The following is a 72,089-nucleotide window of genomic DNA, read 5'->3' as shown; positions in this document are numbered from 1 at the left end:
AGCTTCGGATCCACTGATAGATTACTGTAAGCATCTAATTTTCCTTTCTAAATAGTCAGTGAGTGAGTTATAACTAATTTAATGGATAGTTATTCAATCACAGTTTTCAATATTTATTTTCAACATTTTAATTTAAGAAATAATTCTTTCATGCCATGTATATGTTAAAATGAGCATAGAGCATGGCATGATAGAATTATTTCGATTCTAATAGGAATATTTTGAACTTTTGTACTTCGAAGCGGACCTATAGTAGACGCTCGAAATGTCGCCATTTTGATTTGGTGAACAAAAACGTTATAGAAAAATAAACGGTTTATCAATAAAAAAAGAACAAAAACATTTAAACTTACTTTTATAATGTTTTTATTTAATTTCCTAGCGAGCAACACCATAAAAAAATGTCCATTTTGATCTCTGGCGTTATTCAAAATTCACCTGACGTTGCAATTTCAATTGTGACGTCAATCACGTGCAGCCCATGTTCTATTCGAATTAGAACATGGCTTTGTATCCAAAGCTAAAGAAGAACGTCATATTAGAATTATTGTTTTACTCTCCTTGTCCCATTGGCAAAATGAGTAATATTCCTCACTTATCTTTCAAATTTTTACAAAACATATTTGATAATTGCTATTTATATAAATTATATATTCATATAGACAATTTTTATCATATTTCAGAAACAAACTTTCCCCTTTAGATTGTATATGTCTTAGTGCATCTGCGTTATTTTTCAGCCTTCCATACAGCTTTTTCAGAGTGTTATTCTAAACAGGATGCAGATGAAATCAGCAGTGATGGTAAGTTGAAGTCTTCAATAAATATGATAAATTACAAGTAAAGCATTTGAAATATAAAATTTATCTAAACCGTTTTTCAGAATATTATAACTTGAATATACCTTACGGGTATAATTCGTTCAAATATCATTGCGAAAGTTATGAAAATTTGTTGATATGTCAAATTAGTGTATGACCAACTGAAACCACTCTTGCAACTATATCACGATATGTTTTACCTAGCGGATTGGTCGTAGATGTTTGTTAGGAACAAATAACATACACAGTTGAAAAATTTAAGGCGTCAAAGAATAAAAAATATAATCGTTATTCAAGATGTCATAATTATTTGGACTAGTCCGCTTTCCTCTTTTAAACGGATATTATAGATGATGTCCTCTCCACAAATTCAAAAATGTTTTTTGACGTTTTTGAATGCACCTCTCCCATCGAACTTGGAATAAGAAATACAACAGATACTGCTACGGCTCTTTCAAATCTTAAACTACATCTAAAATATTCGTGTTTTTTTCGCAGTATTTAGTTTTCTATCTTTTGTCTTTTTTACTGTTCTTTGTATTTTGATCGGGGTTTTTGTGGTTTTGTTTTATATATATAAATATATTTTGCTATAACATTGACAGATCGTTTCGACTTTTAATATGTGTTCGATTGTTTCTTTGTTACAGTTACCGGTATTTCTTTTATGAGTAAAACAACTGCGTAGACTCTGATTTCATACAAAGATGATCGTTTATTGTACTTTATCTCTCACGAAGGTGGCTCGGGCCTTTTCAAAGTTTCTATCAGAAGTGTCGTATTTTTGGTTATTTTATTCTTCAAAGAAATTGAATCAAATTGGTCGAAAAAAAATAGGGGGTCAAGGACCATTTAAGCTCAAAATTTGACCTTTAAACAGGTATGTAAAAGGGACCATTTTACAATGAAATGATAGGGAAAATAGAGGTGATGACATATTTTTATCGGAATATCAAAAAAGCGTTCTATGACAATTGGTCCAAAAACTGTAATATGAAAAGCTGGAATATAGCTTCAAAGAATGAGCCAAAAAAACATAGGTCAAAGATAAGGAAAAAAATATTTTGCCTTAAAACCCAAATTTTGGCGGAAAAATAGTGAAAATGGATGAAATGTCATTTTGACCCTTTAACAAACTACGGATAATAACGAAAATATTCTATTAGTCAAATAACTGCAATGATTTAATATTTCTAATCAATCAAAATATTTAAAAATTTTTTTTATCGAATTTACGACAACAAATACTTTTGTAATTCATGCGGACTAAAGATGCATAAAGTGCAAAAACGGTAATAAATGGTATGATGGTACGATGGTGGCTTTTACATTATAAACGTTAAAATCTTATTGATATGAATCTTATTGATATGAACGTATGTTTTTCTATGTTGTGATGTTATGCTATTGTTTCAGAAAAAGAGAGAAGGTTTGGATCCATTAAAACGTTCAATCCCGCTGCAAATGTTTTCACCTGTCCTAAGTCAGGAATCTGATGTACAGTAGTTGTCGTTTGTTTATGTAATATGTACGTGTTTCTAGTTTCTCGTTTTGTTTATATAGATTAGACCGTTGGTTTTCCCGTTTGAATGGTTTTACACTAGTAATTTTGGGGCCCTTTATAGCTTGTTGTTCGGTGTGAGCCAAGGCTCCGTGTTGAAGGCCGTACTTTAACCTATAATGGTTTACTTTTTAAATTGTTATTTTGATGAAGAGTTGTCTCATTGGCACTCACACCACATCTTCCTATATCTATATATGGGTTCAGAAACTATCTTTGAAATTAGAGCTTCAAATTCGCATTTAACATATGTGAATAACAAGCTGTTTAATATCAGTTTAACCGGACGATAGTTGTTATCTGATTGCCATTCCTGTCAAAACGTTGCAACATACGAATGTAAATGTAATGGTCACAGTGTAAATATTAAACGTTGCATTTTTTTTAGTTGAAAATGTTTGTTTTCATTATTACATGTCTTTTTGTACTTCAGAAGAGAATGAATCGGACGAACAGAAGAATTTATGCAGCAAGTAAGTTATGTAGATTTTCCCAATTACTTTTCTTATAAAGTATGTTCCATTGTTTGATTATTATCCTTTTTCCGGATAACAAAAAATCATTTAGATTAATACATTTTTTTGAGAAAAAAATATAATTCGAATAGGATTTAAAAGGGAAATAATAAGTTCAAATAAAACACAATATCATGATTTTCATATGTTTATTTTCAATATTTAAAGAATTGAGGTGGCAACTTTTCAAATGCCTGTTAGTCGGCTTGGATCTGGAGACGTTGAGAAAGCATTGATAGAAGAGGCCACAAAATACAATTGTGAGAACATAGGTAAGATATTGTTACCTATATAGGAAGGAATGCAACAACTATGAAGAGGAAGAAAGAGAAAAAAAAAACATTGCTCCAATCCTGTTGAAGGTTAAGCATGTTTTTATGACAATTATTTCTGTAATCAGCTTTTTTAAAGGGCAAGGTGATTAGCCTGGCGCCTAATCCCCAATCCCCAAATAGCTATTAATATTAAACAAGTTGAACTTCCATTAAAAAAAAACTGCTGTAACAGAGCTGTGGACTTCATCTGACAAATATTGACTCTTAACTGGCCTGGAGCTAAATAGTTTAGTGCAAGATCATTTCCACACGGTGATGGACTTTCACAATGCATTAATGGGACCATTGCTGCTCCGATATTCTATACAATCATGCTTAGGAAACTAGATGTTAGCTACCATGTAATGTCGCGTGGAGGCATTGCTGAAGTTTTGAATGGAAACGAGGCTATTTACTGGTAAAATAGTTACACTCTGAGTCTTTCTTTTCACACTTGAGCATACATAACTGTGTGGTACAATCCACCAGGACATTCACACATTAACATTATACCTGTATATAATCATATGTTATTATTTCCATGTTGATTTAAAAAAGACATCGTATGATTTAGATGGGAAGTAGTAGGCATATACATATTCGACATCAACTAATCTTAAACAAGACATATACAAGTACTAAAAGATTACAATATTTCTTTGTCATTTTTAGAGAAAGAATTACGATTGGTAATGATTGGTAAAACAGGTGTTGGTAAAAGCGCTTTGGGTAATTTTATTTGCGGAAAATTAGAATTTCTGTCCAAACAGGGTGCTAGCTCAGGAACTAACTCGTGTTCATTTGGGCAATGTATAATAAACAATCGTAACGTTATGGTAATAGATACCCCTGGAATATTTGGGACCGAACAAAATACAGAATACGTTGAAGATCAAATACGCAAGTGTATCGGAATGGGGGCACCTGGTCCACATGCCATCATGTTTGTAATGTCACTTGCAGAGAGATTCAAAATTGAAGACAAAAAAGCTATACGCGAGTTTATGAAATTCTTTGGTACAGATATGCTCAAGTATGTCATAGTTGTTTTCACACACTCTGATGTTCTTGGAGAACAATCCGATGATATGCCTGATCAACTAAAAGAACTATTGCAGTCATGTGGTAACAGGTATGTTCGATTAAATACCCACGCCGAAGGAGATGAGCGGGTTACACAATTAAATATGCTATTGACCGAAATTCAAAATCTCAAGCTCAAAAACTATGAGGACGAAAATTTCAAAATTACCGAAAAATTACTTATCAAGCGAGAAGAAGAAATATGCGCAGAAGTGAAAAGGAGACTGGAGAAAACAGAAGCAGAAATTAAAGAAGAAGTGGACAGGCGAATGAAAGAAAGAGAAAAGGAGTTAAAAACTGAAACTGATAAGCGCTTAGAATTGGTCGTCAAAGATGTAATTAAGCAGATGCTACTTCCTGCACAAAAGCAAGCCATTCATCGACTTATGGCGGTCAGAGATGAAGTAAGGTCCGAAATTGAAGATGACCAGTCACAATTTGTTACCAGTGGTAGTAAACTGATTCCAGTAAGTGCATTTTGTTTGGAATCTGCAATTGTTGAATATGTTTTTACATTCAAATGAAAATCCTATTTTTTTTTAATAAAAATCAACCAACAGTATATCTTATTATGTGCTTGACATATTCATAGTCTAGACAGCTGTGAGTAAGTTCTGTATAGTCTACTAGTATCATAAATTCGCCATCTACACACAAATCCGTATATTTTACGTCCTGGAAAATATTTGTCAAATTCAATGTTAAAATATCTGGCATCTGAATGACGGTTTTTTTCTATAGAGGAGAAAAGCTTTAAAATTCGTAAAGGGTTCTGCAAAAACCTGTGTCTTGAGTTTTGTTATAAGTGAAACTTTTCTTTAGATGCTATAATGATGATCTTCAAAGATAACCCTCTGTTCAAGTTTTAAAAGAATTTCATTGACATATGAAAGCGTAATCGGTGTAAATACCATGTTAGAATAAAACAAAAAAGACTGACGCTAACATACAGAATTTAAAAATCAATCAAACTGTTCTTTAGATGTTAAAATGTTAATCTTGAACATAAGCTTCCAAAGCAAGTTTTAATTGAATTCTATTTAATCTAATATTTGACAGCGTTATCGGTGTAAATATCATGTTTATAAAAATAACTATAGACTGACACTACATGTTGACGGCGCTGGTGCCGCCGCCGACAATGACGGTGGAGGTTTTTTATCGCTATATCTCTTCGGCTACATGATAAAATGTCGCAGACTCGACAAAAACGATACACCATATGCCTTGCACACCGATAAACAGTACTAATGTTTATTATGTTTATTAATATACAATGTATATACATTTCTTTTTCAGCATTATATAGCGTCATAAAAAAGGTTCCAAGATAAGTGACAGAAAAGAAATTTTAGAGAAGAATTTTATTTATTTGTTCAATAAAAAAATATATAAAAAGTAGATATATTTACTATGAATATTCTTCATGTGAAGGTGTTATTATATTCAAGATGAATACAGTAGCATTATTCAAATTCATATTTGATATCTGTTAATCTCATACATTGCCTGATTATTTTATATAAACAACAAATGAAAGTGTGTAGAATTTACCCCAATAATCTCTGTCATGTTTGTCTGCTATAAAATTAAGAATTAAAAAGGGAATGTGTCAAGGAGATAATAACCCGACAAAAGAGCAGACAACGCATAACATAGATTGTAAAATTTGTCAGTTAGATTAACCGAGTCATGTCTACTGAAACAAGGATGATAAAGATAATTTACAGTAAAATTGTCAAAGATGATTGCGTGAATGCACAATTCAGTTTAAAAGACCAGAAATCTCAGACTTTTTAATAAATTTGAATGCACTTTTATATATCTGGACTTTTTTCATACTATAGGTTCTGATTACCGGATGTTAGTTAACTTAACCTTCTATATACTGAGGTAATGGGGTAGCAAACTGATGTAATGCATATTACAGCCCAGCTCCTTTGTTTTAACCAGATCACTCCAGTTTGAGTTTTTTTGTTATGCATGCTTTCCTTTGTTCTGTATAATTTTGGCGGGAAAGTCAAATCCACTATAAAACTTATAATTAATTATACGGATAGACTATCTATCAAAAATCAAGTGTATATTCTGGGATTCGAACTTAAGACCGTTAGCATATCAAGCCACGACACATTTTTTTTTTATCTTTATTAATCAAGCCACGACACATACCAATTCACCAGTACGACTGGATACGAACGAACATTAATTTAACACACTTAAAGAAAGGAAGATATTTTATAAGTGGGGCGAGTAGGGGCTAAACTTTCTTTGTCATTTTTAGAGAAAGAATTACGATTGGTAATGATTGGTAAAACAGGTGTTGGTAAAAGCGCTTTGGGTAATTTTATTTGCGGAAAATTAGAATTTCTGTCCAAACAGGGTGCTAGCTCAGGAACTAACTCGTGTTCATTTGGGCAATGTATAATAAACAATCGTAACGTTATGGTAATAGATACCCCTGGAATATTTGGGACCGAACAAAATACAGAATACGTTGAAGATCAAATACGCAAGTGTATCGGAATGGGGGCACCTGGTCCACATGCCATCATGTTTGTAATGTCACTTGCAGAGAGATTCAAAATTGAAGACAAAAAAGCTATACGCGAGTTTATGAAATTCTTTGGTACAGATATGCTCAAGTATGTCATAGTTGTTTTCACACACTCTGATGTTCTTGGAGAACAATCCGATGATATGCCTGATCAACTAAAAGAACTATTGCAGTCATGTGGTAACAGGTATGTTCGATTAAATACCCACGCCGAAGGAGATGAGCGGGTTACACAATTAAATATGCTATTGACCGAAATTCAAAATCTCAAGCTCAAAAACTATGAGGACGAAAATTTCAAAATTACCGAAAAATTACTTATCAAGCGAGAAGAAGAAATATGCGCAGAAGTGAAAAGGAGACTGGAGAAAACAGAAGCAGAAATTAAAGAAGAAGTGGACAGGCGAATGAAAGAAAGAGAAAAGGAGTTAAAAACTGAAACTGATAAGCGCTTAGAATTGGTCGTCAAAGATGTAATTAAGCAGATGCTACTTCCTGCACAAAAGCAAGCCATTCATCGACTTATGGCGGTCAGAGATGAAGTAAGGTCCGAAATTGAAGATGACCAGTCACAATTTGTTACCAGTGGTAGTAAACTGATTCCAGTAAGTGCATTTTGTTTGGAATCTGCAATTGTTGAATATGTTTTTACATTCAAATGAAAATCCTATTTTTTTTAATAAAAATCAACCAACAGTATATCTTATTATGTGCTTGACATATTCATAGTCTAGACAGCTGTGAGTAAGTTCTGTATAGTCTACTAGTATCATAAATTCGCCATCTACACACAAATCCGTATATTTTACGTCCTGGAAAATATTTGTCAAATTCAATGTTAAAATATCTGGCATCTGAATGACGGTTTTTTTCTATAGAGGAGAAAAGCTTTAAAATTCGTAAAGGGTTCTGCAAAAACCTGTGTCTTGAGTTTTGTTATAAGTGAAACTTTTCTTTAGATGCTATAATGATGATCTTCAAAGATAACCCTCTGTTCAAGTTTTAAAAGAATTTCATTGACATATGAAAGCGTAATCGGTGTAAATACCATGTTAGAATAAAACAAAAAAGACTGACGCTAACATACAGAATTTAAAAATCAATCAAACTGTTCTTTAGATGTTAAAATGTTAATCTTGAACATAAGCTTCCAAAGCAAGTTTTAATTGAATTCTATTTAATCTAATATTTGACAGCGTTATCGGTGTAAATATCATGTTTATAAAAATAACTATAGACTGACACTACATGTTGACGGCGCTGGTGCCGCCGCCGACAATGACGGTGGAGGTTTTTTATCGCTATATCTCTTCGGCTACATGATAAAATGTCGCAGACTCGACAAAAACGATACACCATATGCCTTGCACACCGATAAACAGTACTAATGTTTATTATGTTTATTAATATACAATGTATATACATTTCTTTTTCAGCATTATATAGCGTCATAAAAAAGGTTCCAAGATAAGTGACAGAAAAGAAATTTTAGAGAAGAATTTTATTTATTTGTTCAATATAAAAATATATAAAAAGTAGATATATTTACTATGAATATTCTTCATGTGAAGGTGTTATTATATTCAAGATGAATACAGTAGCATTATTCAAATTCATATTTGATATCTGTTAATCTCATACATTGCCTGATTATTTTATATAAACAACAAATGAAAGTGTGTAGAATTTACCCCAATAATCTCTGTCATGTTTGTCTGCTATAAAATTAAGAATTAAAAAGGGAATGTGTCAAAGAGATAATAACCCGACAAAAGAGCAGACAACGCATAACATAGATTGTAAAATTTGTCAGTTAGATTAACCGAGTCATGTCTACTGAAACAAGGATGATAAAGATAATTTACAGTAAAATTGTCAAAGATGATTGCGTGAATGCACAATTCAGTTTAAAAGACCAGAAATCTCAGACTTTTTAATAAATTTGAATGCACTTTTATATATCTGGACTTTTTTCATACTATAGGTTCTGATTACCGGATGTTAGTTAACTTAACCTTCTATATACTGAGGTAATGGGGTAGCCAACTGATGTAATGCATATTACAGCCCAGCTCCTTTGTTTTAACCAGATCACTCCAGTTTGAGTTTTTTTGTTATGCATGCTTTCCTTTGTTCTGTATAATTTTGGCGGGAAAGTCAAATCCACTATAAAACTTATAATTAATTATACGGATAGACTATCTATCAAAAATCAAGTGTATATTCTGGGATTCGAACTTAAGACCGTTAGCATATCAAGCCACGACACATTTTTTTTTTATCTTTATTAATCAAGCCACGACACATACCAATTCACCAGTACGACTGGATACGAACGAACATTAATTTAACACACTTAAAGAAAGGAAGATATTTTATAAGTGGGGCGAGTAGGGGCTAAACTTTTTTCGTTAATAAGTGAGTTGTCAGACTGATTGTTCAATTTGAGTTTACACTTTTTCAAAAGTGGGGCGAGTCGATAAACAAGAGTGGGGCGATTGTTTTTCTCAAATGGCGATATAGTGTGGACCGATTGGCAAGTGGGGCGAGTTGACATTGTTTAATATATACTCATCGTATTCGGGGGTCATAAAGGGTATACATCATATAGTAATATATAAAGTATAATATAATGGTTGTGTGGCGTTCTTAACTAGATTTTATGAATTGTAAATGGTTTTTGAATGTTTTCGTCTAATCTAAAATAGCTAGGATGTAAAATAGTTATACCACTCGGACTCGGCTATCGGTGTGATCTTACACTGACAAACTGCGTTCATGTGGGATAACTATTTCAGAATTTCTCTTTGGTTTGTATATAAATGGCATTCAAAGAAAACATGTAAGAAATCAAATCATGCATGTGTAGATGACTATTATTGGGTTTGTTTTTAGGGAAAGATTGCACACGCTGAAATGTCTTATCTGCCCGGCTGAACATGATTAATAGGTTTTATAAGTTTAAGTTGATAGTCTTTAAGAAGCATGTAATACAGTGGTTGTTGTTTGTTTATTTGTTACATATTTGTTTTTCCTTTATTTTTTGTACATAGATTAGGCTGTTAGTTTTCTGGTTAAAATTGTTTTACATTGTCTTTTCTGTGCCTTTGATAGCTGACTATGAAGCGTTGGGCTTTGCTCATTGTTGAAAGCCGAAAGGTGACCTATAGTTTGCGATCATACCACATCTTCTTTTTTATATTAAAGATACAGTTCTGCTACAAGCATGACAAGTAGCACATTAACTTAATATTATCAATGATCAAATGTGCTCATTACAATCATTTCATATGCCAAACATGAAAGTACTTGACTATTGCTTATAGTATACATACAAAATCCTAAACAACAAAAAAAATTCACAATAACCTATGTATCAATCAGTCGATGTCAGTTGATACATGCCAGACAGATATCTATACCTAATAATCCTTCCAAGAACAAAGTCAGTTGGCCAATTGCTTATAAGACGTAACCATGAAAACTTAACAGTGACCAATGAACCATAAAAATGAGATCCATATCAAATGAACTCTCATAAACAGACATCATTCTGTACACCAAATAAAGTGAACGTTTTCCTAATCCTGACTAAGCAGATATATATATGGAAGTGTTTAACGACCTTGACTGGCTTTTCAGCCCTCGCACGGTCGGCTCAGTACCCGAACGCGATTGGTGAGCGTTTGAATATTTTGATGCCGTGGGTCAGGGACAAGTAGTGGAGGTCGCAATTTGTAGGACGCCATCTTGGTTTTGGTGAGTAGATTTTGGTTTGTTTTCTATGTTGGTCTTTATTCTTCACAACGGCTGCTTTCAGTGCCATTTTGGTCAGCTTGGCAGCCCGCTAGCCTCGATGATGGAGTACTGGTAGATGATCCCGGACGTAGTTCTGAAGGTGACAGGAAGCGTAATCAGGACCAAAGCCGTGAAGCAGTGAAATGAAGGTCATACCACCCAACAGCCTAGGATACAACCCTCGGACGTTAATCGACATGACACTCCCCATGATACAATGGTTTTGGAGTGCATGTTAACGCGGGTACGCCAACTTCTACGTCTATCTGTACGGCATGGATTGGTTTCTGTCATCTTAAGTAGTAAGTCGTTGATATCTAACTGTAAACCCTCATCGAAGATAGTGGGTAAAGGAGAGCTGGCCCAGCACGTCCGTTCAGCTGTAATGACTGAGACGTGACTGATAATTGATGTGATGGATTGATGAATGATGGACTAAGCAGAGCAACAAACACCTGAAACTTAATGTTGACCAACGAACCATGAAATGAGGTTAGAGACAAAAAGACTTGCCAGTGACCAGCACAGTACACCTTATAAATATTTTATATACCAAATAAAGTTGACATACTGCTTAAATTATCTTAGAAACGGATATAAGCATGTAACTTTAACCTTTATCCCATTAACCCCCAATGACGCATATAGGCGTCATGGCGACAACCATTCTTTGATGGGCCGTATGACCCTCCATACCTTTTTTGAATTGCCCAACTTGAACTGTCATGATAGCAGGGACTACAACCAAGCAGTTCATGGTCCATCAACTCTTCTCAGACGTCTGTTTATGAAAATATGGCACTTTGAAAGCCATTTAAGAGTTCAAAATCGGAAAAAAGTGAAAAGTAGCCGAAATTAGGTGGGGTGGGCATCTTTTGATGGCCACTACTTAACTGGTAGTCATTGTAGGTATACACTATTATCGTAAATGCATGCATGGTATAGGAACACAAAGAGGTATAATATGGCCAATAGGAATCTAGTCTGTAAAATCTAGGTCACCGTTTTGTCAAAAATCCGTAAATAGTTATCAAAGGTACCAGGATTATAATTTAATACGCCAGACGCGCGTTTCGTCTACATAAGACTCATCAGTGACGCTCAGATCAAAACATTTAAAAAGCCAAACCAATACAAAGTTGAAGAGCATTGAGGAACCAAAATTCCAAAAAGTTGTGCCAAATACGGCTAAGGTAATCTACTCCTGGGCGTAAGAAAATTAAAAAAAAGTTTTGTAAACAGAAAATTTATATAAAAAAAAGACAATATTAATTGATATTCATGTCAACACCGAAGTGCTGACTACTGGGCTGGTGATACCCTCGGGGACGAAACGTCCACCAGCAGTGACATCGACCCAGTGGTGTAAATAGTTATCAAAGGTACCAGGATTATAATTTAATACGCCAGACGCGTAAAAACGGACATTAAGCCAGACCTGTCATGAAGATAATAACTGCTAGCAAGACACTTAAGTCCCATATACTCCCAGTTAGCATGCATGGACTGGTGTAACTATAGGGTAATACTTGAACGACAAAGAAACAGTCTGGTTAATGATCACCTCTCGAGGTCGTTTTAAAATCGGAAAAAAGACGGAAAATTACCATTTTTCAGTAGGGGTGGGTTCAAACCCACGAGTAAATCTGGGGGATATACAAGACCTTTGCAGGGAGTCTATATGCCAACAGTGGTTGTTCTATTACTTATAAATGAGAAATTAACATGACAAAATAACTTATTTTTTTCAAGCAGTCACTGAACCATGAAAATAGGTTCAAGAACAATGGATTTATGATTAGCAAATACTTTGTAACACGTCTTGTGTATACACGGTATCATCAAGCCTACGGGTATTCTATACTCTGAAATATAATACTTATAACAAATAGTGTATGCTGTCACAAGATTGTAATCCATATCAATCTGCCACTTTCTTTACATGCGAGACAAAAATAATTGTTGCTGCTGCTGAAGAGTACATTTAATATAAGTTTCTGCCTGCCTTGGTGGCTTGGTAAAGATGATACAATGAAACCTATATTCATGGGATTATCTGATATCTATACAGTGAATGTTAGTTATGTAGTAAACTAGAAATCTTGTTTTCAGATTTTTATAAAAATTTGTTAAGGTGAAGTGGGCAGAAATATTTTTTTTTAAGTGAAGGTGTATGTTATATTTTGACTTCAAAAAAAGTATCTATTTTGGATCTTCAGAAACCATTAGTCAACCAAACATATTAAGTATGAGTGTTTTAATGCCCCACCTAGGTTTTTTGGTCTGTGTGTCTGTTCGTTTGTTTTTCTGTCCGCAAGTTTGTTGGGAGCTGTGTCATACTTTTTAGAAGGGATGATTAAAAAAGCATCAATAAGTCATAGTTTGGTCAGAGTTAGCCATGCATTTAGTCTCGAAAGAACTTTCCAGTGAATCTTACATAGACAATAATAGTGCATTGACTAGACATATCAATGATATAAGGATGAGGCTTAGAAATGGGGAAATGCGAGGCTGTGCTGAGCATTTTCCCCGTTTTGGGCCGAATCCTTATATAGTTTATATGTCAAGTCAATGCACTATTATTGTCTTTATACTCACTCAGCAATCTAAAAAAAAACATTTTCAATTGTTGTTTAGTGTGTTAATGTTATTTATTTGATTTAAATATTGGGGGAAATCCTCCTTTAAAAAGGCCTCATATCACACAGGCGGAAAAATATACAACACGATGAAATGTACATCTTTACCTGTTGAACGCCACAATCAATGGTGAACAAATTAGTTTGTTTACAGACTAAAATATCAACAAGAAACATAAAACATAATGATTTATAGGTTGCAAACAAAAAATATTAAAAAGCGAAATATTTTTTTTCCAAAAATTGTAAAAGAAACAAGTTTGAGTTGTTTAACCCATCGTTGTTTACATTGGAAACAAGAACAGGTTGAAGAGGTCGTATGAATAATTAAATATAATTTCGACAATTTCTATTTAAATATTCATGAGGAAAAGTGATAGCAGATCAGTGACTGTTTATGACATAGAAATATACGGTCAACGCATTTTGACTGCTCAAATAGAACGATCGAGTGCAGTATAAATCTTAATACACCAGTTATCATTACCCAGGGCAATCATAAACTGCATCATGGTTTAATATATTGAAAGTGTAACATTATTTACCAAGTCAACATTCAATACAAACAGTTTTATTCTAACAGTCATCTATATAAATATATTTGTACAATAAACAAATAAACAACAAATAACTGATCATAAACAAAACCTAAAAACATTTGATTGTAAACTATTGCACTTAATTATTACAATGACTAGCAAATCGGTTCAGAGAATGAATATCACTTCTATTATTTAATAAACAAAATACAAATAAACAAACAATTGTAAGGATTTCCTTTGTTGAAAAGTAAAATGCAATTTAGTCTTGGATGTGTTTGTGAAATATATTTATGGAGTTTAGTATGATGTCCATTATCACTGTACCTCTGGTCTTTGTTAGTCTTGTATGATTTTTAATTTTAGTTTCTTCTGTATAATTCGGAGTTTGGTATGACGTCCATTATCACTGTATCACTACACATATTTTTAGGGGCCAGTTGAAGGACACCTATGGGTGCGGGAATTCTTGCTATATTGAAGACCCATTGGTTGCCTTCGGCTGTTGTCTGTTCTAAGGTCGGGTGGTTGTCGCTTTGACACATTCACCATTTCCTTTCTCAATTTTACATGTTTTTACATGTAGCTATATAATTTTGAAATAAAGGTAATATCAAAGAGCCGTCAATGAACACAACATGCATGACTCAAGTCAAAACTAATTACGGATTTTTTATTTATTATTTCCTAGCAACTAGGAAAATAGGTATTTAAACTAGAGGCTCTTTAGAGGCTCTTAAGAGCCTGTGTCGCTCACCTTGGTTTATGTGAATATTAAACAAAGGAAGCAGATGGATTCATGACAAAATTGTGTTTTGGTGATGGTGATGTGTTTGTAAATCTTACTGTAATAAACTGTCTTGCTGTTTACAATTATCTCTATCTATAATGAACTTGGCCCAGTAGTTTCAGTGGAAAATGTTAATAAAAATTTAACAATTTTATGAAAAGTGTTAAAAATTGACTATAAAGGACAATAACTCCTTAGGGGGTCAATTAACCATTTTGGTCATGTTGTCTTATTTGTAAATCTTACTTTGCTGAACATTATTGCTTTTACAGTTTATCTCTATCTATAATAATATTCAAGATAATAACCAAAAACAGCAAAATTCCTTAAAATTACCAATTCAGGGGCAGCAACCCAACAAAGGGTTGTCCGATTCGTCTGAAAATATCAGGGCAGATAGATCTTGACCTGATAAACAATTTTACCCCATGTCAGATTTGCTCTAAATGCTTTGATTTTTTAGTTATAAGCCAAATACTGCATTTTACCCCTATGTTCTATTTTTAGTCATGGCGGCCATCTTGGTTGGTTGACCGAGTCACGCCACACATTTTTTTCCTCTGGATACCCCAATAATGATTGTAGCCGGATTAATTTGGCCCAAAAGTTTCAGAGGAGAAGATTTTTGTAAAAGATATATAAAATTACGAAAAATGGTTAAAAATTGACTTAAAAGGGCAATAACTCCTAAAGGGGTCAACTGACCATTTCGGTCATGTTGACTTATTTGTAAATCTTACTTTGATGAACATAATTGCTGTTTACAGTTTATCTCTATCTACAATAATATTCAAGATAATAACCAAAAACAGCAAAATTCCTTAAAATTGCCAATTCAGGGGCAGCAACCCAACAACAGGTTGACCGATTCATCTGAAAATTTCAGGGCAGATAGATCTTGACCTGATAAACAATTTTACCCCATTACAGATTTGCTCTAAATGCTTTAGTTTTTGAGTTATAAGCCAAACACTGCATTTTACTCCTTTGTTCTATTTTTAGCCATGGCGGCAATCTTGGTTGGTTTGGCCGGTCACGCCACAAATATTTTAAACTAGATACCCAAAAGATGATTGTGGCCAAGTTTGGATTAATTTGGCCTAGCAGTTTCAGAGGAGAAGATTTTTGTAAAAGATATATAAAATTTACGAAAAATGGTTAAAAATTGACTTTAAAGGGCAATAACTCCTAAAGGGGTCAACTGACCATTTCGGTGTTGTTGACTTATTTGTTAATCTTACTTTGATGAACATTATTGCTGTTTACAGTTTATCTTTATCTACCATTATATTCAAGATAATAACCAAAAACAGCAAAATTTCCTTACAATTACAAATTCAGGGGCAGCAACCCAACAAAGGGTTGTCTGATTCGTCTGAAAATTTCAGGGCAGATAGATCTTGATCTGATAAAAAATTTTAACCCGCGTCAAATTTGCTCTTAATGCTTTGGTTTTAGAGTTATAAGCCAAAAACTGCATTTTATCCCTATGTTCTATTTTTTGACCAGGTCAAGCCACACATTTCTTAAACTAGATACCCCAAAGATGATTGTTGCCAAGTTTAGATTAATTTGGCCAAGTAGTTTCAAAGGAGAAGATTTTTGTAAAAGATAACTAAGATTTACGAAAAATGGTTAACTAGAGGCTCTAAAGAGCCTGTGTCGCTCACCTTGGTCTATGTGAATATTAAACAAAGGAAGCAGATGGATTCATGACAAAATTGTGTTTTGGTGATGGTGATGTGTTTATACATTTGTACATCTTACTTTACTGAACATTCTTGCTGCTTACAATTATCACTATCTATAATGAACTTGGCCCAGTAGTTTCTGTGAAAAATGTTACCGGTAGTAAAAATTTACAAATTTTATGAAAATTGTTTTAAATTGACTATAAAGGACAATAACTCCTTAGGGGGTCAATTAACCATTTTGGTCATGTTGTCTTATTTGTAAATCTTACTTTGCTGAACATTATTGCTTTTACAGTTTATCTCTATCTATAATAATATTCAAGATAATAACCAAAAACAGCAAAATTCCTTAAAATTACCAATTCAGGGGCAGCAACCCAACAACAGGTTGACCGATTCATCTGAAAATTTCAGGGCAGATAGATCTTGACCTGATAAACAATTTTACCCCATTACAGATTTGCTCTAAATGCTTTAGTTTTTGAGTTATAAGCCAAAAACTGCATTTTACTCCTTTGTTCTATTTTTAGCCATGGCCGCAATCTTGGTTGGTTTGGCCGGTCACGCCACAAATATTTTAAACTAGATACCCAAAAGATGATTGTGGCCAAGTTTGGATTAATTTGGCCTAGCAGTTTCAGAGGAGAAGTATATAAAATTTACGAAAAATGGTTAAAAATTGACTTTAAAGGGCAATAACTCCTAAAGGGGTCAGCTGACCATTTTGGTCATGTTGACTTATTTGTAAATCTTATTTTGCTGAACATTAATGCTTTTTACAGTTTATCTCTATCTATAATAATATTCAAGATAATAACCAAAAACAGCAAAATTTCCTTAAAATTACCAATTCAGGGGCAGCAACCCAACAAAAAGGTTGACCGATTCATCTGAAAATTTCAGGGCAGATAGATCTTGACCTGATAAACAATTTTACCCTATGAGATTTGCTCTAAATGCTTTAGTTTTTGAGTTATAAGCCAAAAACTGCATTTTACCCCTATGTTCTACTTTAAGCCATGGCGGCCATCTTTGTTGGTTTGGCGGGTCACGCCACACATCCTTTAAACTACATACCCCAAAGATGATTGTGGCCAAGTTTGGAATAATTTGGCCCAGCAGTTTCAGAGGAGAAGATTTTTGTAAAAGATATATAAAATTTACGAAAAATGGTTAAAAATTGACTTTAAAGGGCAATAACTCCTAAAAGGGTCAGCTGACCATTTTGGTCATGTTGACTTATCTGTAAAGTTACTTTGCTGAACATTATTGCTGTTTACATTTTATCTCTATCTATAATAATATTCAAGATAATAACCAAAAACAGCAAAATTTCCCTAAAATTACCAATTCAGGGACAGTAACCCAACAACGGGTTGTCTGTTTCATCTGAAAATATCAGGGCAGATAGATCTTGACCTGATAAACAATTTTACCCCATGTCAGATTTGCTCTAAATGCTTTGTTTTTTTTAGTTATAAGACAAAAACTGCATTTTACCCCTATGTTCTATTTTTAGCCATGGCTACCATCTTGGTTGATTTGGCGGGTCACGCCACACATTTTTTAAACTAGATACCCCAATGATGATTGTGGCCAAGTTTGGATTAATTTGGCCCAGTGGTTTCTGAGGAGAAGATTTTTGTAAAAGTTAACGACGACGGACGACGACGGACATACAGATTTGGGAAAAATTGTTTAAAATCGACTATAAAGGGCAATACATCCTAAAGGGGTCAACCGACAATTTCAGTCATGTTAACTTATTTGCAAATCTTACTTTGCTGAACATTATTGCTGTTAACAGTTTTTCTCTATCTAGAATAATATTCAAGATAATAACTAAAAACAGCAAAAATTCCACAAAATTACCAATTCAGGGGCAGCAACCTAACAAAGGGTTGGCTGATTCATCTGAAAATTTCAGGGCAGATAGATTTTGACCTGATAAACAATTTTACATCTGTCAAATTTGCTCTAAATGCTTTGGTTTTTGAGTTATAAGCCAAAAACTGCATTTTACCCTTATGTTCTATTTTTAGCTGTGGCGGCCATCTTGGTTGGTTTGGCGGGTAACGCCACACATTTTTTAAACTATATACCCCAAAGATGATTGTGGCCAAGTTTGGAATAATTTGGCCCAGCAGTTTCAGAGGAGAAGATTTTTGTAAAAGATATATAAAATATACGAAAAATGGTTAAAAATTGACCTTAAAGGGCAATAACTCCTAAAGGGGTCAGCTGACTATTTTGGTCATGTTGACTTATTTGTAAATCTTACATTGCTGAACATTATTGCTGTTTACAGTTTATCTCTATCTATAATAATATTCAAGATAATAACCAAAAACAGCAAAATTTCCCTAAAATTACCAATTCAGAGACAGCAATCCAACAACCGGTTGTCTGATTCATCTGAAAATTTCAGGGCTGATAGATCTTGGTCTGATAAACAATTTTACCATGTCAGATTTGCTCTTTATGCTTTGTTTTTTTGAGTTATAAGCCAAAAACTGCATTTTACTCCTATGTTCTATTTTTAGCCATGGCGGCCATCTTGGTTGGTTTGGCGGGTAAAAAAACACAAATTTTAAACTAGATACATCAATGGTGATTGTGGACAAGTTTGGTTTAATTTGGCCCAGTAGTTTCAGAGGAGAAGATTTTTGTAAAAGACGACGACGACGACGGACGACGAACACCGGACACCAAGTGATAAGAAAAGCTCCCTTGGCCTTTTGGCCAGGTGAGCTAAAAAAGATAAGGAAGAATGGTACCAGTGAGAGTGCTAATAGGATAAGACAGACATTTTTTGGCCCAGAATCTCTATGCCCCCCTCACACATTGCAAAGGGGGGAAAAAGAATATTGAATAATGAAATAAAAATTAAACAAGGATATGTCCCAAGTATGCATGCCCTATCTGCACTATCGTTTTTTATGTTCAGTGGACCGTGAACATGGGATAAAATCTCTAATTTGGTATTAAAATTAGGAAGATCAAATCATAAGGTAAATGTTTACTAAGTTTCAAGTTGATTGGACTTCAACTACATTAAAAATTACCTTGACCAAAAACTTTAACCTGAAGCTGGAAAGAAGGGCAAATGGACAGAAGGACTAACAGACGCACAGACCAGAAAACATAAGGCCCATAAATGGGGCAGTAAAAATTAATATATTTTCCAGATTTTCAAGTTTTCTTTAGTGTGAACTTTTAAAAGTAGATGGCATCTCTTTCTTTTCTCTTATCTTGCAATTTATACATTATACATATAAAAAGAAAACAAAGCTTTACAAAACAAAAGCATAAGGGTGCTATAAACAGTTTCGTATAAAAAACTAGGGGTTATTCCCCGACTAAAAATAGACTTGGAGGGAAGTCCCTTTTTATCAACATAATTGGTAAAAAAGTATCATGTTTTTTTATATTTGATTGTAAAAATAAGTTAATGACCTTCAATTAAAACAGGTTGAATGATTAAAATAATTTTTAAAAATTAGATTAAATACACATGTTTTAAGGGGAGACAAACTGTAAACATCCTGTTTTTTTGGCAGTGAAAAGTGCAAAACTTATTTGCACCCACTGTAGCTCTTTTCAGAGCAAGCGAACGTAGTCTGAAGCATAAATTTTTAGAAAGACCAGGTAAAAACCTATGAAATTCATACAGTTTTGAATATGAAAAATGTGCATGTATCATGTCTGCATGGGTGTGCACATGGCCTGATTTCATGTTTTTTATGCATAGATTAGGCAATGTTTTTCCCATTTTCTCTGGATAAAACTTTTTGGTACTATTACAAGTACAATTTATTTTTATTTCATTATAAACTAGAGAAAATTCTAATTCTAATGATATCTAGTTTTATACAAGTATCTTCATTAACATAAACACCACTAAGAGTCAATTATAGATGGTCCCTCAAAATATGACGTCATAGAAAAAAACTGTTGATTGCACCCTAATATATATAGCACAAATTTGTGAAAACAAGAATGTGTCCCCAGTACAGGGATGACCCATCTGCAATATCATTTTCTATGTTCAGTGGACCATGAAAATAGGATGAAATCTCTAATTTGGCATTAAAATTAGAAAGTTCATATCATAGGGAACATGTTTACTAAGTTTCAATTTGAGTGGACTTCAACTTCATCAAAAACTACCTTGACAAAAAACATTAACCTGAAGCAGGACAAACAAACAGACGGAGGACCGAGCGGACAACCAAACGAAAAAACAGACGATAAAAAGGACGCACAGACCAGAAAACATAATGCCCATAAATGGGGCATTAAAATAGTATCAACTTATTCCTTTTAAGTTGGTAGCAGCTGCAATTTAATTCTTCAAGCATTTTAATAATAGCGAGGGACAAAGTTTATAATATGATAAACATATATACTCAATAATTTGAAAAAGCTACAAACTTAACAACTGATGCAAAAGCATCAAAAATTTCTTTAGAATGACCAGTATTTTTACAATCTATAAAAAAAAAATCTCAACTAAAAATCTAAGATCTATAATAAGAACAATATTTGTTTTTATAATCTATAAAACAAGAAATTAAATGTCTACAAAAACTTAACTAAAATATAAACATAATTGCGCAATATTAGTGTAACAAAAAACAATCAATACAGTATCATAATGAATATGTACCAACAAAAAATTCATCCAATAAAAACATGAACCAGGAGTAAACTCAGAAAAAGATAAGCCAGGCACATTCAATTATCTCCCCTTAAACATAAATGACCTCTGGTAGTGTTGTACAAATATATATATATATATATGAAGTGCCTAGAAAATCAATCTTACGATGATAGAGTAGATTTGATTCATAACTTCCTCCCCAGCACCGGGGCTGAAACTTGTACTTTATTTTCTAACTTCTACAACAACACCACCATAATGTCTCAACACTATTTCATCTGTAATTTTCTACATTGTATTGATATTTCCAGAGATAATTACTTCTATTAAAAACTTGATAACACTATTCTTTGTATCTTGTTCATGACTTTACAAATATCATCTTATGAATTTCATCAATTTCTGACAAGAAATAAAGCCTTTAGAGCACTTGGTGAATTTTTCTAAAAGGATTTGTTTTTTAAAGGGACATAACTCCTGTAAAATATTAAGATCAGAGCTAATATTCATGTAGTCTTTATATCAACAAAAACAAAACCTAACAAGCAAAGCAATTTTGTTGCATATAATGGTGCATATTGCATTTATCCCTATTTATATTGATGTACATGTAAATGTTTAAAACCCTAATAACTCTTTAAGACACAAAATCAATTCTTCTACACACTGCATACAAAATTAATAAAACACTAAATACTAAATAACATCAACAAGTATATAAACAAGATAAAAATCAGTATAATAATCTGTCAATATTCTGATCAACAGAATATAAAGTTTAATGGCTGTCCATAGCTTTCAGATATCTCTGGTCAACAAGATGAGGGATCACTTTGTGTCTGTAAAAGAAGACATGACAGACATAATTATAAGACAATGTTGAATGTACTGTGAACTCTAGGTCAAGATACTAGTTTGTAATATATAAAAAGTTCATATCACAATGCTTCTAAAATGTTAAAAACCACAAATTCATGGTAAATGTCAGAAATTCAAAACTTTAACCTGAAACAACGGTACAGACAGTTGGCCTGTTTAAAAGATGGATGAACTCTCAGACGGCAAAATATCAAACCTCTAATACAATAGGTAGATAATTTTAAACCCAATCAGCTAATATTTCAATTTTTTAATGGAGAACAGGTCTGGAATGAAAAACTACATTGCAGTTGAAAAAAAAACCAGTATTAAATTATCATCTATTGTTTACTGTTGATGGACAGGAAGGCAAAGCAGTGTTTGAATCCACCTTGAAACATTTTTAAGAATTTATTTTTAAAGCTCATTGGAAGTAGGTAAAACTAAATGATTTATTTGGAGTTTATATGTATTTCACACCACTGATGGCCTGTGAAATATTATCAGACATATAAAAGTGTATTTCTATTACTAAACCAGATGATGGTATGGATTTCATCTCTGGTCTCTGATTTGTCTCACTGGCAATCCCACATCTTCTTATTTGAATATAGAATGACTAGCAAAAACTGCTGCAGTAAAAGCACATTTGATAGTTTAATTCAAGCATTTTTTATTCATTTCTTTAAATATTACCTCAAAGGAATCAGCAGAAATATTAGAACTGGGAAGAACATTTTCAGATATGGATACGGTGCAAATCCTAGTCCACACAAAACCAATAGCTGTAGTAATTGTAGTACTGTAAACAGATGCATCATTCTCTGGGGTACCCTTCTGATGTAATGGTTGGGTGGATAAGCATTCTAAAATTAAATTGGAAAAATAACATTACATGCTGAAACATTGTTATTTTATACTTACATATACATATATATGTATTTATCGCTAGTTTACATAATTTTCCTTTAATCTTTCTGGCTGATAATTTCTTTTAGCAGCACAGAAGAGTGTTATGAAAAATTTATGGCTAGAAAAGAAGGGTGCAATTGTTTTGTTGTCAAAGTAAACATTAATGTCTTCATATGCAGATAATCAATAAACAGATTATCATTGGTCTCTTTTGCTGTGCGTAATCTATGAAAATCTGAGTATGCATTAGTATGATATTACTAGAAAGTGACGATAGAAACATCCAATATAAACCAAACAAAACTTCTTAAAAATGTATTAATTTATCATTTCTAGTGTTGCAATAAAATGTATGAAGTACCAAATATAAGAAAGGGATCAAGACATTTTATAAAAGTTAGATGCTAGCTATATTGACTACAATTTTTTATGATTACTGCTATCTCCACATAAAATAAATTCATCTTCAAAACAATTGTTAATAGACCAATTACCTGTTCAGTAAAGAGCAACATAATTCTTTCAAACATCTGGTTTCCATACAGAGAGGTTATTCCAACATACAGGAACAGTCCATATAACACAGGAGTAGGGATGTAAGATAGTACTGGAGTTATCAGTAGGGAGAGTCCAATCAGTATGTGGGAAAATATTGCTGTTATTCTTGTTTCTCTTACACTAACAAGTCTGTACAAAGAAGAAAAGAACAAACAAGTGTTATATAAGAAAGCTTGAAATATCTATGGTCGACATAGCAGTAATAACAAGCACTGTGAATGAGCCCCTACATTAAAACTAATAGAGTAATGATATAAGTAAATCTGAGTATCTCCCCTTTGACATGTTGAACTAGAATTATGTTTTATAATATGTTCTGTAACTGTGAACAGTTTCATGAATATCTGTCAAGCCTTTTAAGGAGAAGTTGTACTGACAGTCAGACATACAGACTCACTGACAGACAGATGGATATACATGGGCAATTCCTACCAACCAAAACTTTGTGAGCAGGGTTTTTATTGTTGATTCTTTATCATTGATTGGATACAAATGTTCATGGACTTCTTGGGTATAGTTGAACCACAAACTTAAATCTTCAACAAACTGCAAAATTTGTATAGGGTTGTATGTAGATTTTGGCAAAGCCACAAAATCATATATACACAAAAATGCAAGTTTTCATCAATCAAAGAAAATTGGTATAAAGTTTTTTAAAAATTTTACAGATGAAAACTGTGAAGATTTGTATCATTAGATTTTCGTCTGTACTCAAAATAACATATAAATGGAAGGGGCTGTTAACTATTCCTAATGTTTCCTTAAACTTTTGATATGGTTGTATTACATCTAGCAACAGAAAACTTAATGCAGGCTATCCTTGTGCTCATGTGTAGTTATAAAAAAAAACATAAAAAAAGACATACATTTTATAAATATGTCCCTGATCAACTCTTTCCTCCACATCAGCTAGAGCTTGCACATGTAATGGTGAATGTGGAAGTGCTGCATGTACCCATGGAAATCCCAGTAAACTAAGGACCACATTGATTACTCCAATTACCAACAAATCCCAATGATATGCTGTTCCTTTCTTCATTCTGAAATGTAGGCAAATAATAGTCTGATTTCACTTTAGTATAACACCAACCACTTTCAAATTGGTGGTTTTGTGTAGGTTTATTTAGCATTAATTACAACTGAATTAAAGGATATTTTGAAATTAATTTCATTTTCATTATATATGTATATCCCACATCTCCTTTCATTCATCTTAAATAGATATTTATTCCTACATTACTTACTTTTGCAGTTTAACATTTGATATACACCTGACAAAATGGCAATGTATTGAAAAGATTCTTTTGTTTTTTTCTGTATCATGCGTCAATTTCTATCAATGTATTTAAGCTCGAGTTACTTCCCTTGGCTACAGCATTGGAAAGCATACTGGTACAGTTGATATTTCTTGTTTAAATAACCAAAGGAAAAGGCATACATTTTTTGCTTCTTGGTTCTGTTCACCAAAATAACATTCGCTGCTGTCATTTTTAATCACCTTTTTATATGCATCAGAAAAAATGATTTTCATATAATGTGAATATTACCAAAGCATTGATATCAAGATCAAGATTTGTCCTATAGACTATATTTTGCAATGCATTTCGCCCGTTGGCCAACCAGGTGCTAGTGGCCATATTAAAACTGCAGTGGGGTGAGAATGGTTTTGCTCAATGTTGAAAGCCTCACTGTTACTTAAGGAATGACTGTAATAATTTTTCTGTCTATGAAGAAATAACATAAGAAATTTGGATCACATTGAATAACGGGCACAGCAGGTTATTTAACAGTGTGCACCACATTTTTTATTTATTTCAAATAGACAGAAAAAATATTACAGTCATTTCTTATAATTTAATTCTAAATTCCATTTTCAACTGTAGAAAACCATGAAAAAACATTGATGACGTTACGTTCACATGACTAAATTATGTCTATGGGCTCATAACAAAATAACGTCAGCCAATCAGAAGACGAGTTACATCCAAAATTAAATTATTTTTGAATGAAGATCTAGAACAGCAATAAAATCGCTGTTACTCTAAATTTGCTTGTTGTGTGTTATTTTTCTGTGCATTTACTGATTTTGTGTCATGGATAGATAATACTTCATATCATTTGTTTTCTATTATACTTAAGGTATTTACTTGTTCTGTGGACCATTTACCAAAGCTGCTGTAATATTTTGGTCCATGAAGAACAGTAAAGATAAACAGAATCCTAGTCCCATCGCTCCAAACACAGCACCAACAGGAAGACTATAAAACGGCATTAACTGGAACATATCTGACCTCAAAGGTCCTGCCTGGAAACTCTTTATCACTGAAACATAAAAACAATTAGTATTATTCTACTTCTTACAAAAATCAAAGGGCAGTAACTTTTAAAATAGCAAGAGCATCTGATGTATAAACATTAATAGCAAGGATGTGTTTTGTTTGTTGTTGTTTTATCAGGTCAAATATTAAGTCGTTACAAAAAGGTATCAGGAAATCGTTATACATGTAATCCTGAAAAAATTACTGTCAATAGTCTCTAAATACTTGTATGAGTGTCACAAAAAATAATTGTTTTACTAAGTGAAAGATGGTTATAATCAATGGCCAAAAAAAATAATTAAATATTACGGCAAAATTTGCTTATTATCTATATTAAAAATATCTACATGATCTATGACTTCTTAAGGTTTATACATGTAGTACAATTGTTACCTGCAAAATATCTTGGAAACCCATGAGTGATTTTCATTGCCCCCATAATTCTTGCATCAAAATTTTCATTTCAGACATTTTAAACAAAAACATCTTTTGCAGAAAGGGTCCTTTATAGTGTACTGTTCGATGTTAGCCAAGTCTCTGTGTAGAAGATCATACTTTGACCTATAATCCTAATATTTCCTTAACAAATTGTGACTTGGATGGTGAATGTCTCATTAGCACTCATTCCACATCTTCTTATATCTATATAGTTTGCTAAAACCTTGCTTCACTATAGCTAACTTTCATTGAAATAGTTATTACTAACGTGTGACATCTTTAAAGGCTAAAGCACCAAACACACTCATAATAATAACAGAAACAGGAAGAGAATAATCTGCCAGCAGTTCTCTCTTTCCTGCATTAAGATATGGTCTGAAATAATAAAAATTTGAAGGTTAATACCAAAATATTTTCCAGATAACCAATTGTCTTAAATCGTATTTTTTCATAAATCTTAAATTGCATTCATTAGTTTAACTAATCAGAATGAAAACGTGCAGCAGCTTTTTACTGTCATCTTTCAAAATAACATCAAAAACAGCTGTGTTCAGGATATCAAGAACAAATTGTGTTGTGAGCTAATGCTAATTCATTGGACTTGCACTCATTGTGCAGATAGTCTTAGATGTATTTGGCTTTTCAGCACCCTTCAACTCAGTATTTGTTTTTGGCCTTCCAAATCTTGAGATTAGAGTGCCATTGAGTGAAGAAGAAACGTGTCTCTAGTACCAGGTTATAATCCATATATGTTTTGAAGAATTTTTAAATCAGGATATATTAAATTTATATGTGGACTGGTACTCAATTCAGGTTATACTATTAAGTTGTTTGGAGGGGAAAAGTATCTTGTGTAAACACTTATTGAAAGACCTGTGATTTTAATACTATGTTCTATGTATTTAACAGTCATTACTTTTTTGTTAAATAACTTACGTTTTTGTAAAATTGTATAATGTAACTCCTAACCAGAGAGTTCCTAAGAGTAATATTAAGTGTAACAAGCTAACATCTCTCTCACAGACTGTTGTATACTTACGTTTTTGTAAAATTGTATAATGTAACTCCTAACCAGAGAGTTCCTAAGAGTAATATTAAGTATAACAAGCTAACATCTCTCTCACAGACTGTTGTTTACTTACGTTTTTGTAAAATTGTATAATGTAACTCCTAACCAGAGAGTTCCTAAGAGTAATATTAAGTAACACAAGCTAACATCTCTCTCACAGACTGTGATTATCGTCGTTGTAACATTAACTGAAGTGTTAGTAGTAATACTACTACTGTTGTTACATGCTGGAATGTTGTAATGGTTGGCAAAATCTGAAAATATTTAATTACGTGGATGATTAAAGTGCCCATTTGTAATGATTCCTGGTATATACATGTGCATACAGGTTTTTCAGAGTTGAAATCATATATTTTTTGTAAACAGTAAGACAATCAACATACTAATGAATTCGAAATCAATTTTCTAAATTTATCAAACAGTAAAGCTTATGCATAATTACCTCTGTTCCTGTTCTGTTGACAGTCAGACTGCCATGTTTTATAAGTCATACGATTTGTATAACTGATTACCAGAATGAAAAATGATGACAAACGATTAGAATTTATTCCGTTTGTGAACAGAATAAAACTAGAGGCTCTTAAGAGCCTGTGTCGCTCACCTTGGTCTATCTGCATATTAAACAAAGGACACAGATGGATTCATGACAAAATTGTGTTTTGGTGATGGTGATGTGTTTGTATATCTTACTTTACTGAACATTCTTGCTACTAACAATTTTCTTTATCTGTAAAAAAACTTGGCCCTTTAGTTACAGAGGAAAATATTTTGTAAAAATTTACAAAAATTTACCAAATTAATGAAAATTGTTTAAAATTGACTATAAAGGGCAATAACTCCTAAAGGGGTCAACTGACCATGGTGACTTATTTGTAGATCCTACTTTGCTGAACATTATTGCTGTTTACAGTTTATCTCTATCTATAATAATATTCAAGATAATAACCGAAAACGGCAAAATTTCCTTAAAATTACCAATTCAGGGCAAGCAACCCAACAACAGGTTGTCTGATAATTTCAGGGCAGATAGATGTTGTCTTGATAAACAATTTTGGTTTCAGAGTTATAAGCTAAAATATACATGTTACCCCTATGTTCTATTTTTAGCCATGGCAGCCATCTTGATTGGTTTGGCGAGTCACCAGACACATTTTTCAAACTTGATACCCCAATGATGATTGTGGCCAGGTATGGTTAAATTTGGCCCAGTTGTTTCAGAAGAGATGATTTTTGTAAAAGTTAACAACAACGGACGACGACGGATGACAGATGCAAAGTGTTGAGAAAAGCTCACTTGGCCCTTTGGGCCAGGTGAGCTAATGAGTAGAGCTTATTCGACATTTGATTATATAGCAAAGAAAATGAGGTTTTGGGGGAAACTCATATCAGATCAATCAGGCAGATTTTATTTAAAAGATGAGTTTGTATAATCATTGATTTTGGGTACATGTATAAATTTTTTTGTGTTTAAGAGATAAAGTAAAGTAAGCTAAAAGTTTGCTTACCTCCTCCCATTTCACAGATGACACCTGCCTATTATTCACAAAGAATCAACAGTGCGTATAATGATCCATAATTATTTACTTACTTTGTGCAGTATTTTTCAATGCATCCACAATAAAAGCTATAGATATAAATAAAGCAAATATTTCTTCTGATGATCTTGTTGACCACTGCATAAGTTTACTTAATCCAAATGATGAATAAAGGAACAGGAAAAAACTATTCCAAAGTCCAACACAAGTAAACATAGGCATAAATTCCAAACTAAAGTCTTCACAAATACTGTATATTACTGAAACAGAAAATTTAAATGATAAGATAAACATGCAGTAAAGAAGAAAAGCAAATAGGAAGATTTAATACTGGTAATATGAATTACAAAAACTGTGTAAAATTCATGGTTATTTAGTTTGTTAAATATATATCTTCTAGACAAAATGCATGTACTAATCTGAAACACAAACTTCAGAGACTTGTTTGTAATTTTAATGAAAGTTTCAATTTTAGATATATCAGTGTTCAGGACTTACAGTCATAAAACTTTAGAGTACAATTATCGTACACACATCAAGAAATCAACCAATCAAAATAATGGATTTGGTGTTTCAAGCACATATATATTTTTTTGGCTGAAAGGTCTGGCCTTTTTTTTCTAATTCTATTTTAGAATTTTTCACTGAATCTTTCATTCAAGCTTGTGCAAATATCGCAACTTTCTTATTCACAAAACCTCTAGATTTACACACATTAACATGTTTTTCACTGAACAATTGCCTTTTCCTTTTGGTTCTATTGAAGATTACTTTAATAGTAGCGGTTAATTTGTAAAACTTACTTTTTGTAAACAAAGCCAAAGGGGCTGTTGTCAGGAGTATAATTTGTGGTGTTCCTCCGAATACAGCAAAGAACAAACCACCAAATACCTGGGAATACAACACTTTCTGCACATCTGAAAAGATAAACCTATTTACAATTATTTTTATATGTGCTACACATGAATGTAACAAAGCTGTCACAGAAAATATGTCTTTAAAAATAATAATAATAATTAAATATAGCATCATTTCACACACATAGACAAAATATTAATAATTTTACAGAAACTATCATTATGATCATTAAATATGTGTAATGTCAGAACAATTTTCATGCTTGTTCAGTCATTTATTGACTGTGAGGTCACATGGAATATGAGGAACAGCAGTGAAATTTGATTAGTTATTTACAGGCTTATTTTTTAAAGGAAGTAGTGGTGTTCATTTTAGATCTGTTTTTCCATGATAAAATGCATTGCACTATTATTCTAATCAAAAGATTTTATCATGTTCTTTTTATATTTCATTTTAAGACTGAATCTTTGCATGGTTATAAATTCTATTTCTTCAAAATTCATTTTTATTTAATAATCAATATAAGTAGATCAATTATCAAATTATAGAAAGAAAACTGCAATACTATGAAAATATTCACAACTAAAACATTGAATTAATGAGTTATTCCCCTTGGATAAAAAAATTCTCTCAAAATGCTATTTAATCTTTGCATTAAAAAAACATGACTTTTAAAACTATACAAATAAGATGTGGTTAAAGGGCCAATGAGACAACAATCCAACAAATTCCTGTTATGGTATCAGAAGATGTGATTATCTTAATTACTTCTGCATCATATCTTGAATTGTTTCTTATAATTTGATAATGAGCTTTCAATTAGAGGAGAGATAAACCGATGAAAAAAACATGATACCATGAGAGCAATGGTGTTGTCTGTTTTTTTATTGGAACTATGGCTTAGGCTTGCCCTCTTGGTGCCTACTCTCTTTTTAACAAACGTTGTGCAGAGAACATGTATCTTCAGATTTAAAATTTTCAATTTACTTACTTAAAGCACCATTAGTATTTTCATTATTCAGTACACCAAAAGCAATGGATGGCATCAGACAGGCAAAATACAGGAACAATGTTGTAGATATCGTCTTCTGTATTGTTTTATTACCAGTAAATCCTGCATAAAGTAAATATAAAAGTGAGATGATCTGGTATGATTGTCAAAGAGACAACTTTCAACTAGAGACTAACTGATTCAGAAGTAAGCAACTATTAGACACAGTCAGGCATTAAACAATTATCAAAACCAATACCATTTGAAAACAGTATATAGCCTAATTCACTTTTATATATATTCTTAGAAAATATAAAAAAAAATCCCAACTGAAACTATTTAATCAATCTTCAGCTGTATTCCGTGTGTTATTGTGCATGCTACACAGCTTTCTCTAAATCAATCTGTAACCTTACATATTCTCTTTTTTTAATTTTAATATTTTAAGGGAGATAAGATCAATATTTCAAAAGATCAATACTTTCAGATTATCTCCCATGAAATTAGTCTGATAGGATTGTAAGTAATTAAGTATGCTTAAGTTTTCACCATGCACTTTCCCAACTTGACTGTGGTTTATAACTGATTGAAAATCTTTCTGACCAGTTGAACAATTAATATTTGGTTTGATAAAACAAGTTGCAATTTGGTCAGAATTTAGAATAAACTACAATAGATGAAGAGCAACACGAACAATGTAAAATAATCTAATCTTAATATGATTTGTTATGAATAGATTTATTGTAAGATGTAAATAATCATGATAATAGTGCTGTAACTCTTATCTTGAATTTTTACTGTTTTCAAGGTCAATATATTATGTAAGTCTACTCCTTGATCACAAGTTTATGATTGCTAACAATTGTTTGGAAAAAAAAGATTTCTACTTTTTCAACTCTAAAATTCATTTAACTGCATTGGTATTTTTTTATCATGTCACTTGCATGATTTCAAATCTTCTATAACAGTAACTGCAGTTTTTGATTTAGATAACGACACATTTGGATAAATCAACATAAAAAAAATATGTTTCCAGATATTTAATGTGGAAAATAAAGCCTTTTATAGTACAATGTAATAGTTTTAGAAGAACATATTTCTCTCATATAGTCCTTTTTATGATATAAACCTACCATCAGTATAATCTGAGATGTAATGTGGCAATCTTCTGTTTAAATCTTCTTTTATTCCTTGAAACAGCCTGCAGTTACATTTTCTCTAAAATAAATGTAGATTATGCTATTATTTTTGGGGATAATTGGTGGTTCATGAAGTTGTTAACATCATGACTTTAACCTAATTTCTTTATGATCTTCAAAGGTATATATGTCAGCTCAAAATATATTAAAAATTTTGTTAACTGGTCCAGATCCAGAAAAAACAAGATTACAAGTACTGTTGTATTAATCATACAGCAGGTCCAAACTTGCAATTCAACTTATCAAAAAACAGGGAAGCTTCACTCAGTAATTGGCGTATACCATTTGTGCTCCAAACACCAAATCCAGTTTTTAAACTGGTAGATCTCCTAAAGAGATTACAATATGGTACTTAAAAGTCTAATTTCTGTTTGAAGGTTTCAATTAAAGTATGGGATTTTTTTTCTTAATTTTGTTCAAGATTGTCAAATAAAAAGTAAAAGAACCTGGACATTTTTTAGATTGGAGCCATCTCTGTTAGCCTTGCTGTGAATAACATGTAGTAAAAAAAATTATCTTTACCATAGGACATGGGGTTGTCAACTGAAATAAAAAAAAAATCCTTTGACCCAGGAATTATTACATTATGACACACGGTCTCTGGTGTTTATTAATATACATGTCAGGTATAACGATTCTTTAGATATAGAGTGGACATAAATTGTAAGTGACGAATGAACAGACTGGTCATTTTAGGGTGACCCACCATTTGACAGGTCCCCTAATATTCGATTTATTGTAGGAATATTTATAACAATGTTTTGTCACCATTTAAACCAGATTTTGTTATTCTACTATAAAGAGCTGTAAGTAAAAGTAGAAGAAGTAAACAGCAGTATAGCAATTGGTAGAACATAAGATGGGTGGACTGTGTGATTTTTGAAAAAAAATAACTGCTTTCAGTTGAAAATGTGTAAGAAATTTTGTCATAAAACAGACAATATTTATAAGATCTGATTAAAACAGATCTATGTTCCAATGACCTTTCAAGATGTATACTAACTGTATCACTAGGTTTTTCATTAGCCAGTATTGGTATCTTATGTGCTGTGTGAGACATTCTTTGTCTGTCTGCTAATTCTTTAGTTTGATCTTCCAGTAACTTTTTGAATTCTTCTTCAGTGTTAGCCCCCAATAACTGCAGGCGGAAGTATACATCAGAAAATAATGTAGCAAACGTTCGTCCTGTTTCCAGTTCATTCTTTGTTCCTTTCTGAAAGTAGTGAAAACTTTTAATTGAAGACAACAAAATAGTACAATTTTTTTTTAATTCTAAATTACAGGCAACAGTTGTTTCGTTCCTACTGATCCAATTTCATAGATTAATTATGAAACATAAAATTCTAGAAAAAAAGAAATATATTGCATATATATAGTCTAAATGGAATGAAACATGAGCTTTAAATCATAGAACTTTTTTCAGTACTACATGTAATTAGAGTAAGAAGTTGGTAACACAAACACCTTATCATGTATTTAGATGGGTTGATTAAAGGGTCCGAGTTTTATATTTCAAATGTACTAGAACTTTTTAATACCAAAAGGAGAGGCACATCTCCTGCCTTATAAAACATGGGGTAAGGGTGAAGATTGATACCTATATAAACGTTAAAACCTGCTGAATTTGTTTGCACCTGTCCTGAGTGAAGAAACTGATGTTCAGCAGTTGTCATTTGTTGATGTGGACACTGGTTCATAAGTTTTTCTTGATTCTTGTATTTTTTATATAGATTAGACAATTGTTTTTTCCGGTTTGAATGATTTTACACTAGTCATTTTTGTAGCCCTTTATAGCTTACTGTTTGGTGTGGTCCAATGCTCCATGATGTTGACCGTACTTTGACCTTTAATGGTTTTTCTTTTACATATTGTGACTTGGATGGAGAGTCTGTCTCATTGACATATATTTATCAGACAAAACACATCAACAATTTGTAGTTCCAATATATTTGTTTACATTGATAGCCTGAATTTATAAGATCTTATTTAATTTACAGTTTAGCAGAAGCAATACATATCACTTCTTATGGAATATTTGTTCTGCTTCATAGCATCTTAACAATTTAATTCTTTTTTCATTACATTCATCTAGACAAGACATGCATATCTTTTTTTCGAAATTAAGCGAAAAATAAATATATTGATAAGAATTTGCTTTACATGACATGGTACAAATTGAAATGGGATTTTTTAGTACATTAATAATACTGTTAGTTTTCTCGTATGAATTGTTTTAAATTGTGATTTCATGGCCTTTTATATATAGCTGACTATGCAGTATGGGCTGTGTTCATTTTTGAAGTATAAGTATGTATATCTATTTCTATGCAATTTGGTCTCTTGAGGAGAGTTGTCTCATTGACAATCCTACCACATCTTCTTCTTTTATATTTGTCAATGTTGGCTACACTTTGTGATAAGCTTTCATTGTTTAGACCTCCATTGTTTAATTAAAGCAGCTGATATATTCTTGTGTGATCTCTTTAATTTATGGATCTTCCAATCAAATTCTACATTTCTGTCATTTTAAGGACTTAACACATCTTACAAATTTTAGTTCTCATATGGTAACATAAAAATTTCCCATTAAACAGCATGTGTGAGGCAGTAAAACTATCTTTTACAGTCAACAGGTGATACACCATAACTCATGGTGGTGCTCCTAATTAAAGGAGGCTCATACTGAGACAACAATTATATCCTTTAAACATATAATGAACTTATCCAAAATTGAAATTTGCAGTAGAAAATTGAATTTTAAATAGTTTAATTTTGTTTTAAACCAATTAAACACTTATGTCAATAATGACTTCAATGAATTATTTATAGTGTGTCTTTCTGTGTGTCTTGTTTTATCATTAAGCCTATTAATTTGCTTGCCAGTATGAAATGATATTAAATTATCATCTTTTCCTATTCTGACAAACATGAAGAAGAAAAAAACATGTAACATTATGTAATTTATCTTAGAATTGAAAGCTTAAAACATTAAGATGGAATTGAAAGCAAGTAATTAATCACAACTGCATAAAGCATGCATGCAGGCACTTCTAGCTAAAAACGTGGCTCCTCATTAATTTGGTTTTATAATACATGTAACTTATACAAGAACAGCATAAATTCTTATTTTTACGAATCTTCAATGCATTTATCTTTGATCTCAAGGTAAAGCTTTGAGCATATAACTTCACAAGATTAGTGTTGTGATATATAATTATAATGAACATGATGAAAGCAGTATTCTATCATAAATCAATTGTCATCAAGAGGGCGAAATTTGCATACAAATATAATTGTGATAATTATACATTGAAGGATTAGTACCTCCGTACTGTTCTTATTTCTATTAATTTTCTTATATAAGATACAAACTATGTCAGATAGAAATCGACCTTCAATGCAAGTGCATGAGTACATGTATATATCTATACGACTTTGGATGATTTTAGAAAATTAAAAAAGGGAAATAAAATATTAATTAAGTGTGTTTTTGTAGGGTTCTAAAATATAGCAACTTAATTTTAAACAGGTACAGACATTACAGAGATTTTTCATGTCCATAATAGGTTTACAGATCTTATTATAATCATTTGTATACAGTCAGGACCTATCTGACAGGGCTCATATTTAATGTCATTTATATATATGTACTACTTTTTTCATCACTACTGATCTATTCATTTTAGTAATTTAACCAATTTATTACCCGAGTGTAAGATGTGTTCAGGTAATTATGCTATTCTTAGGCTGCCTTTACTAATAATTTAAATGGAATCTGGCCTTGTGGTAAAAGTATTTTGAGTATGATTATCATGTACGCAAGACTTAAAATTCAACAAAATAAAAATACAGGATTTGGTGATTAAATAAGAGCACAAATTTTGTTCTCTGAGCACTAAGTAAAGTTAACATTTTATTATCCGAGGTGATTTGTCTAGCAACCTGTGAGAAAACGATCTACATTCAGGTATTAAGTGCCAGTCTGCCTAAGAATCAGGCAGTGGTGAAAACATGACAAAACAAACCCACCCAATTTGACATTGCCACCCAATTTGACATTGATTTCAGTTCATAAAATGTAGTTATGCACAAAAATAGCATTTATTTCCATTATCTGTTTTGGTAATAGAAGATACAATTTGGTTGAAATGCACTAGAAATTAACGAATAAGGGGAGATAACTCTGTAATTTGCTATAATTTGCTATCATTCTAACCAATTTTCTTACCAAGTTATTTGATATTACCAGACACACACAAACGAAAGACCAATTTTTTGGAACTCAGGACGATGGTTAGTATTAAATAGCATGATTAGCTCGGTGGGTTTTTTCTGATCATGTTTTGATTTTTCCCTAGATTGCCTGATTCTTAAAAAGACTGGCACTTAATTGTACATCAACTGTAAATACAATGAAATAAACCTACCTCTTTTATAGGAGTGAGAACTACAATAACAAAGTACACTTCTTCACTACTGATGCCTAGATTAGCTGGATATTTCAGTCGTGCTATTCCAATATGTCTAGTCTGTATGGATGGGATACTTGCCCTATGAAACAAAAAAACAAATTTTACTTTGATATACTATGAATCATATAAGCTATAAACTGGCCCCATTAGTACCCAAATATACTTAACAAGAATGTGTTCATATAAAGTACATAGATGCTTTCATTAACTATGTTCCGTTGACCGTAAAATTGGGATCAAACTCTAATTAGGCATTCAAACTAGAAAGATCATCACATGCAGTACATGTGTACTATTAAGTTTCAAGTTGATTGGACTTCTACTTCATCAAAAATCAACCTTGACCAGAAACTTTAATCTAAAGCGGGACAGACAAACTGACAAACTAATAAACAGACGAATGGGCCGTCACAGACCAGAAAACATTATGCAGCTAGGTGGGGCATGCAAATAAATTTCATAGGGACAGCTTTGAAAGCATCTTTTGCTAGATTTGAGTCAAGTGCTTGACCTGCGACCTTCTAGAATACACCTTATCCTAATTGTAGAACAATATTTTGAATTTGAGCCAAATAACATAAAAGCAGATATATGTTTTGATTAGTATAAATGCATGAACAATTAAATTACAACATTAAGAGTTCTTCATAAAAAAAAAAAAAAAAAAAAATTGCTTCCTAATAGACAGTTGTATTGATTAGATAATATCTATAGATTTATATATTATATATTGCTATTATATTTGTGTATATTATGTTGTAAATTGGAAGTTATAAATAATAAAAAAAAAAAAAAAAAAGAGTTCTTCATAAAACCTACTTGATACAATTCCAATAGTATAAACATGATAAACAACATTATATTCAATTTCTTGAGATGTATGCAAAATTATTATATTAAAAAAGAGATCTGTGGTATGATTGCTAATGAGACAATTATCAACCACCAAAGAACATATAGGATGTTAAAAAATACAGGTTTTAAAAGGTTACCTATATATAGCTTCTGATGTTTTCTAATGAACATTTCTTGACTGATAATACATAAACAATAAACCAGATTATTCTAATTTAAGAATAACTAGAGGCTCTAAAGAGCCTGTGTCACTCACCTTGGTATATGTGAATTAAATAAAGGAAGCAGACAGTTCATGACAAAATTGTGTTTATGTGATTGTGATGTGTTTGTACATCTTACTTTTAAATTACTGAACATTCTTGCTGCTTACAATTATCTCTATCTATAATGAACTTGTCCGTGTAGTTTCAGTGGAAAATGTTAGTAGAAATTTACAAATTTTATGAAAATTGTTAACAAGAGGCTGTCACAACGACAGCAAACCGGATTTATTAGCATTTATTTGTGTCCTGGCAATATCACAAGAACCATTACTGATGATTGGTGAAAGTGAAAATAGTCAATATCAAATTTGACCTCTATTTTGTCATCAGTATCAACATATTAAAATTTGAAAAGCTTAGATTGAATGGTTTCGTGAGTAAATGCAACAACGTGAATCGAATGGAAACACCATTTTTCAATCTTTCAAGAACCATAACTCCTGAACGGTAAAAGTCAAAATCGTCATTATTGAACTTGACCTTTATTTTGTCATCAGTAACAACATATTAAAATTTGGGAAGCTTTGGTAGAACAGTTCATGCGTAAATGCACGGACACGACTGGAAACGCCATTTTTCAATCTTTCAAGAACCATAACTCCTGAACGGTAAAAGCCAAAATCGTCATTATTGAACTTGACCTTTATTTTGTCATCAGTAAGAACATATTAAAATTATGGAAGCTTTGATAGAACAGTTCATGCGTAAATGCACGGACACGATTGGAAACGCCATTTTTCAATCTTTCAAGAACCATAACTCCTGAACGGTAAAAGTCAAAATCGCCATTATTGAACTTGACCTTCATTTAGTTGTCAGTAACAACATATTAAAATTTTAAAAGCTTAGGTTGAACGGTTCATGAGTTAATGCACGGACAACATTTGATTGCCGCCCGCCCGCCCGCCCGCCCTGCCGCTCGCCCGCCGATCATCCCCAAATCAATAACCGACATTTTTGTCACAAAAATCCGGTTAAAAATTGATTATAAAGGACAATAACTTCTTAGGGGGTCAATTGACCATTTTGGTCATTTTGACTTATTTTGGAGTCTTAAATTGCTGTACATTATTGCTGTTTACAGTTTATCTCTATCTATAATAATATTCAAGATAATAACCCAAAACAGCAAAATTCCCTTAAAATTAGCAATTTAGGGGCAGCAACCCAACAATGGGTTTTCTAATTCATCTGAAAATTTCAGGGCAGATAGATCTTGACCTGATAAACAATTTAACCCCATGTCAGATTTGCTCTAAATGCTTTGGTTTCTGGGTTATAAGCCAAAAACTGCATTTTACCCCTATGTTCTATTTTTAGCCATGGCAGCCATCTTGGTTGGTTGGCCGAGTCAAAATACACAATTTTTAAACTACATACCCTAATGATGATTGTGGTCAAGTTTGGTTAAATTTGGCCCAGTAGTTTCAGGAGAAGATTTTTGTAAAAGTTAACAACGCCGGACGCCAAGTGATGAGAAAAGCTCACTTGGCCCTTTGGGCCAGGTGAGCTAAAAAGGAAATTTTAGGTACTGTAAATTCTGAAATTATTGTGAATAATGTGACAAGGTTATATAATTGCAATATAAATTTAAACTTGCAATTTGAACTTTATTTATAATAAAACAGGATTTTTTTTCTCAATATCGCAAATATTAAAATTGCATTTTAGTCTAAAATGACATAACACAATAATTAAAAATGTATATATATCAATAAGACATCAAGTAAGCCTTAAATATTAGCACCTCAGACCTCTAGAAATCAACAGATTTTTTAAAAATGAATCACAAAACTTCATAAATAAGAATAACTCCTTAGACTATATATCAATAGAGCAGCAACCTAACAGTTAAAATCAGTCAAACAGATCAATGTGCTGTCTATACTAGTGGACAGGTGTCAAATCATTGTTGATCTTTCCTTTTTTATCTTTAAGCACATAATCCAGTTCTGGTCATAGTCAAAACCTCCTACAGATATACTGGTACATTGTATACTTACATTGCACATATCCAGTTCTGGTCATAGTCAAAACCTCCTACAGATATACTGGTACATTGTATACTTACATAGCACAAATCCAGTTCTGGTCATAGTCAAAACCTCCTCCAAAAGATATACTGGTACATTGTATACTTACATTGCACATATCCAGTTCTGGTCATAGTCAAAACCTCCTACAGATATACTGGTACATTGTATACTTACATTGCACATATCCAGTTCTGGTCATAGTCAAAACCTCCTACAGATATACTGGTACATTGTATACTTACATTGCACATATCCAGTTCTGGTCATAGTCAAAACCTCCAACTGATATACTGGTACATTGTATACTTACATTGCACATATCCAGTTCTGGTCATAGTCAAAACCTCCTACAGATATACTGGTACATTGTATACTTACATTGCACATATCCAGTTCTGGTCATAGTCAAAACCTCCAACTGATATACTGGTACATTGTATACTTACATTGCACATATCCAGTTCTGGTCATAGTCAAAACCTCCGCCAACAGATATACTGGTACCTTGTATACTTACATTGCACATATCCAGTTCTGGTCATAGTCAAAACCTCCTCCAACTGATATACTGGTACCTTGTATACTTACATTGCACATATCCAGTTCTGGTCATAGTCAAAACCTCCTCCAAAAGATATACTGGTACATTGTATACTTACATTGCACATATCCAGTTCTGGTCATAGTCAAAACCTCATCCAACAGATATACTGGTACATTGTATACTTACATTGCACATATCCAGTTCTGGTCCTAGTCAAAACCTCCCCCAACTGATATACTGGTACATTGTATACTTACATTGCACATATCCAGTTCTGGTCATAGTCAAAACCTCCTCCAACAGATAAACTGGTACATTGTGTACTTACATTGCACATATTCAGTTCTGGACGTAGTCAAAACCTCCTACAGATATACTGGTACATTGTATACTTACATTGCACATATCCAGTTCTGGTCATAGTCAAAACCTCCTCCAACAGATATACTGGTACATTGTATACTTACATTGCACAAATCCAGGTCTGGTCATAGTCAAAACCTCCTCCAACAGATATACTGGTACATTGTATACTTACATTGCACATATCCAGTTCTGGTCATAGTCAAAACCTCCTACAGATATACTGGTACATTGTATACTTACATTGCACATATCCAGTTCTGGTTGTAGTCAAAACCTCCTCTAACAGATATACTGGTACATTGTATACTTACATTGCACATATCCAGTTCTGGTCATAGTCAAAACCTCCTCCAACAGATATACTGGTACATTGTATACTTACATTGCACATATCCAGTTCTGGTCATAGTCAAAACCTCCTCCAACAGATATACTGGTACATTGTATACTTACATTGCACATATCCAGTTCTGGTCATAGTCAAAACCTCCTACAGATATACTGGTACATTGTATACTTACATTGCACATATCCAGTTCTGGTTGTAGTCAAAACCTCCTCTAACAGATATACTGGTACATTGTATACTTACATTGCACATATCCAGTTATGGACGTAGTCAAAACCTCCTCCAACAGATATACTGGTACATTGTATACTTACATAGCACAAATCCAGTTCTGGTCATAGTCAAAACCTCCTCCAACAGATATACTGGTACATTGTATACTTACATTGCACATATCCAGTTCTGGTTGTAGTCAAAACCTCCTCCAACAGATATACTGGTACATTGTATACTTACATAGCACATATCCAGTTCTGGTCGTAGTCAAAACCTCCTCCAACAGATATACTGGTACATTGTATACTTACATTGCACAAATCCAGTTCTGGTCGTAGTCAAAACCTCCTCCAACAGATATACTGGTACATTGTAGTGTTCTGCTTAACATATGTACTATAAAGGAAAGTTATCTATTACTGCGGATTAAGTTTTTTTTATTGGTAACAATTTTCATGGTTTGAGGAAAGCTTGTATATTCAAGGATATTTAATTTCAAGGTTCTTACATTGTCTGCATACATTCCTTAGGAAAATTTGTATTTAGTTGAACATTTAAATTCATGGTTTACTGATGAAATTCACGAAAATTGGTATCCAACAAATATTAATGAATCCACAGTATACTTCAAAAACAATGCAACACAAAACAAATGTATTGTAGTATAGAATATTTACATAAAACTTGAACTATGAGTAAACCCACAAAAGAATACCTCTCATTATTAATAGAAAAGAATATAATGTATGATTGGCTACAGGAAAAGTTTCCACAAGATACCAGATGATCAAAAAGGAAGCGGACAGACAGAGAATCCAAACTTTCAAGGTCAACGTTTAAAATGCCATATACTTGTACAACAAAATGAGTCCTTCAAAAACCTGTAATTTCTGTTTTGAATTCAGAACATAGCTAGTGTATTTTTTCAATACTAAGGATAATGGAATTGACAAACATTTCCATACTTTGACCAAGTGAAGATGTGGAGTGCACAATAATGGAAGAGAAATCTTGGGGGAGGGAAATGGAATAGTGTGCAATACCTAATGGAAGAGAAATCTAGGGGAAGGGAAACAATTTTTTCATTATGTTCTGATTTCAAATATTTACCTTGGTCATGTGTAAAAAGTGCTGATCTGACTTGGTCTAAAGTTATCTTCTCTAACTTAGACTCATCAAAAACAGCTTTGGCCTCATTCATTTCTAATATTTTCTTGACGATGTCATCAATGATTTCATCCACACCATTTTTATTTAGATCCAGTATTAATGCAAAGTTATCAAGAAATTTCTTTATATCTTTAGACGCTCTGTATTCCATAGAGAAATCTTTAAGTGGCACTTTCTGAAAAAGTCATTGGGCATGTTGAATTGACACCAGACAGGGTAGTTCTGAGTTATATTGTAACAATAAATCTAAGCTACAGATCAATGAACCATAAAAATTAGGTTACGGTCAGGTGAATACTGTCATATGTACATATAATTCTTTTATGCTTTGAATATCTGCAACTACATGCATCAGTGATTGACCAGATAACAGAAACTACTCACACAGCACAAACAAAATAATTTAAACATAAGTGTATATGTAGAACCATAAAAATAAACATTGAAAGGACTTTTGCAATCACAAATGACATCAGGGTTGAAAATATAAATCTTAATTCTTTTATAGGGGGTCTCATTGGGGGTTCCGATCCTGCATCTCGCTTACTGTTTTGTCAGATTTACATATCCCGCTTACACTATGCATTTACATAAGCAATTCTTATTTTTTTGTCATTTCCTGGGTCCAGCAAGACCTCATTTCCCGTTTTCACGACACAATAATTTGACTTTCCAGTTTCACGCTTACAAAAAATCAGCAATCCCGCGTCATGATAAGACCCCAATGAGACCCACTTTATATACAGCATGTATTTAATTTAAACAGCTTACCTCATGCCTCGAGTACATCAATGTGTGCCCATTTTCATCTGAAATATTCAAAATATTAAGAACTGCAGTTTTAGAAATTGTTATCTGTTTTTAATAAATAACAATATCTACATTTAAACATAATGTTAAACAAAATTATATAACAGATATACTAATACAATCTATTTTAAAATGTAAGGATATAGAGAATGCACATTATTGATTCCATCAGGTTTTGTTTATAAGTTTCCTTGATTTGAATCGCCTTTATCAATTCATAAGATTTGAATATATATAATTTGTTTTTGCGGAATTGACTATTGAATTTATATCAACTTGCCTTTAAAAATAAACTTACCAATGAAAGGATCATCAAATCTTACTCCACTTATAGTACTACGACTTTCATACATAGAATTTTTCTTGTTTGGAATCAGATGATTTGGTCTAACAGGGGCAACCTGAACGGATCCCTCACTTTTATGTCTTCTCCGCCCTCCACCTTCATCATCACTGGTTGTATCAAGGGGAGATAAATATCCTCCTTTTCTATAATGGCCGACAGAATCGACAGAGTTGTCAGATGGGGATAGATACAATCGGCCATTCTGTTTTAGATCTAAAACTTTTGGATTTATTTTACTGAAATAAAGATGTCCACTTTTTTCTATGCCGTTGTGTGTATTAGGTGGTGATGATGCTGATGATTCCGACTGAATATCAGGAGTTCTCTCACTTGTCGGTGTCACAATAAATACTTGTTCTAATTCTACTGTAGTTTCTTCTGGAGAAGAATCCATTGTCAACAAAAATATCTACAACCTACAAAATACAAAATGGTAAATATAACTTTTAACTGTTATGACTATATAAGCCCAAACTCATAGTTAGAATAGAAAATATAGTGTATGATTATTATTATAGGTTGAATTGTTTTTGTGAACCAAAACATAAATGTCTCCCCTTTCATTTCTAGAAGTCAATTTAGTAAACCTTTAGTGAACTGGAAAGGTCTTTTCAAGACAATTAATACAATAAATAATATGGGGATCAGATTAAATTTTTGAGATATTTAAAAACTATAACTATAATAGGCTATAATTCAAACAAACAAGGTAAACCCTTAGTTGCATTGAAAATGTTTTGCCATGGCAAGTTGCAAGAATCCATTAGGCTTGATATGGACACACAAAATACTATCATTTAAACCTGAAGGTCAAAGATCAAGGTCAGTGGTAGTTCTTGATGGTAGTCAGAACATCATCTTTAGATACTGCCATTAAGTGTCATATACATGTATGATATTATAATTACCATTCCACTATTCCAAAGGACAAAAAGATATATGTTCAAAAAACTAAAATGTAAAAAAAACTATTTTCAACTTGAAGTTTAAGGTCAAGGTGAAATTATTCACACCACATGAAATACTTATAGGTAAGTACAAATCTAATTAAATGAAGTGCAAATATTCTATAGAATATTGTATGTAGACTTTAATTTGTAAATAACATCAAGTATGCACAATTTTTTTTTTCTTTAATCTACAACTTGGTACCCACACAAATAAATGAATCCAGAAAGTCTCGTGCTTTTCTCCTTACATATATAAAACAGCTACTCTAAAAGATAATCTTCTGAAGCAAAGCCAAACCCATTTCAAACTTACTAAAATAATTGCAAATGAACCTCTCTATTGTACTTTAAAGTATTAAAAAAACAGTTTATAGCAAAACCCTAAATAAAAAATCAATCTGATAAAAAATGAAGACTGTCACAGCCGTCTCTCCAACTATTGGATAAATACTTCTATCAGCTTTCATTTCATTTCTTTATCGTAGATTTTGCACAGAAAAATATATGAAAGGTCAGACTGAGAGTTGTCTGTACCAATCTATAATTAATGCATTGAGGGAGACTTAATTAAAGAATGAACTTTCCCCAGCTATGGAAAAACCTTCACATGATAAAGACCTATAAAACATTTTTTTTTAAACATTTCAAAGAAAATCTGATTGATGCAGAATATACCTGCATGTTGATTGATGCACAATAACCAGCATGTGTAAACAGGAAATTCTAAATGATGTGTTAAGAAAATGATATTCTTAATTCAAATCTGTTTCTGTAGAAATTAAGACTGTAAATTTAGATCAAATGCCTTAGGAAAAGTTAATCTTGGAAGATATATGCTCTTTTCTTTGGTAAAGACGGTAAAATGAAACTCGACTTACGTAATTAATGTATTTATTTTTGGGAGGCTATATAAACCTTCATCTTCAGTAATTTTTCTAACAGATGTGTAAAGCACTTTTGAATTACAGCATATCAGCTGATTTTTAAGAATTGATTCTCAAATCAGATAATAAAGAATTATTACAAGTTAGTGAAATCTAAACATCATCTCTATCATCATGATCATAGATAAAAAGCAAAGATAAAACAGTTCAAAATTTACCTTTGTTAATTCATCATGCAGATAATGAAAAAATTTTACAGAAGATATTCAAAATATTTAAATGCATATTATCCAAATATCTGTAGGCTATAATGTTGGAAGGCACAGAATAAACTGTTTATTATTCAGTGACAAATATTTCATGCATACCCCATTAAAATTTGGACAATCCTTTAAGTTATTTACAATGTATACTTCATAGTTTTGCCTTTGATTGTATTTCAAATGTTGTTATGGTTTACATGAATTTTTGTTCATTTTTCTGATATACCGATACCTGTGAGTATAGTATAAGCTATAATCAAATTGCTTCTTGTTTGAAATAATAAGCTATATATTGATTACAAACTAACCAGTCTTTACTCTTGATTATAATGGTTAAATTGGAGAAGCTTTGTTTTTAACTGGTACATGGTTTTAACCTCAATGCCCTAATAATAGAGGTGAGCATGCTATAAGCTCTATACAAATTCTTAGGCTTAGATCTAAGACAGTATACTAGACAAGAGTGCACACGCTGAAATGTCTCGCCTTCTTTACTAATCATTTATATTATGTTGATAGACCTAGATATAAAGCTTTATTACAACTGTCACATAAACTCAACATAAACCAAGAAAACGAAACATTGATCAATGAACCATGAAAATGAGGTCTAGGTCAGATTAACTATGCCAGGCAGACATGTACAGTTAATAGTTCTTCAATACAACAAATATAGTTGACTTATTGCTTACAAATTAAGAAAAAACAGACCAAAACACAAACACTTAACACTAAGCAATGGACCTTGAAAATGAGGTCAAGGTCAAATAAACCTGTGCAACAGACATATAGATCATAAAATATGTCTTTACACCAAATATAGTTGACCTAATGCATAAAGTATAAGAAAAATAGAACAAAACTCAAAAACTTAACTTGGACCACTGAACCACGAAAATGAGGTCAAGGTCAGATGAAACCTGTCAGCGAGACATGTACACCTTACAATTATTCCATACACCAAATATAGTAGACCTATTGCATATAGTATAAGAAAAATAGACCAAAACACAAAAACTTAACTATAACCACTGAACCATGAAAATGAGGTCAAGGTCAGATGACACCTGCCAGTTGGACATGTACACCTTACAGTCCTTCCATACACCGAATATACTAGACCTATTGCTTATAGTATATGAGATATGGACTTGACCACCAAAAACTGATCCATGAAATGAGGTCGAGGTCAAGTGAAAACTGTCTGACAGGCATGTCAGGACCTTGCAAGGTACGCACATACCAAATATAGTTATCCAAATACTTATAATAAGAGAGAATTTAACATTACAAAAAATCTTAACTTTTTTTTCAAGTAGTCACTGAACCATGAAAATGAGGTCAAGGACATTGAATATGTGACTGACGGAAAATTCGTAACATGAGGCATCTATATACAAAGTATGAAGCATCCAGGTCTTCTACCTTCTAAAATATAAAGCTTTTAAGAAGTTAGCTAACGCCGCCGCCGTAGCCGCCCCCGCCGGATCACTATCCCTATGTCGAGCTTTCTGGAACAAAAGTTGCAGGCTCGACAAAAAGTAGTTCATCATAGATAAAAGACATGTATTTATATCAACAACTAAAATAATTATATTTTCATATCTAGGCAATATCTGAAGTAGCCTTTGAGATGATGATCAGTTTTAAATTATTGTATACAATATTCCTACAACTTTGGAGAGGATATTACATCATAGGTCAGAGAAATTAACTATAGATACAAGATATCTGATAAATAAAAGGAGCATATACAATGTTTACATGCAATTCATTGACACTTGATATTTTGGTTTTCAAATTCGCAGCAGAGCATTCACCTTTGTCCTTGAGCTAACAAAGTCATTAAGACAAACAAAGGTAATCCAATTTACAAAACTCAATACAAAATTTTTATTCTTGTAAGTATAATCTTGCAGTTCTTAATTACATAGTTCAACATCTGATATTAAAAAACAATTGAATGTTGCTGCAAATTTAAAGTGGACATCTAAATAAATATTCACACAGTTTTTTAGGACTAAAAGACTTGAAATTTAAATTTTATTTGGAAAGGTCACTTACACCTATGGGTTTTTCTCTATGTTGAAGGTTGTATGGTTGCCTATAATTTCTAGAGAGTAGTTGTCTTATTGACAAGCAACCTTGATGGAAGTTTTTAACGACCTTGACTTGATATACAGCCCTTGCACAGTAGGTTACTGGCAAGCAAACCTTGATGGAAGTTTTTAACGACCTTGACTTACAATACAGCCCTTGCACAGTAGGTATTGGCAAGCAAATACTACATAATTCCTCCTTTTCATCATACAAGAAAATACATCATCAACAACCTAATACAATAGAAACATTGAGGAATGAGCTGTCAATTTTACAGCAAATTTTAAAAGGGGCTCTAAGGCATTTTTGACCTGTCCTATTCTATGCATTCTATGCCTATTTTCAAATATATCATGATCAAGGACAGTTACTCCTCAAAGGGCAAAACTGACCATTACTCCTGAACAGACTAAAAGTGATTGAAATTGTCCTCCATTTTGACATCAGTGAAGGCATATCATAATTTGAAAACCATTGGTAGAAGAATTTATATGTTATTGAATGGAATTGACATAAATTGCCTGGCAATTTATGGCATTTTCCAATATATAAAGGACCATAACTCCTAAAAGGTAAAAGTGAATGGTTATTGTATTAAACTTATAATAACCTCTGTTTTTTACATAGTATTTAAACAGCATACATGTATTTATATTTTTAAAAGCATTGGTCAACAGTTCATATGTTATTGCACAGAAATTGTTGCCCTTTTGAAAAACCCAGTTAAATATATATATGTACTTAGAAAATTCCGATTTTATTCCTACATTTTCTGGTAAATTGGTAGTGTTGATTTGCTGCCTAAATTTTTCAATTTATCCTATTTTATTTCAATTAACGGCCCTAACCCATTTAATGGGTATAAATTTATTATATATAACCATATTAATGGGTTAGGCACTTTACAAAATTTCTACTCCTTGTCTAAATATATATAAAATATTTTTGAATAAGAGTAATTTAATAAATTGTTACTTTTTTAACTGATGTACCCCGTAATTGTTTTCCTTAAATGCATAATATATGTACATTGTACTTGCCTTGCATAAATGCTAAATCATCAAAAATCCACACAATTTGAAAACAAAATTCTTATAGAACAACATGATAGAAAACTTCTATATCCCTTGATAAATCCTAGCTAAGTAATACCATACAGCATGTACAGTTCATTAAAAGTTTGTCTTAGTGCAAAATCAATCCAAAGCCAGCTAGAATAAAGAATTAAGTATAGACAAAAACATTGCAATGTTTTCATAACATTTAATCTATTTTTACCTTTATAAATTGATCAACCACGCCTTTATAGCTTTTTTTTACTGTAATTTGTTATTATTAAGATTCCGTGCCAAGAAGACAATATTTTATAGCTCTCAAACAAATTGTGAGACTATTAACACGTTGTAATTTAGTGAAATATAAAGCAATTCTATGTAACATTGAAGTCATAATTTGCACATAAATATTTTTTTCTCGCTTCAGAGAGATGCAAAGATAATGATCTAAAAGCAAAATCCTGCTACTTATTTCCATATTATTGAATGTGATGGCACATTACCTGGTAGGAATTCAATACTGTTTTGACGTCAATTAAAGACTAATTTAATGGTATCAAATGATTTCTTAATACTGTTTTAGACCTCATTATGTTTCTGAGTGTCCTTAGATTAATGTCTTGATCAATAATTTTATATAAGGGTTTGATTTCCCCATTAACTGATAATCTAAGATTTCAAAAGGGCAAGGTTCAAAATAAAAAAAAAAATGGGAATTAGCACTTGACTTAAAATTGACAATATTAAAATACGGCAGAACCTTAATCTTCCAAATTTGAGGTAGTTAAATTGGCACTATATATACATTTGTACATTGTATTATGTGATTCTGTATGTCAGTACCTACATACCTTCCTTAAACAATACACCTTATCACTATTTGTCCGCCATTACTGGATATCACACAGGTTTCTGTAAAATTTTGATGTCATAAAACAAAATATCTGACGCCATAATGGAAAAGCAATTGTTGTATGCGGTCAAAAGTTCAAGCAGCCAGGTCAGCCGGGATTAGCGATAAGTTGTATGGCTTTCCAACAAACATTCTATTAATAATTCCCACAATTCCCATACTATATATACCCACTCGCCCCCATAAAAAAAAAAAAAAAAAAAAACTTACTAAAATATAAATCATTCAGTACTTTTTGGTAAGAAAAACTGCCAAGTTAAGGTTAAAAATAAAGCAAACAACTCCATCAGATATTCAACTGATAGCAAATTTATTGTGGGCAAGTACTACAGGCTTTAGGGGGTTTTAATAAGGGTGAACCCTGTCTTTTTAGGAGACTGAGGTGGTGACTTTTCATTATTCAATTACAATGGTCAAGGAACTCAAATTTATTCCATTGATGGTTTAATAAAGAACAGTTGACTTCTTAATTAAAGAAGGACCTTTGCTACAATTGAAATTAAAAGGGTCCAAGACCTTTTATTATCTAAATCAAATTTGAAAGCTTAAGGAGGCTCGAGGGTATAAAAATTTCAGAAAAAAATAAACATTTGTTTTTCATTACAAATTTTATTTGTTACCTTTTTTAGTTGCTACTTTATCATATGGTACAAAAATCATTCAAAACAATCAATTCGTATTGGCCCCAGATGACTTTTGAAATGTATACATCATTGAAAAAGTTCCAAATTATCTCCCTTTGGTGGAAACATGCCATTTTTTGGCTTTAAAATTGAAATATCTTTTTCAACTCATCGGTGACCTATATTTTTTAATATAATTCCCATATAAGCTGTACTTAAACTAAATTATTGTAAAATTTGAGCAATTTCTGTAATTAATTTCTTTTTTTATTTCGATATTAACTTTATTTTTCCTATCACTTCAACAGAAAAAAAACACTTTTTCAAAAATGTATGCTTCTTTCGAAGGCAGATTGTAAGCTCAAATGAACGGTGACCCCACTTTTTTATTTTATTTTTCTGTTAACTATAAGATAAAATTCATTTATAGAAAAATATAGAGAAATCCTATATAAATGATTTAGACCCGCGAACCCCCTTAATATCAATAAGTTTCAAAATATATATCCTGCATTTGGCTTCAATTACATTATATTAAAGTAAGAGATTCAGTGATGTCTATATAGTTAGTTTAAATGTAGTTCTATACACTTCTCAAGTGGTTTTCTATGTATCACTATACTTTTGTTCCTAAGGGAACCTAAGGTGTTAATAGAAGATCTATAAAGACAACACTCTCTAAATATGATGTGTTAGATGCACTTTGTTAACATATAAGTATCTGAGATGCACGATAGTTTAATTTATTCTGCATATATATATGTCTTAAGATTTATTGATTACTAGAACACACCCGCGAAATCGCGGGCATATACAGCTTGTAAACTGTTGTAGGACGATTTTTTGTGAAAGATATTATGTATTGAGAATAACATAAAAGGTATCTCCCTTTTTCCAAAGTACGATATTTGTTTCCTTTCTGTTAAATTCAGTTATATTCGTTGGCCTACGACCACAATTATTCTTCTCCTCCCCTACAGAAAAAAAAGTTGAGGGCCAGTTGATGGTCATGTGGTGGACAGTTGAGGGCTAGCTGTTTTAAGCAAAATAGTTGAGGGCTAGGTGTTGAGCATCTTGGCTCAACTCAAAACTGGCCTAGCACTGTATGTTGGATATATGTCGCTCAACTGGCCCTCAACTGAAGCTGGCCATTAAGTTGAGCAATTGATCTTTAGTTTTCATATAGTTGAGCAATAGTTGAGCATTCAGACTTTGAAATTTTTATAGTTGAGAAAAAGTTGAGCGTTCAGACTTTGATTTTTTTTTTATAGTTGAGCAAAAGTTGAGCAATTAGAAATATGACCTGGTGATATAAATGTTATATGCCATCTGTTTTATCAGTCTTTAGTGCAAATGGACAGGAAGTATTATTATAAATGTACACAATATTTAAGGCAAAATTAAGGGAAGCACATGTTTTCATACATTTTTCTGTATTTTAACTTAACTAAATCTTTGACATAAAGATAAAAACAAACAGTATTTCTTTTATTATAGGATATATCAAATATTCAAAATTTAGGTAATTAACAGTTATTATTAGGGGCAATTCTCAAAGTGATCACACTGTCACAATACCCAAAAGAACCTCAAACATTTAAAATTTGAACTGGGTTTGAGCATGCACATGACAAGCAAAGATGTCCTCTAGCTTTCTTGAATAGAATATGAATTTTACAATGAATGTAGATAAAAATAGTTACAAATAACTGTATTGACATTGAAAAGTGCAGTGTATTCTTCTGTTGACATGATTCAGGATTTAGGAAGATTGATGTTTTAACACATATTTCTGGAAACATCTTTTGGTAAGTACATTGGACTAGATTTGATTTCCACCATTTTGAATTAGTGTATAATTATGCTCTTTTGGTTCAAAAGAGTGATATTTAAAGTGTTTTCTTTATAAACTTTATAGTGAAGAAAAAATTGAAACAATATATATTTATGCATTAATTTATATACAATGTATTGTCAAAATGTGTAAGACAGGAGACATGTTTATTTCATTATTAAGACAATTTGTTTAAGAAAGTATTACTAATAAAATAAGAGTATTCTTATATAATAATTTGGTATAAAACTAGAGGTCTATTCTTATTTGCTAGATAACTTCTAAAAATCAAGGATCAAGCATTCATGTAGTCTGTTGATAGTGGAGATCTTTCAGCAGTATTTTGGCTATAAAAATACACAATTTAAAATTTATTTTTTCTACTATGTGTAGTAACATCAGTTAGCAATTACCACACAATGCTTTGCTACAATGCTTCTTTTGGTAAAAGTTAAATCAAATTAAAATTTGCACCGTTTCAAAAACGAAATAAATGTAAATGCTTATATATAGACCATTATTAGTCTAAAAAATACGCTTCTATATGACAATCCATCAGTGCTTTTTTAGAGCATATTAACATGGCAATGGTAGGATTTGAATCATGTATAAATGACTTATACCGACTAAGGCTAATTTGAGGGGTTGTCGATCGGAGGGGTCCTGATCCCGAAATCCCGGGCTTAAAACCATGAAATCCCGAGATGCAGGATTTAAAGAAACTCATATCCCAAAATCGAAAATTATATTCCCGGATCCCGTAAGGACCAATCCCCAAATCCCGAGCTTAAAAACACCCGATCCCGAACCCCGAAAAAGGTCCTCCCTCCCTGTAATCTTTACCTTACTTTCAATTTTTGCCAAATCACTTTTTTCCCTTTTAACAATAAATTATATATAGAAATTCCCTGACAGAATACAGAGAGTCTCTATATATTAAAGTAGTATAATCGTAGTTGACATGACTGTAGATCAACACGAAAAATATTTGTCCTCTCTAAGGGATATAATAGTTGTGATTTTTGCGATCTAAACACCATGATATAGAGAACGCTCTACGATTGGTTGTACTTGTGTCACATGTTTTACTTATTTTGATATAAATGCAACTGGTATGACCCCTTGAATAGTAAACATTTAAAAAAAAAAACAGTAGACAGAAAACAGAGATTCTCTATATATTAAAGAAGTATAATCGTAGTTTACATGTAGATAAACGCGAAAAATCATTGTCCCCTCTAAGGAGGTATAATAGCTAGTTGTGGTTCTTGCGATCTAAACACCATGAATGGAGAACGTTCTGATTGGCTTTTCTATTTTTCTTTTTTGTTATCTATCATACGATTGGTTGTACTTGTGCATGTTTCAAACAGGAAGTCTTATCTATGATTAAAAGTCAGTCTGATGACGGAATCATTTCCGGCCTCCTTTTTTGTCATTTTTCTCCCAAAATAACTCAATCTGAATAATCATAAGAATGGATGACAAATGCGACTATGTATGTTACCTATAGGACACAGAGGTATGATGATTGATTTATTGTGGAAGGAAGAGAAGCGACACCAAAAATGAGGTCTTCTCGTTTAATAGTATAGATTGTAGTTATCAGCACATAATAGTCCATTTGCCAATTACCGATTTGATTCTGTTTTTACACACTTTTTAAGCAAATTACTTCCCTTTGTATATCCTAGACTGGTTCCATACCGGACAAAATTGGCTTTTGCCAATGCAAAGTATGATGAATTGAAAGTGATGTATCGGTGGTTTAACTAATTTTTTTATAAAAAATAACTTTGGATGTCAAAAGTCTTTAGATTAACAACAAATTAATGTAATTAAGAGTTTTGAAAACCTTAAAGATTACTCACATTACGCACAGGTAAATTTGCTCGTTCTGCTAGCTCTCCATTATCAATGAAAATTAATGTCCTATAAGGGAGACAACTGAAAGAGGGATCTCTAATCACAGGGTCAATTACGGGAATTGGCAAATAGCCTATTGACTGTATTGTGGCAGTCAGTTTTGATTGGTGAAGGAAGCCAGAGTGCCAGGGATAGAACCATCAACCTTGGTTTGAAAACTAACAATCCTAATAGAAAAACAAAGAATCTGGGGTATCTATCCATAACACAAACTTGGTAAATGCACAACCAAAAAAAACACACATAAAGCAAAGGAACTATGTTTTTAATGTTAGTCTTCATCTCAAAAAAGCACCAAGGCCTTCTTATTACTGAGCAAAAAAACCACTCTCACTTCACTGCAAGTTAATAAGGAATCGATTCAAACACTCCTACCACTGTCCATATGTAGTGTCCAAACTTACAACCAGTGTTGACAGGTTTATAATGATACAATAGGTAGAAAAGTCAAACACACCTACCACACGTAGTGTCCAAACTTACAACCAGTGTTGACAGGCTTATAATGATACAATAGGTAGAAAAGTCAAACACACCTACCACACGTAGTGTCCAAACTTACAACCAGTGTTGACAGGCTTATAATGATACAGTAGGTAGAAAACTCGACCACCAATGCCCTAGATGTAGATCTAGAAGTCCAATATATATAATTTTCCCATGTAATATGATATATGGTGTAAAATTGAGAATGGAGATATACATGTATAGAGCAGTGACAGATGGCAGTGGTTGGAACCTCCCTTTTTTTAGGACGATCAATGCATTTGAATGGAAGCATTTAGTTGGAACCCCCCCCCCCCCCCCTTTTACTCTGGGTTGGGCCCCTTCCCTTTTTAAAATGGCTGGATCCACCACTGTAGAGGCAATCAATTGTTGAAACCCATATTTTGATAATCCTATGAATGTCTTTTGATATTTGTATTCTTTCCAGATTTGAATTCCCTTTAAAGTTTATTATGCATCTCTTTTTGTTCTTATTCCAATACATTATTCATGACTTGAAAAGGTATGATCCATTAAAGAAATGTCATATTTAGACCATTCTTTTGATCCTAATCATGACACTTTCATAAATAAATTAGAGCTGTTATAAAAGCATCAAAATCTCTAAATCTGTGATTTCATTTGTTTTCGAATAAAATTGTCGGAAACAAAAAATTCATTAGAATTTAAATTAAACCTATATATAGAACCTCAGATGTTTTCTTATTTTGAATCAGACCAAGTCATGTTGTCTGCTTAAACAAGCAGCTGACAGTTATTGACAAATTTAAAATCTGAAGATTCGTAATCATTTATCATGCAACTATTTCACATACCAAGAGGTTCATAAAATCTGAAGAAAAAAGGATGCTCTGCCAATAATTCTACTAGTAAATCGGGCCAATCAAAATACTAGGTTATCAAAAACATGACAGTAAAATGTCAGATGTTTCTGACATCGCTTGTGTTGAGATCAAGAAAAATCTCTTATCTAACGAATTTTAATTAACGAAGCAGATTTGTTTCTTTTTTTGTTGTAACTCTTCCAAATAAGATTTATTTCTGTATACATTGAGGTAAATCTTGTAAATTACATACTCTTATTCTTTAAAACAGACATTATGAACATAACATTTAAGCTCACTTAAGTGGTTCTCCCGTAAATATTTCTATAAGCTTAAATAAAAAACATGAATATTAAAAGGATTTAAAGCTAACCAGAGGTGCATAAAATGCATAAAATGCAAAAAAAGATGATTTTATTTACATGTCAATGATGCAACCAGGGTCAGTATGTAAATCAATTAGAATGGATGTAGGTATTAAATCGATCTATTTAAGAAATAATATTACTCTGTAATCAATCAAAACAAAACATGTATACATAAAACTAAATAAAAAAAACCAAAAGATACTTCTCATAAAATAGCATGAAATATCAGGAAGATGTTTATAAAATTTTGTTCTTTAGTTCAATATTAACTTTCGAAATTAAATGTTAATATTTTTATATAAAAAACGAAATTTGGTGTGATTGTCAAGGATACAATTATCAACCAGAGTTCAAATGAAACTTGAATTTAAGCTCATGTGACCATTATAGCCCCCCTTAGAGCCTTCAACCATGAGAAAAGCCATAAGATATAGTCAGCAAAAAAAACCAACACAAATTATGAAAATATATTGAACAACACATTACTTGTACCAACCAAAAATACAAACATTTTCTCCATTAAGATTATGATTCTATAAAGAGAAATACATGTACTTCTAACTCATACAACCTTGAGTGGTTAATTACTTAATTTTAAATATTTGCAGCTTTTCAGTTTTAGATTAATGACATGAAAATGGTCCCCTTCATATGAGAGAGTTTCTTGAAAAAAAATGTATATAAAATCATTTGTTTCATAGAGATCAAACTGGTTTCTTGCAGACATCTAAAATTGAGATTTTCTCACTGAGGAATTTATAAATTTACCTCCCAACAACTCACTAAATTGCATACATATGTACTTTTCATATTTCAAAGAAACTACATTTGAAAAATATCCAGATTTCTTTTCAACTTTCATTTGATATTAAGTTTGTAATTATAATTTTTTATGTCTTTCTTTCATGTAAAAGGTTCAAAAATAGTACAGTTGCTTTAATGTGGGTTCTAATGTCAGTCATACTAATTAGAAATTTATTTTACAAATTCAACTTCATCTTTGATTCACTTTTACCATAAAAAAGAAAGCAGGGGATGTAACCAAGACAGGGCTGGGATTATGGAGGGGCCTGATGGGTTATTTTCGTTCTTCGTGATCAGCACATTTTCGCTATCGTGGCCCGTTTTTCTACAGATATTTTTTTTATATATTTTCTGTGAATTGTGATCAAGGAAAATTGTTTTCTGTGAATTGTAATTGAAAAAAAAATCAACTCATGAGTCGTGATGGGAAACCCCCCCCCCCCCCCCTCTCTCTCTCTTTCACCGGGGTCTTCCTCCTATTCCCACTTTTTAAAAAAACTATTCCTTCTATTCCCACTTGCAAATAACAATAGATGTTTTGATAAATATATTTGTTTTGATAACAATCAAGGTTAATTAGAATTTCACCTAAGATTTACTTGTATTTTTTTTTTAAAGCATAACATATTTGGTACACTATATAATATTAGGTATAATGCCTTGTTTATTTGTAATATGTTTCTTTTTTCATCAAAGAAATACTTAAAACTAGAGAAAAATTATGATAAATAGATTGGAGTTGGATTTATTCTTAAATTTTTGAATTTGTACTTAAAAATAAAGAAAAATTATAATCAATACATTGGAGTTAAATTTTATTTCTAAATATTTGAATTTGTAACCTTAAAAACATGTCTGCTGTACAAATGAATGATATAAATAACATGATAAGAAAGTATAATCTTCAGATGTGGAATAAAAGTATTCTAAAAAAATATAATTACTTGGACCGATAATCAAAGATATAAAATAATGGGTGAAAACTGCTAACTTTTATATTTGTTTTTATATTTATTTTGTCGAAAAAAAAACAGAATTCATACAGATGTAAAGATAACTTATTACTTGTTCTAATATAAAAAAAAAAAAAAACCCACACTGTTCAATTAACAGTTGATTAAAAATTGTTTGTACAGTATAATCCTTTGTTTGCACAAGTTTTCCTCCTATTCCCACATGAAATTTTACCTTTTCTTACAAGATTTATAAAAAGTGGGAATAGAGGGAATGAACCCTTTCACCAGATCTGCCACATGCACTGTATTACAACCATCTCATAGGGTGATCTTTAATGGCTGGAAAATCATTTATAATAGAAAATAGAATATTGTAAACTCTTTAGTGTCATTCTAACTAATAATAAGCCATGCAAAAAACATAAAGTTTGCCATCAAAATTATAAATTCTTAATGTCTTTTGACCTATGAGAAGGTATATTATAAGCATTTAAATTGCATAACTTTGACTTGTTTTCCTGTCTGTTTTGCTGATATTTATAGGAAATTTTTAAACTAATAACCAGAAAGTTGGGGGAGGATTATAAAACTATAAAGATCATGAATTTAAACACACAGTTTTGTTATAATGCCAAATATCTGAGGGAAAAAAACCTAAAGACCTAAATATTTCCCAGATTTTTTGTGATAAGAACATTAGTTTGCAAAGGTTAATGCTAATTAATAGTACTTTACAACATTTTTCATTCTTAATTATTCTGCCAATATAATGGCACTGATTATGTAAAATAATGTGTTTTTACCTAATTGTTTAAAAAAAAAATGATAGCAAGTTTTGTATGCAATGCATCTATTAGAAATTGTCTTTTAATGATTGAAGCTTTAAATAAAAAAAAACTAGTTGTCAACCTGATGTATAAAGAGGGTGTGAAAGGGATATTTTCGCGCAACCTGTTTTGCCATTTTAATATCACGTACAGCCGTGAAAAAGGCTCTTTCATATTTCACCATGTTTTATGAAATTGGAAAAAAGATCAACGTGCAAGAACTTTTTAATTTTTCTTTCATAGCAATTTTATTTTGTGTTCATCCCTGCAGATACACCCCTTCTTTTTACGCCTCTCTATAAACTTTCCTGGTTTTTAGTTTTTTTTTTTAACTATACAAAAATAAGAAACAGGGGATATTTTTTAAGGATTGGTATCATCCTTTAACTTAAATCTAAAACCTTATGATAGACAATTTATAGTGAGCCTCACATGGTATAATACTACTGGTACTTTATAATGTAATAAAGCCTCCCAGTAATAGCTGTCTTTAGTCTTGAGTCAAGTCTATAGAACATCATCATCTCTAGCTTTATATGTGTGACCATTTATGATACTTACAAACCAATCCTTATTCTATGATCAATACTGTCATCTTTTGCGAGGGTCAAAATGAGTCCTTCTGACTCCTCAAATTCTGTTTACTCAAAGTTTAATTAAGGGTCATTTTTCTATATTATTTTTTATTAGTTTTGCACATCATTCACTATTTTTAATGTTTTTCATCCCATTTTAATTTATAATCTGTATTCTTTATTTCTTTGATTTTTTTTTCTCCTTTCTTTTTTTGTCCTTTAATTGGTATATTTTAATCATTTTTCTCTTTGATGCCATCCACTTCCGACCCTCTTATATAAGGAGATAACTTCTAAACCTGAGATAAATGCATTGGTCAAATGTCACAACAACATGGTGTCAGCGTTTTTAAGGATGAGAAATATAGTGTACGGAATATTGCACTACAAGTTTTATATGATGATCAGATTACCGAAGGATGTAATTTTCGCACAAAATTATATTCGTTTCCAGTCAAAAGCCAAATTAAACGTCAGATATTAAGTTTCTCCACGTAAGATTGACAAATAGGAAGACAAACGGACATAAGATATTGGCATTTGCGGTATTGATCTTGGATCCATGGTCAAGTCTGTTAAAGACTTATATCAAAGGCAATTTATTTACTTATACATATAATGGTTTCTCTTAAACTTCCAATTTCATTAGATCACTTTAAGGACATCTGTTAGAGAGCAAAAGATATGAAAATCAGATGACTTCATCTCTTTATCAATGTTCCGAGCAACTGCATGGGTTTTGGTGTAAAATTATATTCACACATCTATGAGCTTCCCATTATTATTAATTTTATTTTAAAAATTCTAAATTTCAGACTTTTATTCTTTCTATACCCAAAGTATGATCAGATTTAAATTCCCATTCTGTCCAGATTTATGATACGGCTGCAAATGTTTAACATCCTGCCCAATTTTGGCCTAAGGGTTTTAATGAGCGTCAGCAGAAAACCAAGAGTGACCATAAGTTTATTCACCAGTCCTCTTTGTGGTTAAATCCAACAATAAATGCACACAATAATTTCTGAATAAATCAATATGTCCAAAATTGAGGCTGGCATATAAATTGAAATGTAGGCTAAAGATAGAAATAATTTAATTTCTGTAGACATTTAAATACAAATAATTGTGTAATCAAGCCAATGAACTACAACTAGAATGTGTAACTTTCATGTTCAACAGATGCTTTATTGCTTTGTTTTATCTTTTTCTAAAGAAAGCAGTAAATTTCATTTAAGAAAACTAAAATCCTAAAATAACATATAGAGTGATAAAGAAACCCATTTTATTAAGTTAATGTTCTTCATGTTCTTACAATACATGCAATATGCAAAGATTTCTCAATATTATTTATTTCAAGGATTTATTACATAATTAGATCGTAAAAAAATAAGTTTTCATTGGAATATTTGAACTAATAAGTAATAAAATTGAGAATGGAAATGGGGAATGTGTCAAAGAGACAACAACCCGACCAAATGAAAAACAACAGCAGAAGGTCACCAACAGGTCTTCAATGTAGCGAGAAATTCCCGCACCCGGAGGCGTCCTTCAGCTGGCCCCTAAACAAATATATACATCTTATTATGTCCTAATGTCTATGAGTTGCTGTTTGGCATTGAACTTTATTTCCCTTTCCTTATATTTAGATATACATCTTTCTATCAACATTAATTCTAAGCTTTAAAAGCAAAGGATAATTGAGTCCTCCTACTCTATTACACACATTGACTTCTTTTACAACATGAATATATAACCAAAACAAGAATGTGTCCTCAGTACACGAATGCCCCACTCGCACTATCATTTCTATGTTCAGTGGACTGTGAAATTGGGGTAAAATCTCTAGTTTGGCATTAAAATTAGAAAGATTATATCATAGGGAACATGTGTACCAAGTTTGAAGTCGATTGGACTTCAACTTCATCAAAAACTACCTTGACCAAAAACTTTAACCTGAAGCGGGACAGATGGACGGACGAACGAACGGACGGATGAACGAATGGACGGACTAACAAACGGACGAACGAAAGGACGCACAGACCAGAAAACATAATGCCCCTCTACTATCGTAGGTGGGGCAAAAAAAATGATCAAAACTTGATGGAATATAAATAGGATTTCAGGATTTTAATGAAAAGTGTTATTTAACACACAAGAATTGTATTCTAATATGTATTAACATATAGCTTACAAGTTAAGACATTGCTTTTCTTTTGTAACTTAATATGTTATCTATAAAAGATGTAATTACACTATTGTTGTTCTTTCATTGCAGCTGGTTTTGTTTTGGGATATTATTATATATAAGAAACTATAGCTTACTGCACGCATTGACAGATCCAAGGGGGGGTAGGGTTCTGGGGGTTGGACCCCCCCCCCCTTTTTTTTTTTGGCCGTTCAATGCATTTGAATGGGAGCATATAGTTGGAACCCCCCTTTACTCTGGGTTGGGAACCCCCCCCCCCCCCCCCCCCCCTTTTTAAAATGGCTGGATTTGCCATCACATAGCAATACATGTATATGAAATAATTCAAACAATAAAACAAACAATCTGATTTAAGTTTGCTGTAAATATACATTTATTTATGCCAGTTTTTGTTATGGTATTTTTTATCAAAGTTCAGTAATCTATTATACCAAAATATATTTTCAATACAAGGTTTTCCTGTTCTTATTTCATTTTAAGTTTTATCATTTCAGTAGCTGATCAAGATTGAAGAGCTAGAGCAGAGATCCAACAAAACTAGTTCAACACTGCCACAAATTCAAATGTGCCTTTTCAGAGACCGGCACTTCATAAGAGGAGGTCTTTATATCATTTGGTGAACTGCTGTTGATGGCAACTAATCTTTGATAGTCTCTCCTGTGTTAACTTTAAGATAAGAATCATATAAAGATTAAGAATTTGACACATTTTATCGTCACATGACCTCTAAACGTCATATGCATTTTCGCTGCAGAAGCATTATACCTAGCTTACAACCTTTTTTTGTCATTTTCATCTATTTCAAATTTTTGCTGGTATCACAACAGGGTATTTATAGCTGATTTTATTGAGTGTGTTGGGAAAGGTAGAATCCTTGGTTAGCTTGCATGCTAGCTGAACCGTGAAGTCATTATTAGGTAAAGGTAAACTTTCCTCCTTTAAGAGTAGACTTAGTCCGACAGACAACCAATATTTTTGTTTGAAAGACTTATTAGACTACTTGAAAAGGAGGGTAGTATACCTTACCTTATAATGTCTTCACAAGCATTAACAAGCAAGCTAACCAAGAATTCTCCCTTTCCCTACACACTCAATGAAATCGGCTGTAAGGGTGGTGCTCTTTTATCCTTGTATGATTTCAGTAATTTTGAACATGCATCCTTGGCTTTGCAGCATCAATTTTGATTTTCTCAGAATAATCTTAGAGCATGTAAAAAATGAGTTTAGAGATTATTTGAAATGAGTTTGGAAGCTAATGCATGATACAAATAATTTTAAAAGACTTTTATAAATATTTGTGAATTTTTTTTTGCTTACAAAATTAAGTTACATACTACATTTGTACTATGATATATTTTTGTACCATTATATACAACATAAATCAAATTTGTCGTTAAAGAATTGTAAACTGTATACATTTTAAAATCAAAATGTTCTTTGTTTTAAAGCCAATAAAAATAATCAAACAGATCTTTGAACATTATGTAATGTGTATCATTTAGATTTCCAGGGAGATTTTTACAACTGGTACATTTGAAACAAAGTCAGCTTTTGAAGACAAGATCATATTTTACTTCACATCTTCTGTATAGATCAATTATTATGGGTAAGAAATAAGTAAAAAACTGATTGAAACTGACATTATAAAATCAGTTCCAGAGAGCCACTTTAGTTGTAACGTAATTTTTACACATCAATATCATATAAAAGTGAATTACACATAACTCATTTTGACATAAATGATTGAATATTGAAAAAGCTTTGCAACATGACACAAATTTAATTGCGGTTCAGAATCATTTCATAATTCAATATGCTTAATGTAATAACACTTGCTTTTTCAGGCAAATTAATCTGTTTTACAAAAAACGCCTATTAATTGAGTTTTTTTTTATCTTGTGATTGTTTTGATTTGGCAAATGTTTTGTAAAAGTACAAAACAACAAAAAGACCTAAAATTGCATTGGTTTGTGATATATTTTATTTGGTCAATTTTTACCTTCACTATTTGTACCGGCACGGGACGTTTGCGCTTTTTCATAGGACATTTGCGCTTTTTTATTTGGACACTTGCGCTTCAAATCATAGGACATTTGCGCTTTTTAAAAAAGGACATTTGCGCTATTTACATAAGACATTTGCGCTTTTGCAATATATGGTTTTTATGACTATTCTAACCTGGTAGAATTAAAGTCATATTTTCCTTTATGGTTATAAACATCAAAATCACTTCATAGCACATTTCATAGCACATTCATGTCATAGCACTTTGACATATATTTAAAGATAATATAGAGCTAAAAGTAAATATTTTAAAGATATTAAATCATGTATAGCCATCACAGATCAGTTTTCGCTTGATATCTGATGTCCAAAGAGTGAACAAATTTAGCCCTTGTTATCTGTATTGACTGGTATTGCGCCAACATTTCAAATAAATAATTAAGTTTCTCTTTCTCAATTCTTGCATGACTGGGGTGCCGATCATCATAAGAACGAATCTTAATGTAATTCGCCGACTGTTGTTAAATGATACTCTTCAAATATATTATATTTAAAAATAAATTGGATGAGTTGAGTAAAACTGTTCATTATAGTGGACATGGAAGGATTGTGGACCATTTGTTTTACTAAAATGAATTGATAAATACATGTTTAAGTTAAATTTATTTGCAGGTAGACTACTTTAAGGAAAAAGCGCAAATGTCCGGTCAATTTATTACAGGTGAATCGAAATTAAAAGCGCAAATGTCCATAGTATTTGAAGCGCAAATGTCCTATCGTTTTACAGGTAAAAAAGCGCAAACGTCCTGTGCCCATTTGTACTTTATCATTTTTATTGGTTATATCAAAATTGAGAATGGAAATAGGGAATGTGTCAAAGTGACAGCAACCTGACAAATAAGCAATAAACAGCCAAAGGCCACCAAAGAGTCTTCAATACAACGAGAAAATACCACTCCTAGAAGTGTTCTTCAGCTGGCCTCTTAAAAAAAAATATGTACTAGTTCAGTGATGAATGTCATAATAATGTTGAATTTCCTAAAAATCATTATTATTAAAATATGTGAAAATATTGAAAAATTATTTTTTTGTAAATTTGCAGCTTATGTCATGTATGTAAAGATTTAAATCCCCTTTAAAAAGCAATGAAAAAACTGATATCTTACAAATGAATGTATTATTTAACATCTGGAGAAATATTAGTTGAATTTGCATTTATAATAATAAAAAAAAAAATTAAAACAATAAACCAAATAAAGGTGGCATTGAGTTGGTGTGAAACATTCTGACAGAAAAAGACAATAAAATATGTAATATCAAGGTCAAGGTACAGATAAGAAACAGCCTAATTTGCCAAAAAATCACACATGTTTTGGGGTTTAACTGGTAAACTCCCATTAACCAATCTTTCAAAACGACAGTAACAAGCATGCATTGTACAGCTTAAAGTCAAGAAGATTCTAATACTTGAACTAGAAAACAGGGACGTCAAAACAACTCTTTGATCAAAATCTAATGCATTTTGGATATTTTCAAAAGCATACAGCAAACAAGGTGATTGGCTTAAACAAAGTTCATAACCAATTAAAATTCACATTGATTTCATTTTGGGGCAAAAACAATAAAGTTACTCATTTTAAAAGTCCTTTAGATTCAACAAGAGTGAACATGCTGAAATATCTCGCCTTCTTTACTAATCATTGATATTGTATTGATAGTCCTAAATATAAAGCTTTATCACAACTGTCACATTAACTAACATTAACCAAGAAAACTATAGATTGACTAATGAACCATGAAAATGAGGTCAAAGTCAGATGAATCATTTCAGGCAGACATGTACAGCTAACAATTCTTTCATACAACAAATATAGTTGACATATTACTTATAGTTAAAAGAAAAACAGACAAAAACACAAAAACTTCACACTGAGCAATGAAAAGACAAAAACTCAAAAACCTAACTTTAACCACTAAACCATGAAAACGAAGTCAAGGTCAGATGACACCTGCCAATTTTGGACATGTACACCTTACAATCCTTCCATATACCAAATATAGCAGACCTATTGCTTATAGTATCTGAGAGATGGACTTGACCACCAAAACCTTACCTTGTTAAGTTTTGGTGGTCAAGGCCATATCTCAGATACTATGAGGTCGAATCATTCACTTGCAAGTGAATAATTCATAATCAGTTTTTTTAGCTGATTTTGAAAAAAATTGAATCATACTGGGTGCTAAAAGCAAATTATTATTTCACTATTTGCATTTCATTAATGATTGAGAAAAAAAAATGAAAAAAATAGATTTTTTATATATCTCGTAGCTAGTGGCCCTTGTTCACAAAATGAACTTCAGATTTTCAATAATTTAGGAGAGCTCTGGTTATTTTCAGCAATTTGACCTTTTGAGTGGTAAAGTATAAAATGATGTTATATGCAAATTATCCAATTCCATTTGATGGCATTATGGTGTAAAATATGAATCAAAAGATTATAAGAGATATTGACACTAGTCTATACTTTTATGGATAAGATGCATTGTATGTCCATTGTAATTTATAACACAATGCACCAAAATTTTCTCTGCCAAGACAAAATGTAGCTGCTGCAAAACTTAAAAAAAAAAAAATGGTTATATACCTTTGGGTTTTTTTGTAACTTCACTGCATGATTAACTTTCTATAACTGTTATCAACTGAGCACGGTAAAGGATATTCGTTTCGTTATTTTTTTTCAGAAACCCAAAGGACATGAAGGAGAGGGAAAGATACCAAAGGGAAATTCAAACTCACAAGTTAAAAATAAAATAACAATGCCATGGTTATAAAAGAAAAAGACAAACATGCAAACATCAGTACACAAAATTTATGAAAATTACTAACTTGTTCATCTGTTTACTTCTTTTTTAATTTTTTTCAGCAGTTTTTTTATTTTTTAATGTAGTGAATTTTAGCATGTAAATTTCCTGACATTCTCTTATCTTTATCCACCCTTTTTTTCAAATATTGATAAGTCTTAATTTTTTATTCTTTCTATTTAGCAAAATTTCTGTCTAAATTTTCATTTTTTTTATTTTGTAATAAATCTAAGTTCTTACCTTGAGACTTTTCCAAATAATACAAACGAGATAATCTACGTTCAGTAAAACACCTGTAAAACCAAAGAAAAAATAGCAAGATGGATCACATCACATTACCACAATATATTAAAGAGCTAAAATGAAACTAATTATTCTGTTTGTAGTATTGTAAATTACACTCCTCTACCATACAACAGAACCATAGTAATTATGTAAATTACTACCGGGTAATTATATCTTTATCCTATTCTTTTAACAGCTCTGTTTATATGATGGTGAAATGATGTTTATTTCATTTATAAAGTACTAATCACCAAAAACTCATCAAGTTGAAATTAAACATCTCTGAAATTAACAACTGTCAAAATAAATTAAAACCTGATTATTTAAAGAAGTAGAATTCTACATATTTGCTAGAAGATAACTTATTATATGAAGAGATTTATAAATTGTTTTTAACATAGTTCATATGATTTTTTATCAGTTTCATGTACACATTAATCTTTGAAATTTGCTATTTTCTAATGAGAAACAGCATAAAAATCAGTTTCAAATTATGAAAATCTGATTAGTTTGAGCACATTAATGTTTCAAATATTTGTTTAACCCATCATTTCAGTCCAGTTATCTGTGGAGAAAAACAGCTGTTCAAATGAAAAATATATTTTAATCACTAATATTGTTTTGATTATGTTTATGAAGGAAGAAATTACATAATTAAAAATTCCAAAATGAAAAATGTATTTCAATCACTAATATTATTTTGATTATGTTTATGAAGGAAGAAATTACATCATTAAAAATTCCAATCTATTTGGACTTTAAGTTCCACATATTATATTAACTCATGACTTATCTATATTGTATGATCCATTTACAGAAAAAAATCATTATACATCTAATTAAACTCTAGCTGAACCATAATCATAAACATTATGAATATTAAAAATTACAATAAAATATATCAAAGTTAAAGCTAAATAATCAAATCCAGAATTACCTATAAAATACATGAATAATATACAACGTAATTTGAATTATAACGCTCTCTCATCACTTCAAGAAATATATTAAATTTGATCGTTAAAGTTTCCTACCTTGAGCTTCCAAAGATTTCACATTTAAGTATTTGTTGGGATAATCGACTTTCTTCCAGGTTATTCCAAAATATGTCAAAATGATAGTACTGTCTAATAAATTGTTCCTGATAAATTTCTTATCCAGTGCCAATATTCTGAACAGATCTATACAAAATGCTAAGGCAAGTCTAACAAATGATCTTTCTATTTATCTCTATGCAGCTTCTGTGCACCAAGCTTAAACACATATGAAAATGAAAACTTGTGCTATTATTCATTGTCAGGACTTACTATCTTTGATACAAGAAATGATTGCAAAGGTCTCTTTCACATTTGCCATTATTCATTTCTAACCGTCTTAATCATACTACTTTGACATTTTTTCCCCATTCATTTCACAAGTATAATTAGCAATGGTAAAGATTTTCAAATGTTTTCGAGTTATCTGTTACAATTTAATTAGAGTTTTTTTTATAGTGGGCTGACAAGATTGTCATCTACAGGCTAGTACTTTAAGTATTGTCGTTTACAAAATCAAAGCAACATTATTGAATTTCAAATGTCGAGTTATGGCGTAACTCCTTCCTTTAATGGTGGCAAACAAAATCAATGGTTTAAACTGCAGTGTTAATTAACCTGAATGTTTTTGATGTTGTCAATGATTGCGGATGTGTTAGTCTGCTATTTATATTTTCAAACTATTCAATAATTGCATTCCCAATTTAAATATTTGAATCTTAATACTTTTTTACCGATAAATCAAGTTACAATTCCCATTTTTTAACCCATTTATACTATTTAGTCCAATATTCCAACAGATTATTAGATTTAAAATATAGCGGTTAAAATATACAGCACAAAAAATCCTTCATTTTCATAGCAACAAAAAGTCAATAAATTAAAGTATCTAGAAACATAAGCAGGTGTTTGTCAGGCCTAGTCTCAATAAGGCCACTATAAAAATATTACATGTTACTAATTTTCTCACATACAATTTTAATGACCTAGTTGTCAGTGGCATATATAATACTTTAAACTTTTAGTTCAAATATGACAATGCCAGAATGTTCCATTATTCCAATAAATCTTTTATTTTAAATTACTATCAACTCATGTTTAATGATGATATTTCTGGTTGTTTTAAGTTTCTGTCCATCTGTTTAACTTTTATGATGATCATAAAAAGGTAAAAACAAAAAAATAGTCAACCAATGGTTGCATTGTTTTTCAAATTTGCTGTTTACAGTTTCTGTGGAATGTCAATGATAATTTTTGTCATGATAAAAGTTCTAAATGTTTAAGGGCAATAACTCTTATTGACATTTTGACATATCTTGCATTTTTTTTTTACCAATTTTATTGTTTACAGTTTCTGTCATCATTTCTCAAGATTCAATTAAAAACGTAAACAAATGAGCAAAAAACATCATAAAAGGGAGATAATAACTATATGGTGTCATTTAATTGAGTAAGCATATTGTACTTGACACATATATCAGAAAGCAATTTTTTTGAATTTTGATAAAACTATATTTTTTTGTTTTCCATAACATTTTTTTGAAGGCGTTGAATACAAGTAAATTCAGAAATTATTCTGTGCATTTATTATTGCGATTTTGTCTTAAATGTGATTTTAATTTTTACGATTTTGAGGAAAATCCTAGCTGTTAAATTCTTCATGGATCTAAACACATCATTCAAGGACAGTAACTCCAAGAATGAGTCATTTTTCCATTTCATTTCAGTAAAAATGAATTATATGTAAATGCAATTCCAATTCTTTATTCTGTGTATCTATAGTCTAACTCTAACCTTTATAAAAGGCAGAAATGCAATTATAGGTACCTGTAAATATTGCCATTTGAAATTGATTGCATTACCAGTTATTCCTATAAGAAGTGTAGATAATAAATATGGTGGAAATGAGACATAAAAAATCCTTGCATTCTCAAACAGATTTGTTCTATCTTTCTAATTTGATATTAGACAACATATTGATTGGTAGACAGGGACAAAAAATATCAGCTACTGACCATTCTAGTAAAATTTGACCCGTGGTGGTGTAATGAAACCAAATTCAGTCACCAAGTTGGGGCCATAAAACAATCTGGCCTGGTCAGCCTAATAAAATGTTGTTTTCTTATCTTCATTTCATATTTTCATATTTAGGCCCCAAAAAAATATGTATGTTTTCTATTACATCTTCAAAGAAAAACAGGGTAGGTAGCACTGGCAGATCCAGAAATTTTCATTAGTGGGGGCCCACTGACTGCCTAAGAGGAGGCCAGCTCCAGTCACGCTTCAGTGATTCCCTTTATAAGCAACCAATTTTTTCTCCCAAAAAGGGGGGCCCGGGTCCCTGGGCCCTCCACCTAAATCCGCCTCTGGGTAGGTATAATTTTTTTTTTATTTTACTAATTTTTTTTACCTTGAGTCTATGAGGGGGACATTCTGACTTTAACAACTACTTGTGCTTATTGAAAAATTACAAAAAAAACTTTAGGGTAGGCTATTTTTGAGTTCAAAATAGGGAGGCGCAAAAAGAGGGAAGTTACAGTAATGTGAAACATGCATCTTGTATTATCTGCCCTTAAAGAAATTAAGTCTTACTTACTCAGACTTATTCTGCCCAGTTCTAGCAGTTCTGGACATTTTCAGTGTAAAGAGATGGCACTAAAAAATACATACATTTAAATTATGTTAAAAAAAGTCATGAAGTTGTTGTTTGTCTATGTGGTGTATAGGTGTTTCTAAGTTTTTATGTGGATTAGACTGTTGGTTTTCCTGTTTGAATTGTTTTACAATGGTCAGATCATTTTGGAGCCCTTTATAACTTGCTTTTCAGTGTAATTCAAGGCTCTGTGTTGAAGGCTGTATCTATAATAGACGTATTTACACTTGTATGCAAATTTGTCCGCCATTACATAACATCACACAGGTTTCCGAAAACTTTGACTTTATAATTCAAAACATTTGACTAAAAAGTGATTGTTGCTTGACGTCAAAAGGTTATTCAGAGGTGATATAAGGTCATTCTGAGACAAATACAGCTAAATACCAAAAGTGTAAATACTTTTATGGTTAACCTCGTATGCATCATGACTAATCGAAAAGAGAGTTGTCTTATTAGCACTTACCAGTATTCATCAACTTCTTATTTGTATAGTTAGCAACATGCATCATGAATTATTGAAAAGAGAGTTGTCTTATTAGCACTTACCTGAGTATTCAACAACTTCTTATTTGTATAGTTAGCTTCATGCATCATGAACAAGTGAAACTGCGAGCTACTGCTCACTGATGATACCCCCGCCGCAAGTGGATAATATAAATAGTGTAAAAATATGCAAGTGTTCGGTAAACAGGAAGTTGTCGAGTGATGAATCTGAAAACGCATCACACGGTATAGCTGACTTATATAAATCCTGAAATCAAATTTCAGAAATCCTTGTATTGTTGTTCCTGAGAAGTGGATAATATAAATAGTGTAAAAATATGCAAGTGTTCGGTAAACAGGAAGTTGTCGAGTGAATCTGAAAACGTATCACACGGTATAGCTGACTTATATAAATCTTGAAACCAAATTTCAGAAATCCTTGTATTGTAGTTCCTAAGAAAAGTGTGGCGAAAATTTTCAACTTGGCTATCATGTGTAAAATCATACAAGTGTTCGGTAAACAGGAAGTTGTCCAGTGATGAATCTGAAAACGCATCACACGGTATAGCTTACTTATATAAATCCTGAAACCAAATTTCAGAAATCCTTGTATTGTAGTTCCTGAGAAAAGTGTGACGAAAATTTTCAACTTGGCTATCAGATGTAAAATCATACAAGTGTTCGGTAAACAGGAAGTTTTTAAGTGATCAATCTGAAAACGCATCACACGGTATAGCTGACTTAGATAAACCCTGAAACCAAATTTCAGAAATCCTTGTATTGTAGTTCCTGAGAAAAATGCGACGAAAAATATTCATGGGACGGACTGACTGACGGACAGACGGACAGACAGAGGTAAAACAGTATACCCCCCCATCTTTTTTAAAGCGGGGGTATAATTATTGAAAAGAGAGTTGTCTTTTTAACACTTACCGGTATTCGACAACTTCTTATTTGTATAGTTAGCGTCATGCATCTTAAGCATATAGGAATTGCTGCATAAGTTACGGAAATACCTGAAAATAATTATTAGATTTATAATATAGGGGTTAAAATATACAGCACAAAAAATCCTTCATTTTCATAGCAACAAAAAGTCAATAAATGAAAGTCTTTAGAACCATAAGCAGGTGTTTGTCAGCCCTTAGTAATACGTTTCAATATTAGGCCACTATATAAATATAATGTGTTACTAGATTTCTCATAATCCTTATCCTTGTTTTGATAAAAATTAGGCTGTCAGTTTTCTAGTTTAAATTCCTTCCCATTTTTGTTTATGTCAGGACCTTGTGTAGCCTGCTATACAGTATGGGTTTCTCTCAATTTTAACATTCTGTGGATTATTTTATTTTCGTGGGTACAGATTTTCAAGGTTTGAAGAAAACTAGCATATATATATACATGGATAATTAATTTGGTGGTTTTGGCCAAGTCCTTCCTTAAAAAAAAATTGTAATTATTTGAAAATTAAAATTCGTGTTTTTCCGGATCCTGTACCCTTGAAATCCACCAAAAAAGTTATCCAGTGTATTTGAATTAATCAACATGATCAACAATATCATGAATATTGTGACCTTTTATTGTTTATATCTACTTATTTAAACTCTGTTATCATATGTTGCATAGTTGTCTCATTGGCAATCATAACACATCTCCTTATTTCTATATTTACTAGAACACACCCGCGAAATCGCGGGCATTCAAAGCGTATTTGAAAGGATGTAAAGTGTTGTAGGAAGAATTTTGTAAAAGATTTAATGACTTGAGAATTTCAGGAATAGTATCAAAAGTCAGAGGTACTTGGGGACAGGAACATGTTTTTTTTAACCCTCCTCCATTATTTCCAAAATTCCAATTTTTTTCTATTAATTTCATTATGAACATACATTTAGTGTACATTATTATGAACATTCCAGTCAGGAGCCTGTAATTCAGTGGTTCAGTGATATTTGTTTTTCGTTCATTTTTTGTACATCAATAAGGCTGTTAGTTTTCTCATTTGAATTGTTT

General features: G+C 31.8%; 2 protein-coding genes and 1 long non-coding RNA gene across 3 annotated transcripts in view; 2 read left to right on the top strand and 1 right to left on the bottom strand.

Moving 5' to 3' along the window:
• The window catches only part of LOC134697238 (uncharacterized), a 1,733-nt gene extending 1,713 nt beyond the window's left edge, over positions 1-20 (top strand). The window contains exon 3 of the long non-coding RNA XR_010103086.1: positions 1-20. This exon is cut by the window's left edge and continues 280 nt beyond it. This is a non-coding gene — a long non-coding RNA (uncharacterized LOC134697238).
• A 2,804-nt stretch (positions 21-2,824) lies between these two features.
• On the top strand, positions 2,825-8,305 carry LOC134697741 (GTPase IMAP family member 8-like). Its single transcript, XM_063560026.1, has 5 exons — positions 2,825-2,855; positions 3,066-3,169; positions 3,884-4,761; positions 6,677-7,456; positions 8,288-8,305. The coding sequence occupies exons 2-5, from the start codon at positions 3,088-3,090 to the stop codon at positions 8,303-8,305; spliced, it is 1,758 nt and encodes a 585-aa protein (XP_063416096.1). The 5' UTR covers positions 2,825-2,855; positions 3,066-3,087.
• Positions 8,306-21,106: 12,801 nt separating this feature from the next.
• LOC134696446 (solute carrier family 4 member 11-like) lies at positions 21,107-71,078 on the bottom strand. The gene is made up of 20 exons (XM_063558261.1): positions 71,013-71,078; positions 69,537-69,595; positions 65,862-65,914; positions 43,093-43,556; positions 42,756-42,793; positions 41,925-42,159; positions 41,126-41,210; positions 36,138-36,261; positions 32,714-32,923; positions 31,645-31,729; positions 30,512-30,634; positions 29,466-29,579; positions 28,716-28,922; positions 27,201-27,381; positions 26,327-26,433; positions 25,450-25,624; positions 24,169-24,342; positions 23,239-23,431; positions 22,529-22,698; positions 21,107-21,813 (listed from the first exon to the last, which is right to left on the bottom strand). The coding sequence occupies exons 4-20, from the start codon at positions 43,532-43,534 to the stop codon at positions 21,753-21,755; spliced, it is 2,724 nt and encodes a 907-aa protein (XP_063414331.1). The 5' UTR covers positions 43,535-43,556; positions 65,862-65,914; positions 69,537-69,595; positions 71,013-71,078; the 3' UTR covers positions 21,107-21,752.
• Positions 71,079-72,089: the final 1,011 nt, after the last annotated feature.

This window comes from Mytilus trossulus, chromosome 14 (assembly GCF_036588685.1).
Source record: "Mytilus trossulus isolate FHL-02 chromosome 14, PNRI_Mtr1.1.1.hap1, whole genome shotgun sequence".
NCBI lineage: Eukaryota > Metazoa > Mollusca > Bivalvia > Mytilida > Mytilidae > Mytilus > Mytilus trossulus.
The sequence above is the reverse complement of the archived record's forward strand: the minus strand, read 5'-3'. Positions and strand labels throughout refer to the sequence as shown.

What these genes read in the sequence shown, in the direction of transcription:
- LOC134697741 (XM_063560026.1), top strand. Translation starts at nt 3,088, where the DNA reads ATGCCTGTTAGTCGGCTTGGATCTGGAGACGTTGAGAAAGCATTGATA. An exon ending in ATACAATTGTGAGAACATAG is followed by an intron (nt 3,170 to 3,883) that starts GTAAGATATTGT and finishes TGTCATTTTTAG; the next exon opens with AGAAAGAATTACGATTGGTA. An exon ending in GTGGTAGTAAACTGATTCCA is followed by an intron (nt 4,762 to 6,676) that starts GTAAGTGCATTT and finishes CTGTCCAAACAG; the next exon opens with GGTGCTAGCTCAGGAACTAA.
- LOC134696446 (XM_063558261.1), bottom strand. Translation starts at nt 43,534, where the DNA reads ATGGATTCTTCTCCAGAAGAAACTACAGTAGAATTAGAACAAGTATTT. An exon ending in TTCTCACTCCTATAAAAGAG is followed by an intron (nt 32,924 to 36,137) that starts GTAGGTTTATTT and finishes CACTACTTTCAG; the next exon opens with AAAGGAACAAAGAATGAACT. An exon ending in TTATACAATTTTACAAAAAC is followed by an intron (nt 26,434 to 27,200) that starts GTAAGTAAACAA and finishes TTATTATTTCAG; the next exon opens with ACCATATCTTAATGCAGGAA.